The 72,089-nt window shown below is 36.5% G+C and overlaps 2 protein-coding genes and 4 pseudogenes across 2 annotated transcripts; 4 read left to right on the forward strand and 2 right to left on the reverse strand.

The window, feature by feature from the left end:
* The first annotated feature begins 16,772 nt into the window (after positions 1 to 16,772).
* On the forward strand, positions 16,773 to 18,394 carry LOC141500779 (olfactory receptor 7D4-like). Its single transcript, XM_074204243.1, has one exon. The coding sequence runs from the start codon at positions 17,026 to 17,028 to the stop codon at positions 18,019 to 18,021; it is 996 nt and encodes a 331-aa protein (XP_074060344.1). The 5' UTR covers positions 16,773 to 17,025; the 3' UTR covers positions 18,022 to 18,394.
* Positions 18,395 to 19,895: 1,501 nt separating this feature from the next.
* Positions 19,896 to 21,363, forward strand: LOC141500780 (ADP/ATP translocase 3-like; annotated as a pseudogene).
* A 13,871-nt stretch (positions 21,364 to 35,234) lies between these two features.
* Positions 35,235 to 36,308, forward strand: LOC141497396 (olfactory receptor 7C1-like). The gene has a single exon (XM_074200043.1). It carries the CDS (start codon positions 35,370 to 35,372, stop codon positions 36,306 to 36,308), a length of 939 nt encoding a protein of 312 aa, XP_074056144.1. The 5' UTR covers positions 35,235 to 35,369.
* Positions 36,309 to 48,550: 12,242 nt separating this feature from the next.
* LOC141499509 (small ribosomal subunit protein uS10-like) lies at positions 48,551 to 49,974 on the reverse strand (annotated as a pseudogene).
* Positions 49,975 to 56,473: 6,499 nt separating this feature from the next.
* LOC141497397 (olfactory receptor 7D4-like) lies at positions 56,474 to 57,518 on the forward strand (annotated as a pseudogene).
* An 8,375-nt stretch (positions 57,519 to 65,893) lies between these two features.
* LOC141497399 (aspartate aminotransferase, mitochondrial pseudogene) lies at positions 65,894 to 67,173 on the reverse strand (annotated as a pseudogene).
* Positions 67,174 to 72,089: the final 4,916 nt, after the last annotated feature.

A 72,089-nucleotide genomic window follows, 5' to 3' on the forward strand; every position in this document is an offset into this window, starting at 1 on the left:
TAATAATAATGATGATGATGATGATGATGATAATCACTTGTTATTTTAAGTAAATACAATGCAAAGTACCTAACAAAGGTCCCTATTTTTATCCTTATAGCAATTTTGGAACATAGGTGCTATTATTATCCCATTTTACAGATGAGGAAACAGCCTGAAAGAATGTTACTTGCCTAGGCATCATTCAACTGGTACAAAGATGGAAGAGGAAATAAAAGTAGAAGGGAGAGAGAGGGGGAGGGAAAGGGGGGGGGGAGAGGCTCAGGAAGAGGGAGAGAGAGAGAGAGAGGGAGAGGGAGAGGGAGAGGGAGAGGGAGAGGGAGAGGGAGAGGGAGAAGGGATTGTAACTAAGTTCATGCCAAGTCAGAAAAATAAAGAATAAAATAGCCCAAACACACAAAATCCACCTTCCAAAACAAAAAGAAGAAACTAGAGAAACAGAAAAAAAAGAATAACATGTCTTATCCATTTCACTTCTCCACTATTTCAGCTTCTTGGAAATGAAGAGGGGAATAAATCTGCAATCCAATCTGGGAACAAGAATCAAAATTAATGTTTGGGACTCCAAAAATAGTCCCAAACATTAAATAATACTCCAAAAATAGTACATATGGATGGAACTAGAAGTCCATCATAGAGAAAAAGGCATGAAATTCGGTTTATATGCCACATGACATTGATCCACACTCAATATTGATGAAATATCTTCACTTGAAGTTTTATCAAAAGGGAATTTATATCCCATTCTATTTGTACCAAATTGGCTCTAAGGTAAGAAGAAAAATTCTGTAATTAGAGAATTCTACTTTTGACATTTTATCCCTGAACAATCTTGGGCAAAGTCACTTAACCACCCTAGGATTCTTTTTCCTACTCTAGTGAGTTAAGGGTTTATTCTAGATGGTTTCTATGATTCCATGTAGAATTATTGTTCATAAACTGCAATTACTTTTGCCAAATTATCTTCTGACATGAAGCACATTTCATAGTTTCCTGGCAGACATAGACAAAACCTAAAGAATAATTTCATAAAATCTTTGGAAATTTTGATGAATATTTTTTAAGATGTCTTACATGATGATTTCTAGTTATATTGTCTTATGATTCTAAATCAAAAAATTGTTGCTACTTTAGTGACAAATTCAAAGAAATTTTTTAATCCTAACTTTCTGTACATTTTCTTTTACTGAAGTTGTTATCCTAACATGTTTTTTAACCACATAAATTCAGTCAAATGTTTGCAATTTCTTTTCTAAAATTATTTCCATTGTTTCACTAAATCAGGAGGTTCTTATAAGCTGCATTTTTATTAGTAATGTTATATGAATTTTGATTGCATTATCAGGTTTACATAGTCCCAAATCATTCTTTACACTTTGCTAAGGGGATTCTTATTCTAAATTACTCCAAGCCCACAAATTCTATGTGAATCACACATTTCATCTTAGAATAAAGAACACACAATATCTCATCTTCTTTTGATTTGTAAGCATTAAATAAAATTCACACTCAGCTTAACCTTTCTTACTGGCCAACAAAATATTATGTTAATTAAAAGTAGTTGAGAATCTTCTTCCTCACCTTCATGGAGTATTGAAGTATGCTTTTGTACCTTTCTTGGTTTTAGGTCACTATATGAAAATGTGTGTGTGTGTGTGTGTGTGTGTGTGAATGTAACTGTTTCTGATTGTACAAGAATCATCACTCAGAGGTATAATGAAATATTCCTTAATTGACTGTTGAACCAGAGGTTCTGGTAACTCAATTGCTTTGTCCCAATTGTCTCTCTTTCTCTCTGGCTACAGAGTATAGACTGTTGTGAGATGCATCCAAAGAGTCAGTTGTAGGAAGGAGTGATTGCCTTTATCTTCTATCTGGCCTTGTACAACCTTGAGCATATGTCCTCATCCTGGACTGCTTCTCTTAGGTGTTTCCTTTCTCTGAATATAGAACTTTGTGAATCTTAAAGATCTAGTGGTCTACAAACAACAGTGGCAGCATCCCCTGGAGCATTTTCTTGCATTTTTGCTGTTGGCAAGAATAGACTACTAGAAAATGACGCTTTTGCATCAGAGGGCAATTACCGAAAAGAAGACTTACCTAAGATTAGTATTAGGTTTGATAGTCTTAAACAAGGTAAAATATAAAAATAAATGATTTGTGGTATTGAACATCTTCTTTATTTTCTGATGAGACTTAATAATAACTAGCATTTGAACAGAGCCATAATATTTACTAATTTTTTTTTTTTACCTCATTTGGTCTTCAAGACAACTCTGTGAGGTAGGTGAATTTATTATTTCAATATTACAATTAGAAAAACTGAGGTTGTAACTAGCCTATCATCACTCAGTTAAATAAATTCTATGGTAGCATTTGGATTCAGTCCTTTGTGACTCTTTTGTTTATCCTCTGTGTAAACAAGATGTCTCCAAGACTCCATGACTCCATGACTCCAAGACTCCAAGATTGTGGGTTTCATTTAAATATAAGCTCTGGTCTTCCAGAGCTGAGAATACAACCTTGACCTCAACACTGGGTCAACAGGAACTCAGACACGTCTCTTGAAGTAGGAGTGCCAAAAGCTTGGTCTTCTTATTTCTATTGGTAAGCTATCTACCTCTCAACATATATTGATGTGATAATAGTGTCATAGTTCTAGATTTCAGAAGCCAGTTATGTGCCTGAGGTGGGTTATGATTCCAATTCTTCCCAATTACCCTTCCATTATTTTCCCCAACCACTCTACTTAAATGCTTAAATATTAGCCCATTAGACAATTATATCAATGCTTATATATTGTTATTGAGTTCTGTTGTAGTCATTCTATGTGTACTGTAATCCTTTTATGTTCAACATTTTTTTTTCTGGTTGGAGGGAATAAATTTCATATCCCTATAAATTTTCATAATTTGTTTTTTTCCAATTGCATATAAATATAGTTTCAACATTAATTTTTTTGGTAATATTTTGAGTTCCTTAGTTTTCTCCCTTTCTCCTGTCCCTCACCCCTCTTCAAGACAAGCAAGTAATTTGATACAGGTTATAAATGTACAATCATATGAAACATATATCCATATTAGTCATATTACAAAAGAAGAATAAGAACAAATGGAAAAAAAACCAGGAGAAAGAAGAAATAAAAAAATACAAAAAAGTGAATACAGCATGGTATAGTCTTCATTCAGACACCAGTTCTTTTTCTTGATGTGGATATGTCTTCCATCACAAACGTTTTGGAATTGTCTTGATCACCACATTGTTGAGAAGAGTTGTCTTTTATAGTTGATCATCATACAATGCTACTGTTAATTGGTAGGAACAATTTTCTCCTGATTCTACTCACTTCACTCAATATCAGTTCAGTTTTTTTGAAATCTGTCTGCTCAGGGTTTCTTAAAGAACAATAATATTCCATCGCAGTTGGGTAAACAAGATCCAGAAGTAATTGAATATCAAAACAGTGTTCGATAGACCCAAGAATACTAGTTTTTGAGATAAGGATTCACTATTCAATAAAAACTACTGTAGAAAATAGGCTTAGTTAGACCACATCTCATACCATATACCACAATAATACTCAAATGGCTTCCCAACCTAGGTATTAAAGGTTATATCCTAAATAAATTAAAGAAGCAGGAAAAGATATATTTTTTCATAACTGTAAATAGGGACAAGTCTTCTTGACCAAAAAAGTAACAGAGAATCTTCAACTTTAAAATGAACAATTTTTGTTTAAAATGTAATATATTGACATTATACATATTTTCACGTTTCTGAGTATTTTACTTTGCATCAGTTCATGTGAAGCTTTCCATGTTTCTCTATATTAAGCATATTTATCATTTTCATAATGCTTTTCATAATCTTTTACACTGATATACTATCATTCATCTTTCCAGTTTCTTGTTCATAGGAATCTACTTTATTTCCAGTTCTTTACTATCACAACATTTGGTCGCATACTACTTTACAGAATAGTTGTAGCTACCTATAACTCCAAAGAAGACATCTCTATCTTTCTATAACTCTTCCTATATTGACCATTGTAGCATTTACCATCTATGCCATTTTGTTAGATGAAACCTAGGTGGAGGGTTGATTTACATTTCTCTTATCATCAGTGATTTTTAAAATTCTTTTATAGAATTGTAAACTTTTGAACAACTTGTCAGATTATTTGAACACACCGTTCAGGAATGACTTCATTTCATATTAATTTATACAATACATGTATATATGTATATATATGCATATGTATTTATTACCACAAATTCTCAATTATATTAATATAAGAAAGTCATGTTTACTTAACTTGAAAGTTTCTATTGTCCTTAGCAGCCTACTGGAAAAATAACTAAATGTATTTAGCATTCTGCAGTGAGTAAATAGTGCTAAACTTGGAGTCATGGAAACTTAGTTCATATCCCTGATTCTGCTGCTTATTAAAAGCTTAACTATGGGAACCATCTCTTGGTCTCAGTTTCCTTGCCTGTAAAATAGGGAGGTTAAGTAAAATAACTCTGAGGTCCCTTCCAGCAATTATTATATACAAGACAAAATATGTTCCAAGGTCATATAATGATCCTTAAAACAATAGAGACTTTTCTCTTCTCATTATTATTAAATATACTTGGTTCTTCTTGGCTTCACTGTCAATCTTCTCCAACAGTCCATTGTCATGGACCTCTAAGGGTCCTCTCTGAGAAAGTCTTTTGTAGTGAAAGAAAGTAATCCATGAAGGAAAATAGAGTGGTGGAAACTGAAGTTAGAAAAGTCTTATTAAGAAAATGACAGAGCAAATGGATAAGGAAAAAGAAGGGAATGTAATTATTCTTTCCCTTTCACTTTTGTTGCTAAAATGCCAAGATGGGGGTGGGGAGAGGAGAAAATCAAGAGTACTTAGAAAAACAAAATTAAATTGACATAGATTTGAAAAAAAAAGTTATTTCATTTTTCAAGTAAATTAAGACTATGAAAGCTATATGATTTAGTGAGTGTGTATGTATTGTATCATGACACAGCTATATATGAATCTGCTATTTAAATAAGTAAATAAATACATATATACACACATACATCCATACATCTATGTTTATATTTATATATATATTTCTTAGAGGTAGCAAAGTGACATAATAGAAAAAGTGCCAGGCCACTCATCTTTCTCTCCATTTGATATCATTGGGAGGGTGTGATTAGGGCTCTCCTCCATCTTCCGGAATGGAGTGTTTCCTATAAGTCTGCTTCTGGGAACTCTGATTCTCTGGAGATAGATATATTTCTGCGCTTAGCCCTACAGGATTTGTATTTTCAAATGACAGCACTATTTTCAAATTTACTTGATATTTTTTTTGTATGTTCCTATCTATTTTCATGTAGTCTCCCTTACTAGTAAGTGAGTTCCTTGGAGACAGAGATAATTTTGAACTTTTTTCTTTTTTCTTTTGGTATCCCCAGTACTTAGCACACAGTGCCTAATAGAGAATTAGCACTTAAGAATTTCTTATAGATTATAATTATAGCTAACATTTACATATCACTTTAAGGTTTGACAAGGCCTTTAGAGTTATCTCATTTTATACTCACAATAGGTAGATGATATTATTTTATATATGAGGAAACTGAGACCAAGTGATTTTCCCAAGGTTTAACAGTTATTAAGTATTTGAGACAGAATTTGAACTATATTCCTAACTTAAGTCCTAGTTGCCTAGGAGACAAGGGGAACCCTGATAATGAATGATGGCCCATGAAAGGTTTGGATAGTCTTTGGGATATAATGGAGATGAAGGACCCAACTTTATTTTACATTTTGATAATAGGAATCTTTAGTCTCAATATTTTAACTAGCTGGTCTCCTACATATTTAGGCTTCCACATTCTCTCCTTGTTTTTTTCTTTCAAATATAATCTATGTTCATTAGTTTGAATCTTTCTACATGATATATATGATCATTTGTTTGTTGGTCATGCAGCTATATTATATTTGAAATTCTTCACTTTCTTATGATTTTTGTGATTATTCATTAGGATTTAATCATGTACAGCAATGTTACAGTGCTTCTGATCAATCACATCTGATGGTATTTTGCTGCCATTATTGGGGTAGCTATTTCCATGATTCCATAGGTAGAAGGGTGCATTCAAGAAAGAATAGTACCTCCGGTGTGAGGGCTGCCCGGCCCTTTATGGGGCTGTTTTCTGTCTTTGATAGTCACCTTATTCTCTCCTGTAACTTCATGAAACTGTAGCATATACAGTGGTCACACCACAGTAATCCATTAAACCAGATTGAGAATAATGGGATCTCAACCCCATTGGTGGGTTAGGGAAGTGTCTTCCACAAACATGTAAAGACTTTGCCTGATGGAATGGGCAGAAGAGAACAATTTGTTCCAATCTCCATGAAAGTGCCTGAAGCAGTAACTTTGGAATGCCTGGAGTTTGGTTAGACTTCAAAGATGCCAAGTTCATTCATATAGCATCTCAAACCATCAACATATTTCTTAATTCTGTCTTGCCAATGAACTGTGATAACTTGGAAGAGAGAGTGAGGCCATAGACTTTGTGCAATTCTGCCTCACTTAAATCCAATTTATGGATGAATCAAAAGATATCACAGATACCATTTCACCATTTTTATCCAAGTCAGTGGCAACAGGCTAGTGATGAAACAGCAAGTATGCATAATCTGGAAACTTTAGTCACAACCCTGCACATATGTGGCCCAGGCCATTAGATCTTTTCCTCAGTGGGAGGAACAGTGGGCTTTGGCAGCCCCCTGGATGTCTAAGTAAACTTTTAAGGATTGTATTGCTCACCTCCTAGAGTACAGAAGAGGCTAGAAAAGGTGCCCTAAATTTTGTCTGCTCACCCAACACTGGCCCGATTACCATGACAGAAGGTGTTTCTACCTTATTTATACAAAAAAAATATTTAAAAATGTCTTCAAAGATGATTTCACTCTCCACTGGCCCTTGGAATTGGTGCACACTCTTAGACAACATAAGGTCTAAGAGATGAACAAGCAGCCCTGAGTGAAACAAGACTGACAAATGAAGGTCAACTTACTGAAGTCAGAGCTGGATACATGTGTTTCTGGGCTGGTCACAGTGAAGAGAAGGGTCATGAAACTGGTGTAGATTTTGCAATCAAATCTAATCAAGTCAAAAAGGTTTTATGCCTACTAAAAGGAGTGAATGACAGGCTCACAACAATGTGATTGCCATTTGTAGGAAAATGTCATGTCATCATCTTCAGTGCCTATGTTTCCATCATGATGTACTCTGATGAGGTAGAAGAAGAATTTTATTGAGACTTGAAGACCCTTATCATCGATATACCAAAAGAGGACAAGCTTAGGAGTATCAGACATGGCAGGGAGTCCTTGGAAGGAATGGAGTTGGAAAAAACAAAAGCAAAGGTAACTTACTGTTGAAGACTTGAGCATCCCATGTACTTCCCATAATGAACAGTCTTTCATTTGCCTAAAAGCAATAAAACTTGCAGCAAACATTGATATCTAATAGACCATGTGATTATAGAGAGAAGAAACAGGATGTGGGAGTGATGAAGGCAATGTATGGCACAGAGTGTAAGACAAGAGACTTCTTGCCTCCAAGATAAATATTTACATTCATTTGAAGTGGCTGACTAACAGAAGAATTAGAGTATGTCTTTGAGTAGAGAACAGTTTGTTGTCACCTTAAAGGGAAGTTTGAATCAACATACAGTTGACAACAGTAGAGCAGAAAATGAAAGGGAAGCTTTCAAAGATTCGGTGTACAGTATTGCATTTGCAAGCATCAAGACTGGTTTGATGAAAATTATGGGAAATATAGAAGCTGTTAAATGAAAAATCCCAATTTCACAGGGTTTTCCAGCAGAATAATTCATCTATTTCCAAGAAGGCAGCATTTAATTTCATCAAAAGGAAAGTACAAGCGACGTTTAGAGAGATACAGGTTTCTTGGTTCAGTAAGAAAGAAAATGAAATTCAGTTATATATATATATATGTATATATATACACATATAGGTATGTATATATCTATATCTATATATCTATATCTATATCTATATATGTATATGTATCTATATCTATATCTCTATCTCTATCTATCTATCTATCTATCTATCTATCTATCTATCTATCTATCTATATATATACACATCAAACAATCCAAAGTGTTTTTACGATGGCTAGAAGGGTATTTATGGGTCAAAAAAATATGTTGTATCTCAACTACTCAATGATGATGGAGCCACATTGATTAATGAGAGGGACATGATCCTAGAGAGATGGGCTGAACACTTTCATAGTGTTTTTAATAGACTGTCATTAATTAACATAGGAGTCATTGATTATAATACCTCAAATTGAAGACAATTCAGCCCTAGTTGAAGTTCCAATTGAAGAAGAAGTTTTGAGTGCTATTAGGCTCTTTCTTCTAGCAAAGTACCTACTATTCTAACTGAGATTTGTAAGGGCAGGGATACATTGTTTACAAAATCTGACTGAAATTTTCCAAATGATATGGCATGTGGAGATTATACCCCAAGAATTCAGGGATGCATCCATTTTCTTTATAAAGATATGTAAAGGGAATAGATTGTTCTGTGTGAATAACATGGGTTTTCTCTTTTAGTCATTTCTGGCAAAAATTTTTTCCAGAGTCATCAGTAGGTTGATCCTTCACCTGGAAGATAGTCATCTTCCTGAGAGCCAGTGTGGCTTCAGAAAAAGTCAAGGAGCAGTCGATATATTTGCTGTCCGACAATCTCAGGAAAAAGACCAGAAGCAGAACAGAGGTTTGGAGACAATATTTATATATCTGACCAAAGCCTTTGATGCTGTCAGTTGTGAGAGTTTATGGAAAATTATGTTGAAATTTGGTTGCCTGGAAAGTTCATCAGTAGTGTATATCCATTTCAAGACATCATGCTTGCTGTCATGTGGGACAATGGTGGTTATTAAGTGACCTTCCTAACAAATTCAACTCAGCCCCATGGACAGAGTCAAAGACCTTCTGCATACTCAGTGTTGATGTAGGACACACTTTGTAGGTGTAGTAGATGCTGATTACAGAAATCCTAAAATGTAGTGTGCCGCAAACATTTATCCAAAAAGCTTTTCTACAATATTTAATGACCCAGTCAGATACCCAGAGTCATTTTTTATTGTTTTTGAAAATTTTAATGTTAGTGTATTTTATATTTTTCAGTTAATAGTGTTTTATTCTTTTCAATTACATGTAAAGACACTTTTCAACATTCGTTATTTGTAAGATTTTTGAGTCTCAAATTTTTCTCTCTCTTTAAGAGTTCTGGTAGAGTATTGGGAAAGACAGGGCCATTGAATGCAGGAAATTTGGAGCTAAAACCTAGAATGAGTTCTGTTGTTGGTTGTGTTGGCCTTGAGCTCTGGGCTGGGATAATCAAAGACTTTAGGAGTAATTTCTAATGCAACTACCTCATTGTACAGATGTGAAAACTGTGGCCCAAATAAATTAAGTAACAGATTTTGATTAAAATAATGCAATAGTATAGCAGAACTCAGGAATTAAATCAAAACCCTTTGAGTCAAAATCCAGAATACTTTCCACTGTGCCATGGTCTCCAAAAGAAGGAAGCCAAGGTCATTCCCATATTTTACAATTTGTTTAGTTAATGAATTTTTTTCCAATATCATCCCCCCAAAGAGCATAGCAGTTGAAGTTTGGGGGAGAAGAGAGGAGTATGGGGATAAAAGGGAGAGTGTAACTCATAAAGTAATTCTCCTCCCTCTTAGATTCCAGGTCTTAGGCTGGGAGAGGACAATGGTGGATATTACACACAGGAATGTGTAGATGTGTATGCATACTAATCTATTTTCAAGTACTTCTTACTGAGATAGCAAACTGAGGGTGTGATGATGTTCTTTCTACATTTAAAATCCTGTTTGTTTTCTTTATCTATCTATGTCTGTGTTTATGTATGTATGTATGTGTGTGTGTCTGAATGTGATATGATAATGGAAATTTGAATTGGATGAATCCCAAGAGATCACCAAGTCTATTTCCCTCCTCTTCCCCTTGCAGATAACTCCTAGATCTTCATATTTAACCTCAGGATCCCGTCTGAACTATTCAGCTGCCTGCTGGGCACCTCCACCTGGCATCCTAGAAGCATCTTAAACTCAAGATGTTAAACTGAGAATTCCCTTTATTTTACCCTAAACTTGCCAATCTGGTAAATTTCCTTTTTCTTTTGAGGGTTTTCTCCCACTATTAGCCTGTTCACAGACTTTAAAGTTTTAGAGTTTTATTTCTAAATTCTTGACTACTCATCACTCACCTGAAATCAGAGCCAAATCTTGTCAATTCTATGCCTATCGAATTCTAGAATCCATTTCATTCTTTCTACTCAAATAGCCACTGTCATATATTAGACCCTGATTTTTTAATTTCTTATTTGCAGCAATTTAACTGGATGCTTTGCTTTCATTTATCCCCTTTCGCATTACATAACTGCCATAAAAGCTTCCTGAAGCACAAGACATATTACTCTCTTGTTCAAGAGTCTTCAATTTCACTCTATTACTTTAATTCTAAAATACAAATTCCTTATTTTGACATTTTAAAGTCTTTCATGGTCTTGCTCCATTTCTGATATTCTCTGTTCTAGTACTTCTTTAAGCTTGGATATTCCTGTTTTTCTAGCTCTGAAATTCCCCATTTGTTCTATAAAGTACTTTCTGGCTCATTGATTCCTTCCTATTGTATGAAAGGTCTTCTTTCTGTCCCCTCCTTCCCTATATCAGAAAAAATAGAACAGTGGATTAACACTGATTTAGCAAACAAAGTGACTGTGGGCTAGAGAAATTAAGTAGCAAAAGTAGAGTTTTATTCCTTTGACTTAAAATTCAGAGCCCTTTCCACTACAATATTTGTTTATCCAGTCCTAACTTTAAAACTTTAGTGATATGGAACTCAATATATTATGAAGTAGAACATAGATTTTTCATGGATTATTTGAGTTGGAATGTACTTAGTTCATCCAGTCCAATCTTTCAATTTAGGGAGAAATTCCCACTTCAATATAGGAGGAAAAGTTATCCACATTCATCTTGACTATTTCTAGTGATGGGAAACTCAGTGCTTTTAAAAATAACATTCTCATATATTTAGAAGTTATTAGTTAGGAGAGAATTCAAGTGTCATCTAGAAAAACCTATATATAAATTAGGTACATCATCTACAACAAGCTAAAGACATCATCCAGCTTTTGAAAGGTTATTTAGTCCCCCATGAGACAGTCTTTCATTGTTGGACAACTCTCATCATTAGGAAGTTTTCTGCCAAGGTTTCCTACCCCACAGGGAATTGAATTGTTTAGGGAAAGAAAAGACAATTTATTATTTTTTTTCTAATGATGAGCTGAGGGTATTCCAACTCTTTGGCAGTAAATATTTCTTCTTTTCCTTTCACTGCCCAGGTCCACAAATCATCTATCTCAAGTGAGGAGAGAACCCATTTTTGCCTCCCAGAGACACCAGTCAGTATGCTTGTGGTCACTTTCTTATGTTCATTTGGGTTTAGATCTACTGTCTTCTTTGTCCTTCTTGCCAAGAAGTCAAAGCAGATACAGAATCAATCATACCTGGCTCCTCTTTATTGCCCAGTAAGTATTTGGGTAAAGGAGACAGAAAATGAGAGGAGAGAATACAAGGGAAGGGTGACTGTCTATTCTTCCTCAGAAACCCAGGAATGTGGTGTGAAGCTTAGCACAAGCCAGATTATGACACAACCCAGTCCAGTGTTTGACCTAGCCTGAGCCTAGAGGACAGCCCAGTACCTGGGTCCCAATCTAGGCATTAATGAATAGCAGTAGAAAGAGTCCTAGATTCAGATTCATTAGACTGAGATTCAGGTCTTAGCACTATCACTGACTAGCTCTTGGACCATAGACAAATTCTTCCTCCCAATTAGATCTTAGATTGAATAGGTGTATACCTATATGATGATCCTAAGTTTTCTAGGGGCTTCATGGATGATCAGATGAGTTCCATAATAATGACAGCCACAAGACAATTTCAGCTTAATTAATTTTTTACATCTGTATCTGATGACAAAAGATTTGTGGAAATATTCCTTGACTGTAAATCACTAATGAAATATAGGATGTTTTTGTCTTTTGAACAACAGGTTATAGCCCAGCAAATCTTAGATCATTTCAGTAAAGCCTAGCCTGGTGTCCAAGTCAGAGGCATGTCAATCAAGTCTCAGTTACGACATCTTGGAACCCAGTCCGGATGTTGGGGTCATTGACTCTACCCACAGAGACAGAGTTCTGGAAACTTTACACATCAACCATGGGAAACTATGAGAAGCCCTGACTGTGAGAAACCCTACAAGCAAATTGTCCACAGGGGTATACTTTCATGGCTCACAATCTGGGAGATGAATGTGGGAAGTGGAACTCTTTTAATAGCAGCTGCTAGGGGAACAGAGAAGATTTTCGAAGAGCTGAGGCAGGATTCTACACAGGAATCTTGTAACTGAGGTTGATGTCCTAGGTACTGTCTTAAGCTGAAGACCTGAGGAAGCCTCACAATGGCAGAAAAGACAGGAATTGCTTGGTGAGGATGTGCAGGTGCTTTAGAGAAGAGAAAAAAAATTCTCTTGAAAAGGCAGAGAACTGATGCCTCCACCAGAACTCAAGGTTTCATTTTTAAAAAGTGTCCTATTTGGGTATGGACCACCCAATGTAGTTTACTAGCCTGGGAATTTTAATGAGGAAAAAACAGGAATATTAATTGAAGAGGTTCAAGTAAAGTCCTTGATGGACACTATGATTCAAGAGTTTGTGGCTGGTCTTCCAGTGTGCATATCCCAGCCTATTCATTTAGTGGTAAAGCATAGAATGGGGTTATGGGAATAGCAATAGAATCATAGGCTGCTAGATCTGAAAAATGGTACAGTGGATAAAAGTGTGGGACATAGAGTGAAGAAAGTCTGAACTGAAATCTTGCCTCAGACATGAACTGTGTGAACTTGGGCTTATTACTTAACCTCTCTCTGCCTCAGATTTCTTATGTAAAATGGGAACAATGAAAGCACCTTCTTCCTGGATTTGTTGTAAATATTAAATGATATGATAAGTTCAGTGATTTGCAAACCTGCAGAGGTTTGCAAGATGAGGAAATTGATGTTAATGGAGATGATGTGAGTTATCCAAAGTCATTTTTTTTGTGTTTGAGATGGGATTTGGACCCAAATTTCTGAATTCAGAGTTATCATTCTAGAAAGTACTGAGAATAAAATAGCTATTATAAGTGTTACCTTTATGAACTTGGGGAAGTCACCTAACTGTACTTCTTCATGTCAGGGAATTGGAATATATACATAACCACCAAGGATTCTTATAGCCAGGTGGGTGCTGCTCAATGCTTAATAGTCAATTTTATGGAAAAATTATATGCACTATACATTCTTAATTTTACTTGAGTTATTAACATCCTTTCTCTTCCTTTTCTTTAATATGGTGCTTTTGCTTAATTATCTTTCTGATGACCCCTTTAGATATGAAAACAGCTGATCAGCTAGGGCCACCCCCTCCAATGACTGAGGTTTCAGTAATTATGCAGCAATACATACACATGATACATATAATAATGATTTTCCTTTCATCATTTCCTCATATCCATTCTCAAGGAAAAAAACTCATTCAAATAAAAATACTTCTACATAGTACAATCAAGGATGTACTCTAGGGAAAATCCTAAGACAATTATTGCCTTTAAATACCTTCCCTCCAGTACAAATAATGATATTTAGCATCATAAATTATGATCCCCATGAGCATATTCACAAAACCCTTGAAGTTTCTTTACAGTATTCTTTAATTTTTTAGCGAGTTTGGAGCTTTGAGTGAAATCATTCAATAGTTGTATGATTTCTCTTCAGTGTGACCTATTACATGTCTATCACTACTGGAGCTCACTGTGAAATCCTTTGTACATAAATTATATTCATAATGAAATTTCACTATGAATTTTCTTGTACATTACTTTATTAAGTCTAGATAATCAAGAAAACAAAAAAATCAATCTTGATTTGTAGCACATAACTTTTGTTAATTCTGAGCTCTAAATGCTCACACTGAAACCAATTTGACAATTGGTTCTTGAAAATTGGTATGAGTTGGTTCCAGGGTTATGGTTTTGCTTTTATCAGTGACTCACTGTTTGAGATGCTGAGCAGAAGGTAGTCTTCCTTTGACTTATTTTCTAATAGGCATGAAAAGCGAAGCTTTAAGAAAAGACAATCCTTAAGTTTCTTCTAACTCTATCATTTACTCTGGAAGATATCTTCTGGTTCTGACAATCTTATCTCTAAAGTCTCTTCAACTCTTAGATATTTCATTGAAATATCATATGCCATATGTCATAAAATGACAGTCATTTTAGCTAGTCATCTAATGATAGTTAATCAGTACAAATATATGCTGGACAGGGCAGCTGAGTGGTTCATTGGATAGATAGGGTGCTGGACCTGGAGTCAGTAAGACTAATCTTCCTGAGTTCAAATCAGGTCTCAGATACTAACTAATTGTGTGACCCTGAGCAAATCAATCAATCTAGTTTTCCTCAGTTTTTTTCCTTTGTAAAATGAATTGGAGAAGGAAATGACAAACTCCTCTAGTATCTTTGTTTAGAAAGCACCAGTTAGTCATGTCTGAAATTCACTGAAAAAACAACCAACAAATCTGCTCACTGTACTTAATGCTCAGAGAAAGAGAAAGAAAAAGGAAAAATGAGTCCCTCCTCTCAAGGATCTGAAGTGGGAGTGTGGGGTGGGTGAGAGAGAAGCATAACTGGCTATACCAATAATGTATACACAATATAATATAGGAGCAGTCTCAGAAGTAAGATTAAGGGGTAATGGGAAAGACTTCTTCCTACCCTAGATCCCTAAGGATCTAGCAGATCTGACAAAGAAATGAAATAAGCAAATGCAATAGAGTGGCACTTATCTGACAATGAATGCAAATACTGTGACCTAACCATTCTTCATCTCTCTATAGTGAGGGAGGAGAAATCTTTCATCATCTCTTCTACTCAATTTTTTCACTGTTCTTTCCTTTATTCAACTTTTAATTTCCCTTGAAGGGTCTGTTCATTTACAGTTTTAATAATTGTATAAATGTTGCTTCTTGCTTCTTATTTTGCTTTGTATCAGGTCACATAGATGTTCCCACAATGGCTAGATAGTGCAATAGATAAAATATTAGACCTAAAGTGAGAAAAGTCTGAGTTCAAATGTGACTTGCTGTGTGACCTAGGACTTGCCATTTAACTTCTCTGTCTGTCTCAGTTTACTCATCTGAAAATTGGAGATAATAATATCGTATCTGCCTCCCACAGTTGTTATGAGCATCAAATGAGATATTTAAAGATACTTTATAAATATTAAATCATGTTTTAGTTATTATTATTATTATTTAAAAGAGGAAGAAGGAGTCAAATATAATAGCAATGTTTCCAACCTGACAGATAGTGCTCCCAACAAATGCTCATTTAATCTCTGTTTGTATACCTTTTGTGATGGGGAACTCATGATTTCTTTATGAAGTTTATTCATTTAATGGACAAATATACTGGTTAGAAAATTCTTTTTCATATGAGGCCAAAATTTTCCTCTATACTTTCCATTCACTGATTCTCATTCTATGCACAGTTTTGCACTGTGTCTGGTATGAAGTAAGTTCTTAATATATCCTTATAGACAATTCGACCCTCTGAAAAATGCCTACATAATGAATGCACTGTCTGAGCCAAACTGAAATGTACCTGTGTTATTGGACTTTGGTATGAATCTTGGATGCTACTAGCATTGCTTCACTTTCTAAATGTAAGACTGAAGCAGAATTGACTTTGATTTCATGATTTTGTTCATTTTTCTCATTTCTGTTCTCTATATACTTTGCTGATTTTGATAGTCATTTTCATGCTTCTAGTATAATAAAGGGTCATATTTTAAATGACTCTCTATTTCATGAATTAGTAATCTGGGATCCATTACCTCCTTGATGTGATTGGAGTGTTTCTTTGTATAAATTTCATGAGTTATGTGACCTTCGGTGAGGAAAACTCCATCTTCACTTTCCAAATTTCTAACTGAAATACATCATTTTCTTCAACTATTTTTGAAAATTATTCTGAAGGAACAGCAATGGATAGAACATCAACCCTGGAGTCAGGTGGATCTGAGTTCAAATTCAGCCTCAGACACTTAATAATTACTTAGCTGTGTGACCTCTGGTAAGTCACTTAACCCCATTGCCTTACAAAAACAGCAAAAAAAATTATTCTGAGAAGAGGTCCATAGACTTCACCAGATTGCCAAATAGGTTCATTACTCAGCAAGGTTAAGAATCCCTGCTCTACTTGTCTTTTGCCTCTTAGATCTGAAGTTTTTTCCTTACTGTAAAATGAACCCATCCTACTTTTCAGCGATGTTAGTGGTTTTCCCATGGAGGTTTTTTTTTTTTTTTAGTTTTTTTTGCAAGGCAAATGGGGTTAAGTGCCTTGCCCAAGGCCACACAGCTAGGTAATTATTAAGTGTCTGAGGCTGGATTTGAACTCAGGTCCTCCTGACTCCAGGGCCAGTACTCTATCCACTGTGCCTCCTAGCCAGCCCCCCCCCCACCATGGAAATTTCTTGAAGGTGTCTATATGAAGCTCTGACCCAAGATTACATTTCTTAGCTCAAAGGGTGATGATCCTAAAAGCAATTTTTGTGATTTCATTTGCATATTGCTGACAGTATCTAATACTACAATATAAATATAGTTAATTAAATTCATAGGATGTTAAAAGGGTCTGAAGTATCATCTAATCAAGGACTTTCATTTTAGGTGAAGAAATTGAGACTGAGAGAAGTAACTTGCTCAAAATCACATGGTAGCTAATGATAGATCAGTAATTGAAATCTAATTCTTGAAATCACTGTCATAGATTCTCTTAGGTATATGAACAAAAGATGTCTGAATTTACATTTCCTGTTCTTTTATTTCCTTCCCACAGACCTATCATTCACATGGTACCAGTAAATCAGTCATATGACTCAGAATTCCTCCTTCTTGGATTTTCTGAGAAGCCAGAGCACAAAATTCTCCTCTTTGGATTGTTCTTGGGCATATATATGGTCACTCTGGTTGGGAATCTTCTTATCATGTTAACCATTGCCTCTGACTCCCACCTTCACACACCCATGTACTTTTTCCTCTCCAACCTGTCCTTTGTGGATTTGTGTTTGGTATCGATTACTGTCCCAAAGATGCTGGAAAGCATCCTGCTGCACAGCAAGACCATTTCCTATGCTGGTTGCTTTGCTCAGATGTTCTTCTATATGATTTTCACTTGTATGGACAATTTGCTCCTTACAGTGATGGCCTATGACCGCTTTGTGGCCATCTGTCATCCTCTGCACTATGTGACCATCATGAGCCCACAACTCTGTGGTTTGCTGATTCTTTTGTCGTGGACTGTAAGTTTTCTAATCTCCATCCTCCACACCATGATGGCAACACGACTCTCATTCTGCAAAGATCATGGCATTCCACATTTCTTTTGTGATATTTCTCAGATTTTGAAATTGTCTTGTTCTGAAATCTTCATCAATAACATCTTAGTGTATTTTGGATCTGTCTTGCTGGGTATTTTCCCTTTTGCAGGGATTCTTTTTTCTTATACTAAGATTTGTGCTTCCGTTTTGAGAGTTCCATCACGTGGAGGAAAGTATAAAGCCTTTTCCACCTGTGGGTCTCACCTATGTGTTGTTTTATTATTCTATGGTACACTTCTTGGGGTGTACTTGAGCTCTTCAACTGCCCAGTCTTCCTGGAAAAACTCAGCCACCTCAGCGATGTACACTGTATTCACTCCCATGCTGAACCCCTTCATCTATAGCCTGAGAAACAAGGATATAAAGAATGCATTAAGGGGAATCTTTGGTAGACCCATCTCCACCCAGTGATGGAGAGTAGCCACAGATCAGGGAAATTCTTTTACTATTAGTTGTGTTCAAATATCTAGCTTAGAAATCTTAGATTCCAAGGTTATTCTCTTTTGTTGCTCTGTCTCTGTCTCTGACCCTCTCAAACCTGGTTCCAAAGGGAAGACTTCTGATGGAGTAATGAACTATTCAAGGTTCACAAAAAAGAAACACATTCAATTATATCTCTAGATATTTGCTCAGTTAAGGTCTACAGAGAACAAACAAAAAAGAAATGGAGATGATGTGTAGGGAGAAAGGGCAGTTTCTGCCTCTCTTCCACCTGGTTGCCCATAGGAATTCTTGCATTATTTTCCACCAAGAAAGAAATAACCTGTAAGGGATCAAAAGGAGTATTTATTGATCATTTGCAGAGGAATTTAGTTCCAACTTATCACTTCTTGAGCTATCTACTCTCCGGGATCTGTAGTCCATTAGAATACTTCTAGATACCACATAGTATTAACCCAGTCATGGCTAAGTCTCCACACATGGTTGAATTAGAAATGGCATATAATCAATATAACTTTCTAGTATGTAATAATCTGAGTCTTAATTCTTGATCAATGTTGGAGGGAATATGGGACAACTGAAGCATTAATGCACTATTGCTGAAACTGTGAACCGCTCCAACCTTTCTGGAGAGCAATTTGTAAATATACTCAAATGGCAACAAAGCTTTGCATATCTCTGATCCAACAACACTGCAACTAGGTCTATATTCCAAAGATATCATTAAAAAGGGAAAAGATTTATATACATCAAAATATTTGGAGCAGTTCTTTTTGTGGTGTCAACGAATTGGAAATTGAGGGGATGCCCATCAATTGAGGAATGGCTGAACAAGTTGTGGCATATGAATAAATTGGAATACCACTGGTCTATTATAAATGATGAGCAGTCAGATTTCAGAAAACCTGGAAAGACTTATATGACCTGATTCTGAATGAAATGAGGAGAACCAGGAGAATATCATATGCAATAACAGCAACAATGTGTGGTGATCATCAAGATAGATTTACTTCTCATCAAGATAGGGATCAAAGACAGTTCTAAAAGATTTGTGATTGAAATTACCATCCACATTCAGAGAAAGAACTATGGAGTCTAAATGTAGATCAAAGCATGGTATTTGCACTTTTTGAACAACTGTTTTTTGTGTTTTTTTCCTTGTGTTTTTTTTCTCATTCACGTGTGTGACATGAATATGCAATTACTTGTTATCTTAGGATAAGTTGAATAAGGCATGGGATGGCAGTAATTTTACCAAAGTGAATGTTGAATGCAATCTTTGCATGTAATTGGAAAAAATAAACTAAAAAATTGAAAAAAAAACATTGTTGCAATAACATAGATTAGAAGTGATGAGGGCTTGTACTCAGTTAATAGCTGCATGAGTTGAGGGAAAGGGTAAAGTGCAGGACTTGGGAAGGTAGACAAGAAATTTAGAATGAACATAAACTCAACCAAACAATTTCTTGAGAAATAGTTATATCAACTTGCAATTGCACATAATAAGAAGACGGTTTCCGCAATATATTTTAGATTTCCATGTTAAGGCTGAAAGAAAGGCATTATGGATTTTTAGCAAGAAATAGATTACCCCACATGAGAGAGATGGAAAAAAAGACATTTGTTTGAATTCTTGCAAATTTAATCAAAATAATATTAAACTGAATACAAGAGGAAAGAGAAATTTGCCTAACTCTATTCAGTTTTTTGAATTCCATAGACACAGTTCCAATGCAGGAGGAATAACTGTAGTGACAAGTAATCAATCCACAGAAGAAAAAAATGAGAGAATTGAGATAACATTTTATAAACCTCCTGTTCTCCCTTTCGCTCCGAGCTGTAGCGAGTGGCTGTGCCGGCGGCAACGACTTCTCAGGCTTTCGGCCCTCTCTCGCCGGCTTTCTCCTCCTAACTCCAGCTCCTTCTCCCGCCGCAACCATGACGGAACAGGCCATCTCCTTCGCCAAGGACTTCTTGGCCGGCGGCATCGCCGCCGCCATCTCCAAGACCGCGGTGGCCCCCATCGAGAGAGTCAAGCTGCTGTTGCAGGTGCAGCATGCAAGTAAACAAATTGCTGCAGATAAGCAGTACAAAGGCATTATGGACTGTATAGTCTGAATTCCAAAGGAACAAGGGATGCTTTCTTTCTGGCGGGGCAACTTAGCAAATGTCATCAGATATTTCCCCACCCAGGCCCTTAACTTTGCCTTTAAGGATAAGTATAAGCAGGTGTTTTTGGGAGGAGTGGACAAGCACACACAATTTTGGAGGTATTTTGCTGGCAATCTTGCCTCTGGTGGTGCAGCTGGAGCCACTTCTCTCTGCTTTGTCTATTCCTTGGATTTTGCAAGAACCCGCTTGGCAGCTGATGTTGGGAAGTCTGGCACTGAAAGAGAATTCAAAGGCCTGGGAGACTGCCTTGTAAAAATCACCAAGTCTGATGGAATTCGTGGCTTGTATCAAGGTTTTAATGTCTCAGTTCAGGGTATCATTATTTATAGAGCAGCCTACTTTGGAATCTATGATACAGCAAAAGGTATGCTCCCAGATCCGAAGAACACTCACATTGTGGTAAACTGGATGATTGCACAGACAGTGACTGCTGTAGCAGGTGTGGTCTCCTATCCTTTTGATACCATAAGGCTGGGAATGATGATGCAGTCTGGATGCAAAGGAGCTGATATCACGTACACTGGTACAATTGACTGCTGGAGGAAAATCGCTAAAGATGAAGGTGGCAAAGCTTTCTTCAAGGGTGCTTGGTCCAATGTTCTGAGAGGCACGGGTGGAGCTTTCGTGCTTGTCCTGTATGATGAATTGAAGAAAGTAATCTAAGAACATCCTAACTAAAAATGGAACCAGTAAATATAGATCATGTAGAATACTTAACCATATTTAGCATTTTTGGACCATTGACCTTCAAGAAATTTCTGTTGTCTTTTTATTCAGGCCAGATCATATTTGTAGAAGAGCCAAGAACAGCTCTTAGAAAAAGGGACTCATTTATTGTGATCCATTATTCACACAGTGGAACGGATGATGATTCTGCATATTGATTCTATTGGTTTTTGGGAAAATAACAGTTACTGTGGGTCCAAGAAAGCAGATAAACTTAGACCATCTAGTTTAAATGCTCTTTTGTAGGACCATAAATTTGTGTTTAAGTATTTATTTAAAAAAATCATGTCTCCCATTTGTACTTAAGCACTATATATATACTATTTTGCACAGCTGACTATTTGGCAGTTATGATGATCTGTGTTGGGCATTCTGCTGTAAAACAATAAATACACAGAAGACTCTTAAAAAAAACTCCTGTTCTCTGAAACGCATATTTTTGGAAAACTGCAATATCGATCATTCAGAGTCTTGAAAACTTGTTTCTAGTTTTGACAATAGTTTGTCTAGTTATATGCTATCCAGAATTTCACTGCCTTATTATTTTTATTTGAAAATAGGAATGTTGATTTTTGTTTATATATATATATATATATTTATATTAATTGATAATATGGGGAAATTTTGGTTTAAAGATATACAAAAATAATTATTTATCAAATAATTTATCAATTAATTATTTATTAAACACTTACTCTCTGATTTATACTGTGCTAGATGCTAGGAAATACAAAGAATGAATGAAATCTGCTTACATTCAAAGGTGTGATGCAATAAATATTCATAAAATATATCTGGCAGAAATATAAAATTGTCATTAAATTTGTATAAAATATTTATATATAAAGTAATTTAGGTGTGAGTATCTTAATGGGGGAATTAAGTTTTGTGCAGAATATAGTAGTTGTGTGTTAAAGGGAAAAAAGGACTTTTGAGGCAGAGATGAGGAAAGCAAATTCAAGACATATGGGATGACTAATGGAAAGACTGGAGATGGGAGATCGAATCTACTCTGTGAGGAACAGATCGATGACCAGTTTGACTGGATCACAAAATTCTAGAGGGAAAGTGTTGTCCTATGAGTCATATGATTTAAATTTTTATAAGTTCAATGGGGAACTTCTGTTTTTATTCTAGAAGCTGTGGAAAATCAGGCTTGACTGAGTAGAAGAAATACAAGGTTAGATTGTATTTCAGAAAAAATTACTTTGAGGAGCAGTGATGGAATGGAGGAGGAAGAGGCTAACAGTAATCTAAGGGGCAATATGGTGTGTGTTTGAACTGGGGTGGTAGCTGAGTGTGCAGAAAGAAGGGTGAGATGTGAGAGGTGTTATGAAAATGTACATTATCCTAAACAGGTAGTTCTACTACAGGAAAAACTACTTCAGTAACTCCTAATAGTAAATCACTTTCCCCTATCCACCAAAATAAATAAGAAAAATACATGACGACATGAAGAGGAATCTAGTTTATGAAAAGAGAAAAGTAGTGTCTACATCGATGGATTATTGGATACAGAAACCAAGGACACAATTTGCCATGACAACACCTCTGTAAAGATGGTTCAGAATATTAAAATACTTTCTCTAAGTTCCTACTGGTCTGATTTTATATGAATGTATTGAATCTCTGTGTTGAGTAGAAAAAGTTAGAAATTCATCATAGTTTTCATCATCATCATCCTCATCTTCCTCCTCCTCCTCCTCATCTCTTGCTTTACATTTTAATGTTTGCAAACTATCTTACAAAGGACCCTGTTTTTATCCTTACAGCAATTTTGAAAATGGCTATTATTATTAACCCTATTTTTCAAATGAGAAAACAGAACCTGAAAGAAACTGTTACTTGCTCAGGTATCACTCAACTAGTAAAGAAGAGACAATGGGAGAGGAGAAGAAGAGAGGAGGAGATAAGGTAGGGGAGGAGACTGAAGGGGAGTAAAGGGGAAAGAAGAGAGGATAGAAGGGGAGAGAGAGAGAGAGAGAGAGACAGACAGACAAACAGACAGACAGACAGACAGACAGCAGACAGAGACAGACAGAGGCAGATAGACAGACAGAGACAGACAGAGAGAAGCAAGGGATTGTATCCAAGTTCACTCCACTGTTTTTTTTCTGCTCCACTGTTAACATCTATGTGCTGAATCAACTTTTCCTCCAAATTAGTTAGAGAAGCACTCTCATCTCTTGACAGTTCTTCTGGTAGTCACTTTGTCTTCAGACTATCACTTCAGTTGCTTTTGAATATTTATCTTGAAGAGGATGAGTCTGTGATCAACCCAGGACTCTGTGCCATGCATTGTGTTTGTCACTCTCACATCTTGTCTGTATCTTCTCCTTGCAATCACATAGTCTATTAGATGTCAATGTTTGTTTCAAGCTTGCATCCAGGAAATTTTTTATTGCATTTAGGTAAATGGAAGAAGTGTTTGTGATGAGGTCATGAGATACACAAGTCTTCAGGAGTAGGTGATCATTGTTGTTGCTGTTTCCAACTTCATTCCTCCCAAGGACTCCCTGCCATGTCTGGTACTTTGATCCTACTCTAGATTTAACGTCACCCACAATTATAAACTTGCCCTCTTATGGTATATTGATGATAAGAGTCTCCAGTCTTTCATAAAAGTTTTCTTTGATTTCATCATGGTTGGTTATGGTGGATTCATAAAAACTGATGGTGGAGGAATGCTATTTTCCATCAAGTGGTAATCTCATTTGTCATTCACAGCTTTTGATAGGCATTCAAGCTTGCTGTTTAGATTAGTTCTAAAAGCAAAACCTACCCCAGCTCCATGATGCTTCCCTTCACTGTGGCCATTCTAGGAAACTTATATCCAACTCTAACTTTAGTAAGTTGGCTTTCATTTGTCAGTTTTGTTTCACTTGGGATGCTATTTGGCTATAACTGATGAATTCTTTTGCAATAAGAGCTATTCATCTTTCAGGTTTGTTGGATCTTATGTTGTTTATGAGTGTGCACACATTCTATGCACCAATGGTAAATGGACTCTTTAAAGAAATTTTTGTACCTTTTCTTTTGTGTTTTGATCTAATGGTGGGATCTCTGCCAAAGCAGTAATTAGACTAGGGTGGGGTAGGTAGACAATTTAGCTCCTTCTTCACACCTGGAGGTGAGCAGTGCCATCTTTAAAAAGGGTTGCTCAGACACTGAGGAGGCAACTGAGTTCCACTACTGCTTCCAGTGAGGAAACAAACCCTATGACATGGGTCATCTCTTTATAGGGCTGTGACTACAGCTCTCTATGTATACACCCCTGCTGCTTCATCACTCACCTGTTGCCATAAGACTTTGAGATAGAAATCATAAAGTGGTGTGGGTGATGTTTTTTGTTTCATGCATAAATTGTATTTAAGTGAAATGAATTTTCAAGAAGTCGTCAGCCTCACCCTCTCTTCTAGAGTCATCACTGTCCAGTGACAAGATAGAATCAAGAAAACTGGTGATAGTTCTAGTGCAATGGATGACTTTAGTGTCTTCAAAGACTAACCAAGCTTTAAGCGCTCCCCAGTGCTTATTTAAGTTGCCTTCATTACTTTTGGGACAAAGTGTTCTCAACTGCCCATTCTATCAGTGGAAGACTTCACATGCTGAGGGTAGATAACCCCTCCTCCCAACTCACCAATGAGTTTAAGATCCCTGAGTTACCCACAACCTGTTTTAGTCCATCTTTTGAAATGGTTTATCTGGGTGTGGCAGCTGTGTATGCTACAGTTCTTGGGTGCACAAGTGAGACTTAGGTGGCTCAGGTGGACATCAAACATGGAAAGCAGCCCTGGAAAGGGCTCACCAGCTCTCATATCAGAGGTATTCGACTTCCCTAAACACATTCTTCACCCCATATATACCACGATAAGGTCCAAATGAATATCCACCGAGATATTAAAGATCATATTCTAAATAAATTAAAGAAGTAGGAAAGGATATACTTTTTCTAACTGTAAATAGATGTATGTGTTCTTGACCCAAAAGGTCATAAGAAAATCATAAGCTTTAAAATGAATAATTTTGTTTATAATGTAATATATATATATTGGCATTGTATGTAATTTCCTATTTCTGATTATTCCACTTTATATGAGTTCATGTGAAACCTTCCATGTTCTTCTATATTAATCATATTTGCCATTTTTATGATACATTTCATAATCTTTTACACTGATATACTACCATTTATTTTTCCATTCTCTAGTCCATAGGTATCTACTTTACTTCTTGTTCTTTTCTATCACAAAAAAATGTTCCTCTAAATATTTGGTCACATATTGCTTTTTAGAATGATTGTAGTAATCCATAGCTTCATCAAAGGCATCCTTCTCTTTCTATAACATCTCCAATACTGTTAAAGTATTTGCCATCTTTACCATTTTCATCATTACCATTTTGTGAGGTGAAATCAAGGGGGAGGCTTGATTTGCATTTGTCTTGTCATTAGTGATTTTTAGAATTCTTTCATAGTACAGTAAAATGTTTGTAATTTTACTTTTGAACAATTCTTCATATTCTGTATACACTCTATTGAGGAATGACTTTTGGTTGTATATGAGTTTATACGTATGCATATACATATATTCACTTATACATGTATATATATAAATATGCAAATATATACATATGTATTTATTATGATAAATTCTCAATTATATTCTTAATATAAGAAAGTCATGTTTGCTTAACTTGAAAGTGACTTTTGTCTTCAGTAGCCAATTGGGAAACTATCTAAATGCAGTCAGAATATATGTCTTTCACCTAGTCTTATACTCGGCATTCTATAGTGAGTAAATAGTGTCAAATTTGGATTCATGGGGCCTTAGTTCATATTCCTGAATCTGTTACTTAATAGTAGCATGACCTTGGGATCATTTCTTGGCCTCAGTTTCTTTACCTGTAAAATGAGAAGGTTAAACAAAATGATTCTAAGATGTTTTTCAGAACTGATAAACCAATCATCAAGCATTTACTATTATGTACAAGACAAAGTACATTCCAAGGCCATATTATGACTTCTATAATAGGAGAAATTTTTCTCTTCCCTCCTTTATTAAATCTACTTGAATCTCCTTGGCTTCAATGTTAATATTCTCCATCAGTCCATAATCATGGGGACCAGTAATAGATTTCCTTAGAGGAAATAACTCTTCTCTGAGAAAGTCTTTTGTAGTGGAGGAAAGTGATCCAAGGGAAATAGAATGGTGAAAATTGAAGTTAGAAAAGTCTTTTAAAGAAAAGGACAGGGTGGGGCAGCTAGGTGGCACAGTGGATAAAGCACCAGCCCTGGATTCAGGAGTACCTGGATTCAAATCTGGCCACAGGTACTTATTAATTACTTAATTATGTAACCTTGGGCAAGTCACTTTAACCCCATTACCTTGCAAAAATGAAAAAGAAAAAAAGAAAAGGACAGAGCAGATATAGATAAGAAAAAAGAAGGGAAAGTAATTATTCTTTTCCTTTTTGTTGCTAATGAGCCAAGATGGGGGATAGGAATGAGCAAAATAGAGAATACTGAGGAACTGAATATTAAATTGGCATAGGTTTGAAAAAATAGGTAATTTCACCCTTCAAATAAATTAAAACTTTGAAAGCTATACTTATGTTTAGGATTAAAAATCATGCTTATGTAATGTGTCATGATGCGTTACATATATATATTTTATACATATACATATGTATTTAAAAAGCAGCCCTACACATATGTACACACATGTATGTATACATATACACTTATACATATTTATATTCCCAAATCTCATACACATATATTTATTTATATGTTAGAGGTCACCATGTAACATGGTGGAAAAAATGCCAGACCCATCTTTCTCTCCATTTAATATCTGTAGGAGGGTATGATCAGGATTCTTCTCCATCTTTCAGAATGGAGTGTTTCCCATGGGTCTACTCCTGGGCAATGTGATTCTCCCGGGGGGTGGTAGATATATCTTTGTTCTTAGTCATACACTTTTTTTTTAGATTTTTCAAGGCAATGGGGTTAAGTGGCTTGCCCAAGGCCAACATGGCTAGGTAATTATTAAATGTCTGAGGCCGGATTTGAACTCAGGTACTCCTGACTCCAAGGCCAGTGCTCTATCCACTGCGCCACCTAGCCTCCCCAGGTCATACGCTTTTAAATGAAACAACAATCTTTAAATTTACTCTGTATTTTTCTTGTATGCTTCTACCTACTTTCATGTAGTTACCCTCACTAGAAAATGAGCTCCTTGGAGGCAGAGATAATTTTTGACATTTTTCTTTTTTCTTTTTTTTTTTGTATCCCCAGAGCATAGCATGAAGTGACTAGTACAGAATTAGCACCTTAAAATTTTCCATTGATTATAATGATAACTAGCATTTATATAACACTATAAGGTTTGTTAAGTGCTTTAGAATTATCCTCAGAATATTATCCTCAAAACTAGGTAAGTAAGTAAGTGCTATTATTTTATAGATGAAGAAACTAAGGCAGTGAGTAGTTAAATGTTCTGCCTAAGGTATAACAGGTATTAAATATTTGAGGTATAATTTGAAGTATGTTTCTGACTTAAATCCTGAATACTAACCACTTTATCACCTAACTGAGAGGAAACAGACAGAACATGAGAGTGAGGAAGGTAATATATGGCCCAGAGTGTTACATTACAGACTTTTCTACTCCAGTGTTTTCTACTCTAAATATTTCTATTCAACTGAAGTGATGGCCCCAAGGCAAAATGACTATCAAAATTAATGTCAAGAGATTAGAGTGTGTCTTTGAGGAAACAGTTTGTTACTTGGAGGGAGGGTTGAACCAACACAGGACTAACTATAACACCCTCTTGTCATGGAGTCTTCAAAGTTTTCCTATTGCCTTGAGATTAAAATACAAATTTTATCAGTTTGAAATTTTAAAGTCTTTCATGCTCTTACATTCTGACATTCCTTGTTCTAGGATTTCTTTACACTTGGTCATTTTTTGTTCTAGCTATGAAATTCTGTATTTGTTCATTAGTTCAGGGTGGCTAGGTGGCGCGGTGGATAAAGCACCAGCCCTGGAGTCAGGAGTACCTGGGTTCAAATCGGGGCTCAGACACTTAATAATTACCTAGCTGTGTGGCCTTGGGCAAGCCACTTAACCTCATTTGCCTTGCAAAAAACCTAAAAAAATATAAAGTTATTCATTAGTTCATTCTGCAATGGTTCATTGCTTCTTTTCTATTGTATGATAGAATTTTCTTTCTAGCCCTTGATACCTATACCAGCAAAAAGTTTGCCTTCATTTCAACTGCCTCATCTTAGCTCCTAGGACAAGAGCAACTTTCATTATGAGCCAAACTGCATAAGACAATAGATAAAAACATTTTCTCTGAGTTCCTCATTCAGTAAGGTGCTTCCAGTTCCCTATGAGCAAATGAAATTCCAGTTTTTAATGCCCTTTTCTGGTTCTTTGATAATTGTTGAATTTAAGAGTTAGAAGAAGGCTCTGTTAAAAGCTCTGTACTTTCAGGCTTAGCTTTTCCTTTCATTACCAAATCTTCTTAGCTATTGTTTCCCTCAATATTCTTTTTTGCTTCTCTATCTCCTCATTTTTTCCTTAAGGGAATCCTTAGCTGTAAATGGTTCCTTTTGTTCTATCAAAACACAATCAAGTCAATTCCTCACTTGTTTCAATATATCCAAGAGTTATGGATTCATTTGCAAGGATATCTCTCCCAGAGACATATGTCCAAATCTTCCTATGATCTGGCAGATGAGCACTCTGAAAATTTTTGTGGCCAGCCTGATTAAGAGCAAATCTGAACATCTCACTTGATCTTTGACTAATTGATACATCTCTTTGCCAGGAGCTGGTGACTTCTTCTTTGTCCTAATCCAATTCAAACCAGTCCAATCCAGTTCCATTCAATACAGTCCAATTAAAGCCTGTTCAGATCTGTCTTGTCCTATTCTATCCAAATCAAGCTAAATCATTAGGAATTTATTAAATATATGTGATATTCAAGACATCCATCACTCTAGATGTAGTTATTGTGCTTTTTTTACATTCAGTGGGAGCAGTTCTCTACATGTGTTCTTTTATCTATCCCCTTTTCATTCCTTCAACATCATTCTTTATTCTTTTTTTAAGCATGTTGTGCTTTATCAGTACTTTTTCTTTGCCCTGTCTCTAAACTTCATTAAGAGGCTAGATGATCACAGGGGTCCCTTCCAGTTTGAATCATTTACAAATTCATTTTAGAACAATTTATGTAGAGAGAGATCTCCCTATCCCTAGAGGTATTCAAGCAGAGTCTGGATAAATACTTGCTAAGGATGTTGTAGGGATCCCTTCATATAGTCTTCCTCTTTCTCTTCATCCTCCTCGTTCCTTTCCTCCTCCTCCTCCACATTATCTTCATCATCATCTTCTTGTTTTTGTGCTTATTATTGTTCTTCTTTCACTTCCATTTCCTTAACCGAACTTTTCTTTTTCAAAACTAAATAGGTAAGAGATTCAGGAGTGTAAGGTTTTGAAATGGAATTTACCTTAAGACATACAATGTTCAAGTTGGTTTATTTTAGAATTTAATAAATAAATGCAATATTAGAGTTGGGTGTTCCTTAAAATATAAAACATGGGATTTAAGAGTCAGAATGTATCCCTAGATTAAAAGTGCTTTAAAATTTGAGATGTTAGACTAATTACTCTGATTTAGCACATGAAGAGACTGAGGATCAGAGAAGTTAAATATTTAGTAGGTTTTAATTCCTTTGACTTAAAATGCAAAATCCTTGCAATTACAATTCTTGTTTTTCCAGTCCTAGCTTAAAAACTTCAGTGATATGGGACTTTGTTATGTGGCAGACTATAGGTTTATTCATGGATCATTTGAATTGAATTGGACTTAGATCATCCTGTCTAATCTTTTAGGGAGAAATCCTCTCTTCACTATAAACAGAAAAATAGTAATTCACATTATCCTGGACATTTTCCAGTGATGGAAAACTTTTTAAGCTTTTTATGATAGCATACTCATAGATTTGGAGGTTGATAGTGAGGGGAGACCTAAGAGTTTATCTAAAATAACCCTTCTATAAATTATGTATACCATCTACAAGGCATCAAAGGAGTCATCTAGACTTACTTTGCTTGATAGGTTATTTAGTCTCCCATGAGACAGACTTCATTGTTGGACAGCTTTCATAGTTAGGAAGTTTTCTGCCATGGTTTCCTGCCCAACAGGGAATTGAGCTACTCAGGGAATGGAAAGATAATTTTTTTTTTCTAATGAGGAGCTGAGGGCATTCAGCCTCTTTGGCCCAGGAACTGTAAATATTTCTCCTGTTCACTCCTCTGCCCAGGCCCAGAAATCATCTATCACATATGAAGAAAGAGCCTACTTTAGGTCTCATAGATATCAGTCACTATGCCTGAGAACACTATCTCAAGCTGTATTGGGGTTAAAACAACTACCTTCCTTGTTCTTACCAACAAGCCAGGGCAGAAGCAGAGTCAATCAAACTTGGCCCTTCTTTGATGCCCAGTAAGTGTTTGGGTGGAGGAGACAGAAAAAAAGGAAAAAATTCAAGGGAAGGGGAAGTCTGTTTTTCCTCAGTAATCCAGGAGTGTGGTGTGAAGTTTAGCACAAGTCAAATCACAATACAGTCCAGCCTAGTATGTGACCTAGCCTGAGCTTAGATGACAAGATAGACAAAGAAAGAGCCATAGATTCAGATTCATGAGACTGAGATTTTTAGTAGTGTTACTGACTAGCTCTGGGATCTCAGACAAATTGCTTCCTCTTGCTAGAGCTTAGATTTATCCTTTGTATTTACCTGCTTGATGATAGGGGACAATAATTTGACCTTCTAGGGGTTTCACAGATCAATCAGATGAATCACATAATGCTGTCAGTCTTAATCCCTTTTTTTAGCATAATGGCTTTTTGTGTTATTATCTGATGGGATAATGTTTGTAAAAATATCCTTGACTGTAAATCCCTAAAGTATTATAAGTTATTTTGTCTTTATTACAATAGAGATCACAATCCAGTTGATCTTAGCACATTTCAGCCAGTCTACACTAGCGACCAAGTCAGAGCTCATTCTTTATTCTTTTTTAAAAAAGTTTCTGCTTTACCAGTACTTTTTCTTTGCCCTGTCCCTATACTTCATTAAGGGACTAGATGATCAATAAAGCCTCAATTTCCTCAGCATGTAGTCCAATTGGAACAGAGGCAGAGTTCTGGACCCTTTTCATACCAACCATGATTGCCCCTTGAGGACCTCTGACTATACAAGACAGAGTTGTGAGGAAACCCTATAGGAAATTTGACTCCAGGGGAAGAGGAAAGAAGGAATCTTTCCCCATGAGCAGCTGATAGGAAAACAAGAGACCCTTTCCCATCAGCAGAAGCAGAGTTCTAGATAGGAATCTAAAAACTTGGAGGGAGATTTCCTAGGTATATACAGAGGCCTCAGAATGAGAGGAAGGAATGGGTTTAGCCAGTGGTGCCTCTTAAAGAGGCAGAGGACTGCTGCCTCCACTGGGACTCAGGGTCTCATTTTTCAAGTTTCATTTTGGGTACAGAGGTTACAGTGTGATTTACTGGACTGGGAATTCTAATAGAAGAAAACAGGAATATTATTTGGACAAAGTCAAGAGAAGACTTTGTCACTGAGAGCCAATAGATTGTGGCTGGTCTTCCAGTGTGATTACCCCAGCTTATCCATTTTATTTATAGACACAGAATGGAATTATTGGAAATGAACAGTATTAAAATCATAGCCTCATCAATCTAGAGTTGGAAAGAAGTGCAGTGAATGAATGCAGGACATATAGTTAGGAAGACCTGTGTTTAAATTTTGCCTCAGACATTAGTTTGGACATGTTGCTTAACTGATCTGCCTCAGTTTTCTCATCTGTAAAATGAGAATAATAGACATCTTCTTGTGGTTAATGTGAGGATTAAATGACAAAATATAATTAGTGCTTTTCAAATCTTAAAGTGCTTTATGATTGCTAATTATTATCATTATCATTATTATTGTTATTATTAAAGATGAGGAAACATGCTGAAGGGGATTAATTGGTTTATTCATGGTCACCTAATTGATATTTGAGGTGGTATTTAAACCCACAATTTTTGACTTCATAGTCAGTGTTTTAGAGAATACTGAGAATTAAATAGCAGTTATAGATATTACCTTTCTAAACTTGGAAGTCACTTAAATTATATTTCTTCATGTCCAAAATATATAAAGGCAGAGATTTGGAACATATACATTAAGGTCTCTTGTACCCATGGGCATGCCGGTTAATGTTTATCAACCAGCTCTATGAAAAAAATGCATGCATTAAATTATTTAAGTTTTCTTGCCTTATTTATTCGTTTCTTTTTTCAAGGAAATAGGGTTAAAGTGACTTGCCCAAGGTCACACAGCTAGGTAATTAATAAGTGGCTGAGGTCATATTTGAACTTAGGTCCTCCTGACTTTAGGGCTGATGCTCTATTCACTGTGTCGCCTAACTGCTCCCCTCTTGCACCATTAACCTCTCTTTCCATCACTTTCTTAAATCTAGATAATCAAGATAACAGTTAAGTCAGGCTGTGATTTGTACCACTTAACTTTGATGATTTCTCAGATCTAAATGCTCACATTGAAAAATTTAAAAACTGCCTCTTGAAAGTTGGTTTGACCTGGATCCAGCATACCCAGCTTACTGCTCTAAATGAATGATCCTAAACCTGGGTTCTTGTCTTGGTTTTGTTACTGACTCATTATTTGAAGATGATGATCAAACTACAGCCCTCCTGAAGTGCTTACTTTCTAATAGGTTCAGTAATAGAGGGTTGGAGAGAAGATGATCCTTAAGGTTCCTCCTAGGTACGGTGTTTTATTTTATTTTATTTTTTTGCTGGAAGGCCTCTTCTTTTTTTTGAGAATCTAACCTCTAAAAATCTCTTCAACCCTTAGTATTTAAAGATACATTTTGTTAATGCCATTTAAAATCTTTACATGATAGTCAATTTATCTAGTTAACTATTGTTCATTTATTGCCTGCTATATAATTGGTAGCTATTTAATTCATTGGATAGGTAGGGTGCTGGGTCTGGAGTCAGGGAAATTTATCTTTCTGAGCTCAAATTTGTCCTCAGAGACCTACTAGGCATATGAATCTGGGCAGATCACTTAACCTTGTTTGTCTCAATTTCCTCCTCTATAAAGTGAACTGGACAAGCAAATGACAAATCCTTCAAGTATCTTTGCCAGGAAAACCTGAAATGGGGATGTGTCTGAAATCAACTGAACAGCAACAAACAAATGTTCTGGGTACTTGTACTAAGTCCCCCAAAAATACAGAGAGAGGAAAAAAAGTAGTCCCTTCCCTCAAGAAGCTCACAGTGTTACTAAGGGGGTGGTATGAGTAGAGGACAGCGTGACAACAGTTGTATATGTACGGTGTAATTTGGGGAAGGAGTCTCAGAAGGAAAGGCAGCAAGATTAAGGGGGGGACTGGAAAAACTTTCTTCCCATCCTAGATACAGAAGGAACTTTTCTATCTGAGAAAGAAACAAAAATTAAACTAATTTTGGAATACAGAGTCAGTTTTCTCATATTGGATACAATACTGTGTCCTAACCACTCTCTGTTTCTCTGTGATGAGAGAGAAGGAATCCTCATCACTTTTGCTAAAACTTCTTCAATTGATTTTGCCATTATTCAGCTTTTAAGTTCCCTTAAGGGATCTGTTCAAGTACATTGTTTATAGTCATTATATAAATAGTTCTCTCCTGCTTCTTTATATTGTACTATGTATCAGTTCATATAGATGTCCCCACAATTGCTTAGGTAGTTGAGTGGAGTGAAAGTTGGGTGGGCAGTCAGAAAAAGTCTTGAGTTCAAATGTGCCCTCAGATACATGTTAACTTTGTGATCTCAAACTAGTTATTTAATTTCTCTGTCTTCCTCAGTTTCTCATTGTATCTCAGATTTGTTATGTACTTCAAATGAGAAAATATTTAAAAAGTGCCATGAAAATTTAAAATATCATATAATTTATAACTATTATTATTATTATTATTAATAATAATAAGAGGAAAGAGGAGTCAACAATTGTTTACTTGCTTGAATATCTCCAGTGTTGAGGAACCTCCTTAGGAAGCTTATTCATTTAAAGGATAGATATACTTATTACAAATTTCTTTCAGAGCGGCAGCTAGGTGGCACAGTGGATAAAGCACCAGCCCTGGAGTCAGGAGTACCTGGATTCAAATCTGGTCTCAGACACTTCATAATTACCTAGCTGTGTGGCCTTTGGCAAGCCACTTAACACCATTGCCTTGAAAAATCTAAAAAAAACTCACCCAAATTTCTTTCAGATATGGAGTCAAAATTTGCCACTATAATTTCCATGCATGGATTCTCATTCTACTCAGAGCTTCACACATAGGTACTTAATAAATCCTTATTGACTTAACTTACTCTCCAAAGTGCCTGCATAAGGAATGCATTATTTGAACCAAACTGGCTTATGCCTGCATTATTGAACTTTGGGATGAACTTTGGACTATTAGCATTGCTTCACTCTCTAGTTTAAGACTGGAGCAGAATTGACTTTGATTTCATGATTTTGTTCATTTTCTAACTTCTTCCTGCTTTGCCCATTTTGATAATGAATCATTATCTTGTTTCCATTGTAATAATGGTTTACACTTTAAATTACTCTATTTCAAGTGTTAAGATCTATTGCCTCCAGCAGGGGTTAGAGGGTTTCTTTGGATAGATTTCAGGGCTTATGTGACCTTGGTTGAGAAAAACTAATTCTTTTCTCCCATTTCTAACTGAAAAATTATCATTTTCTTAAATTATTTTTGAAAATTATTCTGAGAAGTAGCCCATAGACTTCATCAGATTACCAAATAAGTCTATTACTCAGTAAGGTTAAGAACCCCTGTTCTACTTGATTCTTTCTTGTCAGTCTTGATTTTTTTTCCACTGTAAAATAAGCCCACTCCACTGTTCTGCCATATTACTGCCTTTCCCATGGAAGTCTCTTGAAACTGGATGCACCATGCTCTGACCCAAGAGTATATTTCTTAGTTCAATGTATATTGATCCTAAAAGCAGTTTTTGTGATTTAACTTACATATAGCAGATAGTACATTATACCATGATATGAATGTGGTTTGTGAAATTCATAGAATATGAGAACTGGAAGAGTCCTTGGCATCACTTATAGCAATCAAGTACCTCATTTTAGGCATAGAAATTGAGTATGAGAGAAGTAACTTGCTCAAGATTACAAAGTTGTTAGTGTTAGATCTGTAATAGAAATCAAAGTCTTGAAGTCCCTGTCCTAGATTCTTTTTTATTATATGAACTAAAATTGCCTGTGATTCAATTTTCGGTTCTCCTATTTTTTCCCTCAGACTATCACCCACATGGAAATAGTAAATCAGACACTTGACTCAGATTTCCTCCTTCTTGGATTTTCTGAGAAGACAGAGCAAGAAATGCCCCTCTTTGTGTTATTCTTGGTTATTTATATGGTCACTGTGGTTGGGAATCTTCTTATAATGCTGACCATTATCTCTGAATCCTTCCTCCACACTCCCATGTACTTCTTCCTTTCCAATCTATCCTTTGTGGATTTTTGTTTGGTGTCCACTACTGTCCCTAAGATGCTGGAAAACATTCTGATGCACAGCAAAGTCATTTCCTATGCTGGCTGCCTTGCCCAGATGTACTTCTTCCTGGTTTTTGCTTGTATGGACAATTTGCTGCTCTCTGTGATGTCCTATGACCGCTTTGTGGCCATTTGTCACCCCCTGAATTATGTGTCTATCATGAACCCACAATTCTGTGCTCTCCTGGTTCTATTACCTTGGACTGTAACTCTTCTAATGTCCCTTCTTCACACCATGATGGCAACACAACTCTCCTTCTGTGAAGACCATGGCATTCCACTTTTCTTCTGTGATATTTCTCAAGTTCTCAAACTGTCTTGTTCTGATACCTTCATCAATAATGTCTTGATGTATTTTGCAGCCAGCTTGCTGGGTGTTGTCCCTCTGGCAGGGATCCTTTTCTCCTATACTAAGATCTGTGCTTCCATTTTGAGAATCCCATCACATGGGGGAAAGTATAAAGCCTTTTCCACCTGTGGATCTCACCTATGTGTTGTTTCATTATTCTATGGCACACTTCTTGGGGTGTACTTGAGTTCCTCAACTGCCTACTCTTCCTGGAAGAACTCAATCATCTCAGCAATGTATACTGTGTTCACTCCCATGCTGAACCCCTTCATCTATAGCCTGAGAAACAAGGATATAAAGGATGCCTTGAGAAGACTCATTAGCATATCAACCTCATCTCAGTGATGGGGAATGGCCCTGAAAATGACCATTTATTAATATTAGTAACCAAATAGCTGGCTGTTAGAAATTTTGGATTTTAAACATGACATCCAGGGCTCTCCACAATGTTTAGGGCTCTCATTGAGATTTATACTCCCTCACATTGTCTTTCTCTTGCATATTGAATATTACAAGAAACATTATCTGTAATTTATACACAGCTGGCTTTGCAATTAAAAGAATGGGTTCAAGCCCCACTTTTTTTCCATTTGCTCTTGGCTGTCTCTGGAAAAACTTTCATTGGTACTAGCTAAATTATATTTCCAGAATGGTGAATCCTAATGCTCTTCTAAGGATTCTAGGATTAGTTGTGACTTAGATCTAAGACTGAATAATGAGCCTCTCTCCCACAATAGTATTTTCTAACTTAATTATTTATTCTAATTCTACTAGCTTTCATGAAAGGGCATTTACTGGAACATGAAGCAAGGAAAAAAGTTACAAATATATATCTCCCCTAACTTGGGTGGTGGCAATGGTGTGCACTCTCCCCCTCCATCCACAAACAACATATGGATTTAGGATCTCTCTAAACTTTTGGTGCAGGAGATCCTTTTCTGCCTTTGTGGAAATTGAAATACCCTAAGGTGTAGGTTTCACTTGGATTCCAAAGAATTGTGCTTTTCTAATTTCCATAGCTAGCATTGTTCTCTATCAGGTGGGGCAACTCCAGAAACTACCATGCACCATAGGTGGATGTCTGCCTGTCAAAAACAACTCTTTTGTCTGTGGAATTCTCTATCAACCTTGGTTGCCAGAGGGAGACTTCTGAAGGATCTTTTAACTTGTTAAAGTTCACAAAAATGAACCATAGTCATTTGAATATCTAGATATTTCTTCACTTAAGATCAGTGGAGAACAAATACAGAGGAAATGAAGAATCTGTGTAGTAGCTGGGTGGAAGATGGAGTTTCTCTCTCTCTCTCTCTCTCTCTCTCTCTCTCTCTCTCTCTCACACACACACACACACACACACACACACACACACACACACACACACACACACACACACACACACACACACACACACACACACACACACACAAACACATTTTTTGCCCCCTCTCTCACCTGGTAGCATATAGCAGTCTTTGTCGTACTTGCCACTAAGAAGGAAATAAACCAAAAGGGGTCAATAGATGTGTGTATTGGTCATTTTTAATGGGAATTTAATTTTCCCCCTTATCACTTTTTGAGCCATTCACCTTCCTGACTCTTTAGCCAACCAGAGCACTCCTAGTTATCATGTAGCACTAGCCAGTCTCTCATAGTCAGAAGTAGACTAACCAATTCTCCAAACATGATTGGATTAGAAACTGGCACACAATTAGTATTACCTACCAGGAAGGGAAAATTTGAACATCCATTAAGGACTGAACCCTCCTTGGCCAGTTCCCCAACTAAACATATAGTAGTGATATCATCCCAATCAGTCCCCATAATGTAAATTTCATCTTCCACAGAAAGTTTTTCTTAGTGTGTCTACCTGATAATGCCTTCCCTCTGAGAATACTTATTTTTCTGTATGCATTTTGTGTGCATTTAGTTATTTATCAATTGATTCCCCCCCATTTGACTATGAGCTCCTTGAGGGCACCTTCTTTTGTATCCTCACTGCTTAAGACAGAGACTGGCACAAAGAAAATATTTAATATTTTTCTACTGATTAATTTCATTCTATTGAGGAAGGAAATGAGATAATAATGTTTTCAGCTTTTGTTACTTAGTGAGGTTTCCTCCACCACCTTTCTGTCTATCCTGTTCATATTTTAGTAGATGATTTTCATGAGTGGTAGAAGATTAAAAATATTCTCATCTTTTAGTTGTTTTGTTGTAGATGAATCTCTTTGTAATTAATTAAACTGGTCCTTAAAACTATAGATTGTCCCTGAACCCATCTTTAAACCTTTCAAGTTTAGTGAGATCTGAAAAGACTTGTTTTTAGTTGATGATATAGCTTTAAGGAATTTCCTGCCATTCATTATGGGAAGACAATAGTAAAGTTTTCAAATATCGGGTATTTATTAAATTTATCATCATATTTTTTCTTTTGTTTCTTTCTCCTAAAAACACACAGGCTTAGGATCTTATATTTTATATTATGTTCCCTCCTGTAACTTCTTCCATGATGCTGTAATACTCTATATAGCATCCATGAAACTGTGCCTTAGTGACAAGTGTGTTGGATTGGGTACCAAAAGACTTAGATTTGAAGCTGTATGATCTTGAGTCAGTCATAATTTCTCTGAGTCCTGGTTACCATATGGATAAAATTTTCCCATGTGATAAGGAATTTTCCCATCCAGTGATAAGGAATTTACACATTATTCTGGTTCATTGAAAAACATTCTATTTCACATATTCTTAAGGTGTAGTAGTCATAAGAGCTATAGACAAGAATATTAAAGAATGAATATTTTGTTTCCAGAATGCTAATAGTTTACATTTTGTGTTGTGAATGATATTTGTGTGTGTGTGTGTGTGTGTGTGTGTGTGTGTGATTAACCCAGACAACTACCTCAGTCATCTTTTTTTTCTTTTAAGTTTTTGCTAGGCAAACGGGGTTAAGTGGCTTGCTCAAGGCCACACAGCTAGGTAATTATTGTTTGAGAACGGATTTGAACCCAGGTACTTCTGACTCCAGGGCCGGTGCTTTATCCACTGCGCCACCTAGCCGCCCCAACCTCAGTCATTTTAAAGTAATACTATGGTAATATCATATTTGAATGCATCTGGGTTATTGATTAGTATGGAAAAGTAAAGTGCCAGGATATGTTGTGCATGGAGTGGGGAGTGTCTTGAGGCATGGAGACTAATTATGCTGCTGCAGTAATATTCTAGATTGGAGATGATAAAGGCTTTTATATAGGTAGTAAGCATGTGATTCAAGAGAAAGGGTCAGCTACAGGCCACGTGAAGGTAGAAAGAATGTTTAAAATGAACTTTACTTAATCAGATAATTACATGAGAAATAATTTCATCAATTTGTATTTGTACGTAATAAGAAGATGGTGCCTGCTCTATATTTTATGTTTCTATATCATGTATAAAATAGAGGCATTTAACCTGGGAATGAATACATTTCATGAAAGAGCTGGAAAAAACAGATTTGTCTAAATTCTTGCAAATTTAATCAAACAAAAATTAATATGAATAGGAAGAAGAGGGAGAAAACTGCCTAATTATATTCAGTATCTTGGATGCCATAGAGATACTTCCAATAGAGGCAAACTGGTCCATCACTGGAGACAAAATGAAAGGTTTGAGATAATATGTTACAAAACTTCTGTCCTCTGAGAGACAACTGATGGAGCTACTAGGTTAAATCTTAGAATCCTAAGGACTTGAAATTTTTTAGTTTTGATAATAGTATGTCTAGGTATAGGCTTTCTAGCCTCACTGTCTTGTTATTTTATCTTTGAAAATAGGTATGTAGATTTCTGAAACATATGTAGACTTTTCATATTCTTTGATTATATGGAGAAATTACAGTTGAAATACATATGAAGTTCATTATTTATCAAATATACCTCTCAACAAGTATTTATTAAGCACTTAATTCTCTGCCATACTCTTTGTAAGAGTTTAGTCATAGAAAAACAATGAATGAAATAATCTCAACTACCAAAAAAGTTATATTCAAATGTGAGAGAAAATAATTACACAAACTCACAAATTTGAATTGTTCATTGTGTTCCTTTGTTGCATCATCTCTTTTCCTTCCATCTTTGTTTTTATTTTTTTCCAAATGCATCCAAAGATAGTTTCAACAGTGATTCTTCTGCAAGTTTTTGAGTTCTACATTTTTCTTTTTTTTTTCTTTTTTTCTTTTCTTTTTTTTCCAGTCTTTGTTCCAACACCAACAACTCTGTCATGGGTGGATCACATTCTTTATGGTAGGTCCATCACAAAAGTTACTTCCATATTTTTCCACCATTGCCATTGCTGATCGCAACTCCCTCCTTTCTTATTTCTCCACTACCATGTACTATATTTTCTCTCTCCTTTCATTCTGACTCTGCTGTAGGGTCACTGAGTGGTGCATCAGACAGATCCCTGGTCCTGGAGCCAAGAAGCCCTGAGCCCTCATACCACCCCTTAGGCCCAGAATCCACCTGGCCCCATGGTCCTGGACAGGCCTTCCAATCCCAGCCCCTAGCAAGAAGTAAAAAAGAAAATGTGTTATATCTGACCACTCTCCCCCCATGGTACATCCTCTCCTCCTTTATTCACATCCCCACCCCTTCCTCCTGCTCCCCCCTCCTTCTTACTCCAGGTGCCTATACCCCATTGGGTATATATGCTGTTTCCTCTCCTAGCCACCTCTGTTGAAAGCGAAGATTCCCTCATTCCCCCTTGCCTCCCCCCTTCCATATCATTGCAATAGCTCATTGTAATAAAAAATCTTATTATATGAAATATCTTGGCCTATTCCCCCTCTCCTTTTTCTTTCTCCCATTACATTTCCCTTTTTTTCTATTGACTCCATTTTTACACCATATTTTATCTTTGAATTCAGCTTTCTCCTGTGCTTCAACTATAAAAGCTCCCTCTACCTGCTCTATTAACTGAGAAGGTTCATATGAGTATTATCAGTGTCATTTTTCTATACAGGAATACATGCAGTTCATCCTCATTAAGTCCCTCATATTTCCCCCCTCTCCTCCAATCTCCATGCTTCACCTGACTCCTGTATCTGAAGATCAAACCTTCTGTTCAGCTCTGGCCATTCCAAAAGGAACCTTTGAAATTCCCCTGGTTCATTGAAAGTCCATCTTTTTCCCTGGAAGAGGACATTCAGCCTTGCTAGGTAGTTCATTCTTGGCTGTATTCTAAGCTCTTTCGCCTTCAAGTATATTATATTCCAAGCTCTACGAGCTTCCAATGTAGTTGCTGCTAAGTCCTGTGTGATCCTGACTGCAGCTCCACGATATTTGGACTGTGTCCTTCTGGCTGCTTGTAATATTTTCTCTTTGACTTGGGAGTTCTGGAACTTGGCTATAATATTCCTAAGGGTTGGTTTTTTGGGATCTCTTTCTCGGGGGGATTGGTGGATTCTCTCCGTTTCTATTTTGCCCTCTGCTTCTAGAATATCAGGGCAATTTTCCTGTAGTAATTCTTTGAAAATGATGTCAAGGCTCTTTTCCTGATCATGACTTTCAGGTATTCCAATAATTTTTAAATTATCTTTCCTAAGTCTGTTGTCCATATCAGTTGTTTTTTCAATGAGATATTTCACATTTTCTTCTAATTTTTCATTTTGTTGGTTTTGAAGTATTGCTTCCTGATTTCTGTTAAATTCATCAATCTCCCTGAATTCTGTTCTTTGTCTGAAGGATTTGTTCTCCTCAGAGAGTTTTCTTATCTCTTTTTCCATTTGGCCAATTTTGCTTTTTAAGGCATTCTTCTCCTCAATAACTTTTTGAACTGTTTTATCCATTTGACCTAAGCTGATTTTTAGCATGCTATTTTCTTCAGCATTTTTTTTTTTTGGATTTCCTTGACTAAGCTGCTGACTTCATTTTCATGTTTTTCCTGCATCTCTCTCCTTTCTTTTCCCAGTTTTTCTTCCAATTCCCTCATTTGATTTTCAAAGTCTTTTTTGAGCTCTGTCATAGCCTGAACCCAATTTCTGTTTTTCTTGGAGTCTTTAGATACAGGAGCTTGTGCTTCCTCATCTTCAGACTGAGTATTTTTATCCTTCTTGGGCTCATATGCAAAATATTTCTCAATGGTCTTCCTCTTGTTTCTCTACTTGCTCATTTTCCCAGCCTGGGCCTGGTTTTGGGGTGCTTCCTGAGCTTTTGGGACACTTCCACAAGGGTCTCAGTGTGTGAGTCTCTATCCTCCCTCCTGGTCTGTGAATGACCTTAAGTGCCCCCCTCTGCCATGGGGCTGAGGTGGGGGGGCCCTGCTGTTCTATGGGGGGCCTAGACTGCTATCAGCATCTGAATGTGGCCAGAGCCCCAGAGTCCTGTTCCAGGGGCAGAGGACAGAGCTCTGCAGTCTCTCTTCACTCCTTTCCCTCAGCTCAATGGGCTCATGCCCTGGAGGCTTCTGCTTACAGGCTCCACCTGCTTCTGTTTCCGGATCTGGGCTGCCCAAAGACCAAGCTGCTAGCTGTGTGCCCTGAGGGCTGGGTTTCATGGGCTCACTCTGGCTGAGGTCCCCCGCTGTTCCCCCACTTTGTGCCCGGTCCTCCCTGGGTTGCAGCTCAGGAGACTCCCCTGCTGCTTTGAGCTGCGGCTCCCAGCTCCCTGGGGCTGCCTCCGGGAGGCTGAAGTTCTTTCTCTCTGGCAGGCCACCCCTCTGGCGGGCCGCCCCTCCGACTCCAGGGAGCAGAGCCTTTCTGCTCTTTTCCAGGTTAACTTGAGTAGGAGAACTGCCTCACTGGGTCCCTTTGTGGGTTCTGTTACTTGAAAGTTTAGTTAGAGTCCTTAGTTTCAAGTTTTATCAGAGAGCACCTAAGACTAGATCCCTTCTTGTTGCCATCTTGGCTCCTCCCCCCCCCCCCAGTTCTACATTTTTCTACCACTCCCTCATCCCTTCCCCTTCCTATTGATTGTACATGTGCATCTGTATTTAACATATTTCCAAATTATACATGTTATGAAGGAAGAATCAAACCTAAGTGTAAAAAAAGATCATGGGAGAAAAAGAAAAACATAAAAGAAATTTTTAAAAGTTTATATAATATATGCTTTTCTCTGAATTCAGACTCCATAGTTTTTCCTTGCATGTGGATTGCATTTTTCTTTGCAAGTCTCTCAGCATTGTCTCTGAGCACTAAATTGCTGAGAGAAGTAATGTCCATCTCACAATGTTACTGTCATTGTGTACAAAGTTCCCTTGGTTTTACTCATTTCATTCAGCATCCGTTCTTGCAAGTCTTTCTAGGTTTTCCAAGTTCAGCTGCCTATTTTTTTCTAACAAAGCAATAGTATTCCATAGCATTCATGTACCATATTGATGGACATTACTTAAATTTCCAATTTTTGCCACCACAAAATTATGCTTTAAATATTTTTGTACATGTGGTTCTTTCTCCCTTTTTTGATCTCTTAGAGTTATAGACCTTGTAGTGGTATATGTTATTGTCCTAGTTTTCCCACGTCTTTTCCAATATTGATCAATTTTTCTCTTTTGTCATTTTAGCCAATCTGATAGTTGTGAGGTAATAACAGGGTTGATTTAATTTTCATTTCTCTGATCACTACTGATTTAAATCATTTTTCCTATGACTAAAAATAGTTTTAGTTTCTCTGTCTGAAAATTCCCTTTTAATGTTTATCAATTTGAGAATATCTTATAGTCTTAGAAGTTCAACTTAGTTGTCTATTTTTTAGGTTTTTGCAAGTCAAATGGGGTTAAGTGGCTTGCCCAAGGCCACACTGCTAGGTAATTATCAAGTGTCTGAGACTGGATTTGAACCCAGGTACTCCTGATGCCAGGGCCAGTGCTTTATTCACTGCACCACCTAGCCGCCTCGGTCTATTTATTTTAGACATGAGTTTTGTTTGTTTTTTTTGCAAGGCAGTGTGCTTAAGTGACTTGCCCAAGGTAATGCAGCTAGGTAACTATTAAGTGTCTGAGGCTGGATTTTGACCTCAGGTCTTCCTGACTCCAGGACTAGTCCTGTGTCCACTGTGCCATGTAGCTGCCCATATGCATCTTTATCAGAAAAACTATCTGTGAAAATAGTTTCTCAGCTTTCTATAGGCCTTCTAATCTTGGTTGCATTGCTTTTATTTGTGCAAAACATCTTTCTTTCCCCTCTATCTTATCTTTTCCCTACTTGTACTTTTCTTTCTCAATTTCCTCTTTTCCCTTCTCACCAATGTTTTGTTTTACAAATCTGAAGTTACCATATTTGTCTTCCTGTTTAGTCTTAATAAATTTCACCCTTAGTCTTTTGAGTAACATTTTTTCTTTCATTGACCTCATTTTTAATTAATTTTTTATTTTATATAATTATAATAATCTTGTTGTGAGAGTAAACATAAATCCTTTCTCCCCCCTCAGAAAGATGAGAAACCTCAAGAATAATGAGAGAAGGGAAAAAGTGTACTTCAGTCTGTGTTCAGATTCCAACAGCTCTGTCTCTGGGATGAGTTGTCTTCTTTATCATAACTCTGCCAGGGAAGTTGCTTCAATATTTTTCCCACAGTTGCTATTACTAGCTGTATTTCCCTCTATTCTATTCCTCCCCACTCTCATTTATTCTATTCTCTCTCCTTTCATCCTGTCCATTCTCTTTTCTATCACCTACTCCCCACTTCCCTCTCCCCATTTCCCCTTCTCCCATCCCTTCCTTTCATTTTTCTCTATGGTAAGTTAGATTTCTATATCCTATTAAGTGTGTATATTATTTCCTCTCTGAGCCATTTCTTTTTTTTTTTTTTTTAGGTTTTTGCAAGGCAAATGGGGTTAAGTGGCTTGCCCAGGGCCACAAGCTAGGTAATTATTAAGTGTCTGAGACCAGATTTGAACCCAGGTACTCCTGACTCCAAGGCCGGTGCTTTATCCACTATGCCACCTAACTGCCCCATCTCTGAGCCATTTCTGATGAGAATGAAGACTCACTCATTTCCCCCTTGCCATCCCCCCATTCCACTACATTGTAAAATCTTTTTCTTGACTCTTATGTGAAATATCATAGCCCCTTTTCCTCTCCTTTCTCTTTCTCTCAGTACTTTTCTTTATCACCCATTGACTCCATTTTTTTACTATATTATACAATTATATTCAGCTCCTTCCTCTGTCTTGTCTATATATCCTCCTTTTAACTGTTCTTATAAATGAAAATGTCCTATGAGTCATCATTATTTTCTTCCCATGCAGGAATATAAACAGTTCAGCATCATTAAATTCCTCATAATTAGTCCTTCTTGTTCACCCCCTCTATGGTTCACCTGAGTCCTGTACTTGGAGATCAAACTTTCCATTCAGCTCTGGTTGTTTCAGTAGGAGAGTTTGAAAGCCCCCTGTTTCATTGAAAGTTCATCTTTTCCTCTGAAAGAGGATTTTCAGTTTTGCTGTGTAGTTGATTCTCAGTTGTCAACCAAGATCTTTTGCCTTCAGGAATATCATATTCTAAGCCCTACAAGCCCTTAATGTAGATGCTGCCAGATCCTGTGTGATCCTGACTAAAGAGCCACAGTAGTGAATTGTTTGTTTCTAGCAGATTTTAGTATTTTCTCTTTGATTTGGGAGTTTTGGAATTTGGATATAATATTCCTGGAAGGTTTTCTTTTGGGATTTCTTTCAGGAGGTGATTGTTGAATTTCCCAATTTCTATTTTACCCTCTGCTTCTAGGATCTCAGGGCATTTTTGCTGTATTATTTTTTGAAAAAATGACGTTTAGGCTCTTTTTCCTGGCTGTAACTTTCAGGCAGCCCAATGATTTTTAAATTATCTCTTCTGGACCTATTTTTGATGTCAGTTTTTTCCAATGAGATATTTCACATGTTCTTCAAATTCTAGTTTTTTGGAATGGTTTTTATTTCTTCCTGATTTCTTGCAAAGCCATCAGATTCCTTTAGTTCCATTCTGCATTTGAAAGAATTATTTTCTTCAGAGAGCTTTATTATCTCCTTTTCCAGCTGCTTAATTCTGCTTTTTAACGCATTTTTCTCCTCATTTGCCTTTTGTGATGCTTTTTCTATTTGACCTCTATTGATCATCTTTTGAGTCTTGTATTTGAAGATCAAATTTTCTGTTCAATTCTGGTCTTTTATAATGTAAGTTTGAAATGAATCTATTCTGTTGAAAGTTCATCCTTTACCCTGAACAAATATGCTGAATTTTGCAGGATAGTTGATTCTTGGTGGAAATCCACACTCCTTTACCCTCCAGAAAATTATATTCCAGGCCGTTCATTTGTTTAATATTGAAGTTGATAAGTTCTATGTAATCCTGACTGTGGCTTTCTGGTATTTAAATTTCATGTTTTTGGTAACTTGCAGTATTTGTCCATTAACTGAGAATTCTGAAATTTAATTGCAATATTCTTTGGAGTTTTGGGGGTGATTTATGAATTCTTTCAAATAGTATTTTATCTTCTTCTAGGATATTTGTATAATTTTCCATTGTAATTTCTTGTACAATATTGTATAGTCTATTTTTCTGATCCTGACTTTCAGGTAATATAATTCATAAATTAACTCTTACTGATATCTTTTCCAGGTTGGCAATTTCCCCTAAGAAATACTTTATATTCCTTCTATTATTTTCTGCTTTTTGGTTTTGTTTATGAACTCTTGGTGTCTCATATAAAATCAAATTCTAATTTTTAGGTTTTCATTTTTTTCCATTAACTTTTGTACATCCTTTTCTACTTGATTGATTTTCCTTTTTGATGAGTTATATTTCTTTTTCAGTTGGTCAACTTTATTTTTTTTTTGATGATTTATATTCATTTACCAATTGGTCATTTATTCTTTTTGATGTCATATTCCTATTCCAGCTGGTCACTTTTACTTTCAGTGGATTTGATTCATTTTTTTCCATTTGGCTAAAGTTACTTTTAAATGTTGTTTAAACATTGTTATTGCTATCTTCAGGCATTTTTTCATGATTCTACATGAGTCTCATTTTTTTTCTCCATTTTTCTTTTTTTCTTTGGCTTATGGAATCTTTTTTGAACTCTTCTAAGAGGTTTTTTTGAATTTGAGACCAATTCAAAAATTCCTTTGAGGCTTCACTTGTAGATATTTTGTCAATGTTCCCCTTTTCTAACATGTATTTGTAAAAATTGCCTTTTATACTATCATAAAAATAACTATTCAAGGTTAGTGCATTTTTTTGTTCAGTTTGAAAGTTGTGCTCCACTTCTGGGTCAAAGGCATTACAGTCCCAAGAGTTTTGTGCAGCAGCTTTTGATATGATTACTGCTTACCTCTTTTTGGTATTGCTTATGGTGTTTCAGGTGTTGGAGTTTTGTTCCCTGCATTAGAGTATCCCCATTCAGTGCCATCTGTTGTCTTAGCATTTCTGGGTCTTGAAATTTGTCTTCCATAGTGAGATTGGTACCCACATTACTGACCTACTGCTTTTTATGAAATCATGAGGAGCTAGACTTTTAAGCAAAGCCTGGAAAGACTTTTTTGAACTGATGTTGAATGAGTGAGCAGAAGCAAAGCAACACTGTACACATTAACAGCAACATTATGTGATCAACAACTATGATGAACTTGTTTTCGTCAGTACAATGATCAAAGGCATGTCTGAAGGATTTGTGATGGAAAATACTATCCACATCCAGATTTATGTGAGTTTAATTTATCTTTCTGCTAAAGTTGTTAATTGTTTCAAGTAGTTTTTAGATGATTTTCTAAGATTCTCTCAGTATACCATCATATCATCTGTAAAAAGTGAAAGTTTTGCTTCCTCATTGAAAATTCTGGTTCCTTCAATTTCTTTTTCTTCTCTTATTGCTCAAGTTAACATTTCTAATACCAAGTGGTGATAATGGACATTCTTGTTTCACTCTTGATCTTACTGGAAATGCTCCTAGTTTATTTCCATTGCATATACTATTTGTTGATGGCTTTAGATAGCTGCTGCTTATTACTTTAAGGAAAATTCATTTATTCCTATATTCTTTAGTGAAATAGGAATGGATATTGTATTTTGTCAAGGCTTATTTAGCATCTATTGAGATAATCATGGTTTCTGTTGGATGCTATACTACTTGGTACATATATGGTTAAAAATTATTTAACTTCCTTATCCCTTTTGTTTTGCATGAGATCAGGATTACTATCCCAGATTTTTGTTTTACTTCTACTGAAGCATAATATATTTACTCCAGACTTTTACCTTTATCTTGTGTGCATCTCTCTCCTTCAAATGTTTTTCTTGTAAACAACATATTGTAGAATTCAGGTTTCTAATCCATTCTTCTATCTCCTTCCATTTTATAGTAGAGTTCATCCTATTCACATATACAGTTAAGATGAGTAATTCTTCATTTCCCTCCATGCTATCTTTTGCCTTTTATACTTTTCTCTTTCTTTTCCTTTTATTCCTCCTCACCAGTATTTTGCTCCCTCTCCCCTTTAACTTTTCTTTTACTTTCATCTATTACCTTTCCTTTCATTTTATTAGTCCCTTCTTCTACATTCTTCCCCCCCCCCATTTCCCCATAGGGTAGGATAGATTTTTTTCTTTAAGTTGCAATCAGTTTATTAAAAGAGATGATTGATTAGGCATCTGCAATGGTGACTTCAACTTCTACATCTGGTTCAAAGTTGATAGAAATGATCTACTTAATTTAAGAAGGGCTATGCAAATCAATAAGGCATTCATTTGTGGATTCTCATCTAGAACCAATCCCAAGTCTTTGAACCTTCACCACAAAGAGTTTTTCTGGTTGTGATGCAAAGTGTCTTAGTGGGCATTCAAACAGGTCTCTTCACTTTCAGGTTCTTTCTTTTCTTTGGCTCCTCTAATTAGATCAGCACACACTTTCTCGAGTGACTTCACATTGCAGCTGGTGAGGGTGATTTGGATCTGGTGAATGGCCACTTCAGGCTCCATGAGTATCTTCCTGGTGTCTTTGGATGCTATGGCATTGGAGTGGCTTCCTGACTGACTTATTTCTCAGTGTGAGTGAATAGTGGTAAGCCAGGATGAGGAAAGCCAGGAAGTACTGCCTGCATGGGACCACAGCAATGGTATCTTACCAAAGAGGGTAGGATAGATTTTTAAACTCTATTGGGAATGTATGCTATTCCCTCTCTGGACCAAATCTAATGAGAGTAGGATAAACTCAGCCTTTCTCCTTTCCCTCAACTCTAATAGGTCTTTGTGTCTCTTCACCTTATGTTATTTAACCACTAATACCAGTCTTCTCCTAGTATAGTCCTTTTTATGTCTTTATTGTTTTTGCCCTATCTTATCCCTATAATCCCTTTGTGAAAATATATTTCTTTTATGTATCCTAATAGAAATACTATTCTCAAAGGCTATTGATTGATTGCTTGTTTGATAAATCAACAGCTTTTCCTCATCTTCACTAAGTACACTTCCAACTTCTGTCCCATTAGATATATACTCCTCAAGAGTCCAAAATCACATCAAATTATAATTGATTTATACCAACCACTGTTTTCAAGTACCCTCCATGGATGCACAGTCTTCATGAAACAAAGCATCATGCAAAGCCTTTTCAAGAACTGTTTATTCTTTCCCCCCCAAAAAACCACACTCAATCCAACTATAGCCAAAGCATCATGCAAATCAAAATTGCTTTATGATCTGTTCATGCCCAGTGCTTCTAAGTGCACTCTCCCTCTATCTCTATAGAATTCGAACCATAGTCCTATAACCCATCTCAACCAAAGTATTGGGTACACTTTCTCCCGCTGTCCCTTTAGTTCTCCAATCATAACATTGCAACCTTTGTTTCCTAAAGTAAGTATTAAGATCACTTCCTAATTTATATATGCCCAACCCTTTTGAGTATGCTCCCACTCTCTATCCCAATTATAATAAACCCTAAAATATCTAGTAAAGAATCATTTTGTAATATAATTATGTAAAGAACATCTAAGTTCTCTCCCTTCCTCTGTCTCTATAGGAAAGATCACCCTCATAATCAGCATTGCATTCATGTCTTATATCCATACCCTCTAAATACATTTCCTTCAAGTATATTTCACCCTTTAACTAGCCTAAGAAAAACACAATTCATAAGAGTCACGTTTGCTCTTTCAAAACACAATCAATTTAGTTCTTCACTTGATCCAAAATATCAAAGAGCTATAGATCCTTTTGCATCCTTTTCAGAAGGACATATGTCAAAATTTTTATATGATCTGGTAGACATTTTGAGAATGATTGTGGCCAACTGGTTTAGAACAAATCTGAATTCTTCTAACCTGTGACCCATACATCCCACTGTCTGACCCAGCAGCTTAGCTTCTCTTTCTTGATCCACTATTCTAATCATATCCAACCATGTCCAATTCATTCCAATCCAATTCACTCTGGTTCACTCCAGTCCAATTCAGTCCAATCCAATTTATCCAGTTTAATCCTTTCCTATCCTATCAATTCAATCTAATTCAATAGGTATTTATTAAGTACTTGTTACATGGAAGACATCATTTTAGGTTCTGGGGATACAAAGGAAAACAAAAAATGGTTTGTGGCTCCAATGACTATACAGTCAACTGGATGAATAGACTGTGTTCATTCATCAACAAATGAGATAGGAATCTACAACAGAGCTTACATGTAACTAGCACAGTTCATGATATTCAGTGGGGATAGTTTTCTTCATGTACTCCTTCATTTGCATCCTTTTCAGTCCTTCAATATCATCCTTTTTCTTTGCCTTGTCTCTAACATTTGTCATTGGACTAGGCAAACACTGAGTTCTCTTTTCCCTGAACTGGAGGTGTTCAAGTAAGTCTGGATGAATACTTGCTAAGCATGTCATAGGGGATGCCTTCTTCTCTTTCTTCTTTTCCTCCTTATACTTTCTTGTTCTTGGCCTTTTCTTCTATGTCTTCCTACTCCATCTATTTTTCTTCATCTAGTTCCTCCACTGTAGTATCTTTTCAAGAATACAAGTAAGAGGATCACAGAAATATAAGGGTTTGAACTGGAAGGAACCTGAAGACATGCAATGTTCAAGTAGGCATATTTTATAATATAATATATGAACATAATGTTAGAACTGGGGATTAACTTAGAACATGGAACATTAGACTTTAGAGTCAGAATGTACATTATAATATTGAATAGTGATATTAAAAGCTCTTTTAATGATCAAATCTAAGACTATAAAGCAGTGGACCAATTCTCTGATATATCACATAAAGAAACTGAAGGCAGGAGAAGGTAAGTAGCAAATGTAGATTTTTATCCCATTGACTTAAATCCTTAACCCTTTCCAAGATAATATTTATTTATCTAGTCCTACCTTAAAAACTTCTGTGATATGGAACTCAATAAATAGCAGAACATAGATTGTTCATAGATCATTTGAGTTGGAATAATTATTTCCTCCCATCTGATCTTTCTCCTTAGGGAAAATCCCCTCTTCAATATAATAAAAATAATCATCCACATTCTCCTTGTCAATTACCAGTGATGGGGAAACTCAGTGCTTTTAAACACAACATTCTCATAGACTTAAAAGTTGTTAGCTAAGAGATACTTCAGAGTATTCAGAAAAAAACCCTCTGCAAATTATGAATACTATCAACAACAAAAAAAAGAAAGTCATCCAGTGTTTACTTGATAACTTATTTAGTCCCCAATGAGACAGCTTTTCATTGTTGGACAGCTCTCATCATTAGGAAGTTTTCTGCCAGGGTTTCCTACCCCACAGGGAGCTGAGTTACTTAGGGAAAGGAAAAACAATTTATTATTATTATTTTTTAATGAGGAACTGAGGGTATTCACCCTCTTTGGCTTCAGGAACTGTAAATATTTCTTCTATTTACTCTGCTGCCCAGGCCCACAAATCATTTATCAAGAGTGAAGAGAGAACCCACTTTTGTCACCCAGAGACACCAGTCACTATGCCTGAGGCCATTTTGTTATGCTCACTTGGGGTTAGATGTACTGCTTTCTTTGTCCTTCTTGGCAACAACTCAAAGCAGGAGCAGAGTTATTCAAACCTGGACTCTCTTTGATGATGCACAGTAAGTATTCAAGTAGAGGAGACTGAAAGTGAATGGAGGGAATACAAAGGAAGGGGAGTAGTCTATTCTTCCTTAGAAATCCAGGAATTTGGTATGTAACTTAGCATTAGACAGATTATGATACTGTCCAGTTCAACATGTGACCTAGTCTGAGCTTAGATGATAACCCAGCCCCCTGGATTCCAGTCAAGGGGGCTAATGAATAGCAGTAGAAAGAGTCCTAGATTCTGATTCATGAGATTGAAATTCAGATCTCAGCCCTATCATTGACTAGTTATTGGACCACAGATAAACTTCTTCCTCCATCTGGATATCAGACTGAATTTCGGAGTATACCTGCATAATGATGTTAAACTTTCTGTGAACTTCACAAATGAATCAGATGAATCCTATAATATTGCTATAAGCTATAAGCCAGTTAATAATTTTTTATGTCAGTACCTGATGACATAATATTCCTGGAAATATTCCATGATTGTAAATCACTAGGGAAATGCAGGTTGTTCTTGTCTTTTGAACAACAGAGATTATAGTCAGGTTGTTCTTAGAGTGTTTCAACAAAACTTAGCTTGATGCCCAGGTTAGAATTCAGGCCAGTTGGCCTTGGAGGCCATCAGGACAGAGAGGTCATTGACTCTACTTACAGAAGCAAAATTCTGGAGACTTTACACACCAATCTTAGGAACCCACTGCAAATCCTTAACAGGGACAAATTTTCATGGGGCAAAATCTGGGAAAGGGTCTCATTTTCTAAAATTGTCCCTTTTGGGTACAGTTGTGTGGTTTACTAGGATGGGAATTTTAATGGAAGACAAAAAGAGGAATATTAATTGAAGAGATACAAGAAAAGACCTTGATGGACTTTGTAGTATAAAAGTTTGTGTGACTAGTCTTCCAGTGTGTTTACCCCAGTCTATCATCTTAGTGATAGGCACAAGATAGGGTTATGGGAAATAAACAGCATTAAACTATTAGCTTCATAGATTTAGAGCTGGAAAGTGGATATAGTGGATAAAAGTATTGGACATAGAAAGAAGAATTCTTGTATTTAAATCTTGCCTCAGACATTAACTGTGTGACCTTAGACATGTTACCTAACCTCTTTCTGTCTTAGTTTTCTCATCTGTAAAACGGGCACAATAAAAACACCTTCTTCTTCAACTTGTTGTGAGGATTAAAAGACATAATAAAGTTAATGATTTGCACACCTTATAGTGCTATATAATTGCTAGTTACTATTATTACTATTACTATTATTATTATTATTAAGCATGAGGAAACTGATGCTGATGGAGATTAAGTGATTTATTCAAGATCAAATAATTATGTTTGAGGTGGGATGTGGACCCAAATTTTCTGACTTAAGAGTCACTGTTCTAGAAAGCACTGAGAATAAATATTACCTTTATGAAGTTGGGGAAGTCATCTAACCTATATTTCTTCATGTCAGGGAATTGAAATAACTACTAAACCATTAAGGTTTCTTTTAGCTAGGGAAATGTTGGTCAATGTTTAACAGTCAGTGCTATGTAAAAATTGCATGTATTACAGATTCTTCATTTCATTTGCGTTATTTACAGTTTCTTCATTACTTTCTTAAGTCTAGATAATTAAGAGAATGGTAAGTTCTACTCTAATTTGTAAGACTTAACCATTTCTGAGATCTAGATGCTCATACTGAAAATTTGACAATTGGTTCTAGAAAGTTGGTTTGAACTGTCTCAAACAAATTCCGACTTACAATTCTAAGTATTTAACACTACAATTAGCATCCTAAACATGATTGGAATCTGGTTGCTGGTCCTGGCTTTGTCACTGACTCAGTTTGAGATGATGGCAGATGACAACCCTCCTTTGTTGCTTATTTTCTAATGGGTATAAAAAGAGGAAGTTGAAGAGATGACTTTTCCTTTAAATTTTCTTCCAGCTTGGATATTTTCTGCTGGAAGAACTCTTCTGGTTCTAAGAATCTAAACTCTAAAGTCTTTCCATCTGTTAGACATAAAAAATATATATCTGTTGAAGCATTTTATCTTCACATGATAGCCATTTTATCAAGTCATTTCAGATTCAATCAGTACTGCTATATGCTGGTTAGGGCAACTGGGTAGTTCATTGGATAAGTAGGGTGCTAATATCCCTAAATTCAAATCTGACCTCAGACACTTTCTAGATGTGTGAACCTGGGCAAGTCACTTAACTTTGTTTTCCACAGTTTTCTCCTCTGTAAAATAAACTGGAGAAGGAAATGACAAACTCCTCTAGTATTTCAAATGGAATCACAAAAAACTTTGGATTTGTCTGAAAACAACTGAACAAATCTTCTGGGCATTGTATTAGGTACCCAAAGAAGAAGAAAGAGGGAAAAAGTAGTCCTGTCCTCCAGGGGACTCACTGAGTTTGTGTGTGTGTGTGTGTGTGTGTGTGTGTGTGTGTGTGTGTGTGGTGAAAGGAGGGACAATTGTACATTCCCACAACTGTATTAGTAAAATGTAATAGTAGTAGTCTCAGAAGGAAAGGCACTAAGATTAAGGGGGAATGAGAAAGGCTCCTTCCTATCCTAGTTCCAGAAGGAACCTTCCTATATAACAAAAAATATGCAAACTTGAATACAGAGGCAGTTATCTGACAGTGGGTACAAAATTGTGACCTAACTATCCTCCACCTCTCTGCTTTGAGGGAGGAGGAATACTTCATCATTTTTTTCTGCTGGATCTTCTTCACTGGGTTTTCCCTTAGTCAGCTTTTAAGTTCCCTTTAATAATCTGTTTATGTATGTGGTTTTGGTCATTGTATAAATATTGCTCTTTTGATTCTTCATATTTTATTATGTATAAGTTCACAAAGATGTTTCCCAAACAGCTAGATAGTGCAATAGATAGAATATTGGACCTGGAGGCAGAAAAGTCTGTGTTTTAATGTGAAATACATACTAGCTGTGTGACCTTTGACTAGTCACTTCAGTTCTCTTTCTGCCTTGGTTTCCTTATTCATTATTTGAAGATAGTAATAGCATCTTCCTCCCAGAATTATCATGAACATCAAATGAGATAATGTTTAAAAATACTTCATAAATTTTAAATAATCATATATATCTATAAATATTATATTATCTTTTATATCTAGTTCTTCTTCTTTTTTGCAAGGCAATGGGATTTAGTGACTTGCCTAAGGCCACACAGCTAGGTAATTATTAAGTGTCTGAGGTCAGATTTGAACTCTGGTACTCCTGACTCCAGAGCTGGTACTCTATCCACTGTGCCACCTTGTTGCCCCCTATTATTATTCTTAAGAGGAAGGAGTTAAAGATATAAGTTTTTCAAACTTGCAAAAAGATATTGTTCCTGAAATATACTCATTTAGTCTCTACTTGATCACCTCCACTGATGAGGAACTCCTGACTTTTTCAGGAAGTTTATTCACTTAATGGACAGATATGCTTGTAATTTCTTCTTGATATGGAGCCATTGATTCTCATCCTATCCAGAGCTTCACACTGTTCCTGACTCTTCTCATAGTGGGGACTTCTTGACTTGACTTGATTCTATGGAAATACCTACATAATGAATGCATTGTCTGAGTCAAACTGGCATGTGCCTGTATTGTTGAAATTTGGAATGAACTTTGAGTGCTACTAGAATTGCTTCATTCTCTAGATTTAAGATTGAGGTAGAATTGACTTTTATTTCAACATTGTGTTCATTTTTCTCAGTTCTGGTCTCTGCCTGCTTTGCCCATTTTGACAGTCATTATAATGCTTCTATTAACCACAGGTCATGTTTTAAATGAACTTCTATTTCATGCGTTAATAAGCTGAGATCCCTTGACTGCTTGCAGTGATTGAAGGATGTCTTTGGATAGATATCATGGGGTATGTGATCTTGGGTGAAAAAAACAACATCTTCATTATCTCAATGTCTAACTGAATTTTTATTCTCCAATTAGTTTTGAAAATTATTCTGAGACTTGACCAGATTGCCACGTAGGTCCATTACTCAGCAAGGTTAAGAACTCCTGCTCTTCTTGTTTTTTGCCTCTTGGTCCTTGGAAGTTTTTATCCACTGTAAAATGAACTCATCCCAACTATTCTTCCATGTTAATGCACTCCCCATGGATGTCTCTTGAAACTGGATACACAGAGTTCCCTAGGTGCTCATTTTAAAATCCATTTTCGTGATTTTACTTACATATAGCGGATAATATATATTACCTTGCTATAAATATGATTAAGAGAATTCAGATGTGACAACTGGAAGGGTCCTTGGCATTGTCTATTCAAGTCCTTCATTTTTAGGTGTAGAAATTGAGTCTGAGAGAAGTAACTCGCTCAATATCACAAGGTTGTTAGTGATAGATCTGTAATTTAAATCAGAGTCTTGGAGACCCTGCCCTAGATTCTTTTCATTGTGTGAACAAAGTGCATTTCCATTTTCTGTTTTTCCTGTTTATTTCCTACAGACCTATCATCCATGGAACAAGTAAATCAGACCTATGACTCAGAATTCTTCCTTCTTGGATTTTCTGAGAAGCCAGAACAAGAAGTGCTCCTTTTTGGACTTTTCTTGAGCATATACATGATTACTCTGTTTGGGAACTTTTTTATTATACTGGCCATTGCCTCTGACTCTCACCTTCACACCCCCATGTATTTCTTCCTCTCCAACCTGTCTTTTGTGGATTTGTGTTTAGTATCAACTACTGTTCCTAAGATGCTGGAAAACCTTCTGATCCACAGTAAGGCCATCTCTTATGCTGGCTGATTTATCCAGATGCATTTCTTCCTGGCTTTTACTTGTATGAACAATTTGCTACTCTCTGTGATGTCCTATGATCGCTTTGTAGCCATCTGTCACCCTCTACACTATGTGTCCATCATGAGTCCACAATTCTGTGCTCTTCTGGTTCTCTTATCTTGGACTACAAGTTTTCTAAACTCCATAGTCCATATCATGATGGCAACCCGTCTCTCCTTCTGTCAAAACCATGACATTCTTCATTTCTTTTGTGATTTTTCTCAGATTTTGGAACTGTCTTGTTCTGACACCTTCATTAATAACATCTTGGTGTATTTTTTAAGCAGTTTATTCGGTATTGTCCCTCTTGCAGGAATACTTTTCTCTTATACTAAGATCTGTGCTTCTATATTGAGAATTCCATCACGTGGGAGCAAATATAAAGTCTTTGTCACCTGTGGGTCTCACCTATGTGTTGTTTCATTATTCTATGGCACAATTCTTGTGGTGTACTTGAGCTCCTCAACTACCTACTCTTCCTGGAAGAACTCAGTCATCTCAGTGATGTATAATGTGTTCACTCCCATGTTGAACCCCTTTATCTATAGTTTGAGAAACAAGGACATAAAGGATGCCATGAGAAGACTCATTAGCAGGCCCACTTCATCTAAGGAATGGGGGATAGCTCTTTATCTGAAAATTTGTCATTATTAGCTGTGAACAATACCTGGCCATTAGAAATCTTGGATTCCAATCATGATACTCAGGGCTTTTCATGCATATGTTTTTTTTTGACTCTTTCACTCTCTGTGTCTCAATGTCTCTGTCTTTCTTTCCTTTCCTCCCTTCCTTACCCTTCCTCTAAGAAAGAGGCTATGATTTCTTTTGAAGCATTGATTTATGATTCTGCAATTCTATTTCATCAAAATGATGACATTTCAGAGAAGAGCTTTGAGTGTGAGTTCATTGGATGAGGCTTCTGGTGCTTAGTGTTCAAACTTGTAAATAGTGTACCCTTAAAAATTTAAGGTTTCTGAACTTCATTTTGTTTGTGAAATGAGATTTGTGATCCCTCACATTTTCTTTCTCTGGCACATCAATTGTTACAATTAAGAGAATGGTTTCAAGTCCTTTTTCCATATGCCTCTTGACTGTTGCTGCCAATTCTGACTGGTACTAGCTAATTAAATTCCCAGAGTGGGTGAATCCTAATGCTCTTATTGTTCTAGGGCTAACCCTAGGGCTTCTGACTTCCAAGACTGATAATAATGAGTCTCCCTCTCCCTCACATTTAGGGGCCTCTAATATTAATTATTGTTATAACTCTATTAGCTTTCATAAAAGGATATTTCCTGGGAGTATATAACAAGGACAAAAGTTACAAAAATATCTCCCCCTAACTTGGGTGATGGGGATGATGTGCAGGGTGTGCATTTTCTCCCTCATACATATGGTCCCTGAAGAGAAGGGATTCAATATTAATGTGCAAACATAGGTACACATCTGGAAAGTACATGGGACTTAGAATTCCTTCTAAACTATGGGCAAAGGAGATTCTTTTCTCTTTTTGAGGAAATTAAAACACCCTTTAAGGTGTTGGTGTATATTGGATTCCAAAAAGTACTACTTTTCTAGTTTCCATAATTAGCATCACTCTCCATCAGGTGAGGCAACCCTAGAAGCTACCATGCCCTTAGATGGAATTTTTTTCTACCTGTATCTATAGGTGTTTCCTCTGCCTATCAATGGTAGCTCTTTTGTCTGTTGGACTCTCCATCAACCCTAGTTTCTGGAGGAGACTTCTGATGGATCTTTTAATCTTAAAAAATTCACAAAAATGGAAACCAGTCTGTTATATCTCGAGATATTTGTTCACTTAAGATCAATGGAGAACAAATATAAAAGAAATGAAGATGATGTGTTTTCGTGAACATATGGTAGCTGGGTGGGAGATAGGGCCTCTCTCTGTCTCTATTTCTTTCTTTCCCTCCCTCCCTCTCCACCTCTTTCTCTATCACTCTGCCCCTCTCTCACCTGGCAACTCATAACAATTCTTGTCTTACCTGTGTATTGGTCATTTTTATGGGAATTGAATTCTGTCTTATTTCTTCAGTTTCCTGCCCTGCTGGATCTTTAGCTAATCATAAAGTCTCTTATAAATGATTGATAATTATAAAAACTTAGTCTAGAGTGATTAAAAGGCTTTTATTAACTTTCTTGAAGAAAAGGTCTTTCTCCCCATCAGGAAAAGACACCCAAATTGTGGCAATATCCATTCTTGTATACAATCCAAGTCAACCATTGGTATGAATTGTCAAGGCTGCAATCTAATTGGTTCACCCACTCCATACCATTTTTTAATGCATTTTCCCCACTCTGGTCATACATTGCAAATTATGATGAGCTTCAATCATCATAGGAGGAGTGTATTGTAATATGTCTGAACCTCATTAACAAAGAACACTTGCAGAGATCAGAGACCCTAGTCAATCCAGGACTAGCTGGATCTGACTTTGGCTTAATTTCAGGTCTTGCATTTTTAGGTCAGGTTGGAAGACCTCTCCCAGTTCAGTGATAGGTCATGGTCAATTCCTTTATCTTCCCTTTAGTCTTACTCTCAAATTCCTGAATGAAGACTGATGTCTTTTCAGCCTAATCCAATATCCATAGATAGACCCCAGACTATGTAATGTATATTTCTAACTAGCAGCCTCCTCCTTTTGGAAATTAAACACTCAGGGATTTCTTACAAGTACTAGTTATTACACAGCACTAGCCAGTCACCCATAATCTTCACTCAAGATTGGATCAGCACCTAATCTGTATAATCCTCTAGGAAGAGAAAATTTGAACATCCTTTAAAGACTGAGTCCTCCTTGATTAGTACAAACTTAGTGACATCATCCTAGTCAGTTCTTGTAATGTAATACTCCACTTCTTTACTTCTCCCTCTTAGTTTCCCCTAGATTGCTTATAGACTTAGCTAAAATCTCATCTTTTACAGAAAGCCTTTCTTGATCCTTATTGCTGATAATGCCTTCCCTCAGAGATTACTTTCTATTTCTCTTTACATGTTTTGTTTGCATTTAGTTATTTATTTCTTGACTCCTGCATTTCACTGTGAGATCCTTGAGAGCACCACCTTTTGTTTCCTCACTGTTTAACACAGTGTTTGGCACAAAAGGAGTGCTTAATGTTTTTGTGCTGATTGATTGATTTCATTCTGCTGAGGAAGGAAAAGAGAGAACAATGATCTTAATTTTTTTTTTTTTACTGTAGAAGTTCCATTAATCAACTTTCCTTCTATCCTGCACAAATTTTAGTAAATGATCTTCATGAAGGTTAGGAGTTTTAAGATATTTTTCATTTTTTTCATTATTTTGTTGCAGAAGAATCTCTATGTAGTTCATTAAACTAGTCCTTAAAACTACAGATTTTCCCTGAACCTATCTTCAAATCATTCAAGTTTAGTTAGGTTCCAAAAGCCTTGTTTTCAGGTGACAAAGCCTTCAGGAATTCCTTTCCACTTTCACTGTAGGAAGATAATTGTAGAGGTTACAAATATATGGCTTTTATTAATTTTGCCATCTTTTTTTTTTTTGCATTTTTCTCCTAAAATTCACCCATGATCCCCAAAGACAGGCCTTGAGGTAGGTGTTCTTCTCTTAGCTTCTCTTTCTGGGTTTTGTTGATTGGGTTTCTATTAAGAAATTTGTTTCATATTGTATATGAGGGAAGATCAGAAGACCATAGCACAGGGCCTGTTTTCTCTCTGCCATCTTGACTGGAAGTTTCCTAATTTAATTCTTAATTAAGACTCTATGCATGGAGTTTGACAGTGATTTGCCAGGGTCTCACTTCTAATAAGTACAAATTTGAACTAAGGATTTCCTGACTCCAGACAAACACTCCATCCATTCCTTCACATAGTGGCCCACTATCTGATACATATTCCATCAAATAGTAGATAATAAGGCCAAGTAAACATGAGTTCCATTATATTTCCCTTAGGTTAAGTGTGCACTAATAATAGAGTATGGCCAATTAAATCTCTAGATAAGAGGAGGAGAACAGAAAGTTCAGAGATTATAAAAAAATGATCATACTATAAACCACCGCCAAGGAAGAATGTAAGTGAGACTTGGGAATGAAGACTTTTTCCCTTTGCAGAAGGGAGAAAAGAGAGACTTAAATACAAGACAGTCAGCTCCACCCTCCTAACAATGCTGACCAATATTAAACCTCTGATTTGAAATAAGGAATTTCTTTCACCCTTACACCCTTAAATTTTTGGTATTACTTCATATTTATTTCATACAAAAGCAAGATGATCTAGGAATTCTAAGTAAATGGAGGTAAAATTTAATTTGTAGGTATAATTGAAACTCACTCTGATGGGCTTATAAATGCAATCTGAAAAGAAAGTCTATAATAGCTGGGAGTAGAAAGGAGAAAGCTATAAAAAGGATTTTGGAGAAGGCAAGAGTAGAAATGAGTCTTGACATAAGTCAGGGAAGAAAACCAAAAAGCAAAGGGAGGAATAAGAGGATTCCATGAACCAAGGCAGATTGAGTGTCAAGTGTAAGATTTTGTTAAATTGTATTTGAAAAATGTGTATTCTGTCCCTTTCATTCTTCTTTGTACTTATTAGCTATTCATGATCCATCCTAACAAGTTGTGATTTTATATTTTTATTTTGTATTTTATCTGCAATTTGGAAATTGTTTATAATAAGAAATCTTTAAATATCAAAAATAAAAATTTTTCAGTCCAGCAACTCTCTGAAATGGCTCATACCATTAATAAACCTTTGAACAATAGATATTAGATAGAATAACATGTTTGTTTCTTCCAAATTTGTCTAGTTAAAACATTTTGAACCTCTTGAGTACAGTGTGGAATGAAGAAGAAAGTTCCCCTATAAGAAACTCTTTTATGATTAAGGTATGTGATCCAAGGGCAAAGAAAGAGGAGACAGGATAGTAGAAGTCAGGCCAGCCCCAAGAAGTAGTACAAAAAATTGATGAATGAAGAAAAGTAAAAAAATATCTTTTTCTTTTTCACCTTTGATCTTAAAGAGAAAAGGCTGGAGGAAGAAAGAACTGAAAAAATGTTATATAGCAATGTATATTATGTAACATAATTTAATATGGCAATGAAGGAGGAAGTAAATGATTCAACATGTATCAATGGTTCATGGATGGGTCATATTATAAAATACTACTTATTAATTTGCTAATCAATATAACCTATATTAATTTGTGAAAGCAAATTGTGAATGCAAAAAAGCCTAACTACAAATTCATACTTTGTAAAACTAGGTAACATAATGGCAAAATTCTTCTGAAAGAACAAAAGATCAAGAATCCTAAATCAAAGAATGACAAATAGTGGAAAAGAGGGAGGCCTAAATCTTAATCCATAATTTACCAAATAGTAATTATTAAAGCATTTGGTGGAGATTAAAAATTGCAAAAGTTGATCAAGAAAACAAGTTGAGTACACAAGATTCTGAAGCAATCGGACATTAGAAGATGATGTTCAACAAACCCAAGATAAATAACTTCTGAGAGAAGGATTCCTCATTCAAGAAAAAACTGTTATAGAAATTAGGCTTATATACATGCTATATACCATAAGAATACCCAAATAGATTCAGAACTCAGATATAAAGTCTCATCCTAAGTAAATTAGATAAATAGGAAAGGATATAATTTCCTTAATTATAAGCAGGGAGAATGTTCTTGACTAAAATAGTATTTGAAAGCATCAAAGGATTAAAATGAACAACTTTGTTTATAATGTATTACAATGATGTGCATATTTTCTTATTTTCTTGGCTGATGAAAATCATGAGGATAAATAGAAGTTATTAAATTAAAAATGAGAATTTCATATGGTTTACCTTCAGGATAGCTCTTCATTTCTAGGAAGACAGCATTTAATTCTATCAACAGTAAAGTACAAGTGAAGCTTAAAGAGAAATACAGGATTCTTGACTCAGAAGGAAGATGAACTTCAGTCTTATGCAAATAGTAACAATTAAAAGTGCTTTTATGAAGCTTTGAAGACTATTTATGAACCAAAGACATATGATGCACCTCAACTACTCAGTGTTGATAGAGCCACATTGATTAGTAATAGGAACATGATCCTAGAGAGATGGGCTGAACATTTCCAGTATTCTGAACAGATCATCCTCAAATAATTGAAGTCAATCTGTCCCTAGCCGAAGTTACAACTGAAGAAGAAGTTTTGAATGCCATTAGGCTCTTTTCCTGTGGCAAAGCACATGGTATTGATTCTATTCTGAGATTTTCAAGGTGGAGAATCCATTGCTCATATTGTCCATCTCTATAAAGGTAATGGGAATAGATTATTCTTTGAGAATCACCTGGATATTTCTCTCTCAGTCATTATTGGCAAGTTTATTTCCAGAGTCTTTCTTAATATCCTGATTCTTCATTTGGAAGGTGGTCCTTTATCTGAGACCCAGTGTGGCTTCAGAAAGAATTGAGGAACACTGGATTTAGACTTTGCTGCTCAATAATGCCAGTAGGGAAAGTGTGACAGATAAAAGGTATTTGGCTATCAAACTGAAAACCTACAGAACTACTGTGATAATTCCCTTGTAGTTCTGTGAAACCTAAACTGTAACTGAATTGTCCATTTAAATTGTCTTAGGAAGATTCTGAAGATCACCTTGAAGGAGAAAATACCAATCACTGAGATCCTTTCTTGAGTCAAACTGCCAAGCATTAAAATGTTATTACAGAGAGTGTAACTCTCTTGGGTTCACCACATTGTTCAAATGCCAAAAAGACTATTTTATGGGGAACTTACACAAGCACTTACACTAGGTCAGAAGAATTGAACACCGTGTCACCTTTATGCCCCTGATCTAGGGTCTTTCTTCAGAATTTAGGAATTAATTGTGTAGCATGGGATACATTGACATAGGACTGACCAATATAGTGGGCCCTCATTAGAAAGGTGCTGTGCTCTATAAGCAAAATTGAATTGAAATAGATCAAAGGAAATGTGAGATTCTTAATTTTTAAGGAACCCAACAAACATGGTCACATGGACTATTTGTACCCAACCTTTAGTGGAGCATTCTGAGCTCTTATTCATCTGATTAGCCACAGTCAGACATCCTGAAACTGGACTCTTAACAAAGTGATATCAAGTTGGACTTCTTTAAGAATAAAGAAAAAGAACCAGCTCTTTCCATGACCACATTGTCTTTGTGTAATCTAAGGCTAAACTGTTCATTAATACTAGAGTTGGGGTCCCTTGTGGCATAATGATGCCCCCAGCAATATCGGTAATCTCTTATAGGAGACTGACCTCGAATTAAGTGGGTCAGTTCTCTCCTCCCCCAACTCTGGCTCATTATGCCCTAGTGCCAGGGATAATCTTTAAAATAGTCAATATATTAATATATATATATATATATATATATATACACATATATTACTGCATGCTTGATACTATGCTATTCAGTGGGAATGCAAAGAAAAAGAAAAGACAGTTAGTTTCTACTAAAGGAGTCCATAGCCAAACTGGGATAAGGAGATGCCAAATGCAAACAATTGTGTGCAAATCAAAATATATGTAATTCCTAAAAAAGAAGGCAATAGAATTAAGGTAGATCAAAAAACTTTTTATAGAAACTGGGGTTTTAGCTGGTAATTAAAGGTAGCCAGAGAGAGCAGAAAATAGCAATAGGGAGGAAGAACATTCCAGAAATAATAAATAGTCTGGAATGAAAATATCTGAACTCTGTAGCTAGATTATAATGTGTGAGAATCATCAAGGAAGTTTTTGTGACACTGTTTTTTTACCTAATTGCTCCCTTTTTGTCTTCTTTTCTGGTTCATCATCATTGTTGTTTGCTCTGAAGGTGAGTATCCCTAAAGGATTGATCTTGAGTTCTCTTTCCTTTAGACTTTAAACCATCTTAATTAGTGATTTTATCAACTCACATATATTAAGTGGTAGATTATTCTTAGATCTATACAGTCTTTTGAACTCTAGTCCCACATTGTTATGTCCCCCATTTTTAGTTATGTCTGACTCTTTCTGACCCCATTTAGTTCTTTTTTTCCCAATCTACAACAATTTTATTGTAACAGAGAAACCAGGCTGCATAAAAGCCTATGTGATTACATTGGAAGATGATCTCTTAAAGGTTGGAGTTTGAACTTGGCTAGCAACACAGAGAAGCTTACAACCACAGCTCAAAATACTCATCTCCCAGGACTGACTGCCCCGGACAGATTTTTCAGGAGAAAGGCTATGTATTGCACAACCACACTGATGAGGTCTGGTGGGGTGGGGGTAATAAGGGGGACAATTAAAATTTTTGCCATGATGAGATCAAAGTACAGTTAGTTTACCAAATTCTCCTCCTCCACCTTTTGCTAAGAAAGGAGAGGAGAGAGAACATGCTCATTTCTCAAATTCTATTTTACTTAATTCTCTATGTATATGCATCCTGATAGGAAGGGTCTGAAGCAGAGAGAGAAACTAGGGAAGATTTGGGGACGGAAAGCAATAAACATGGGGGGAGGAGGGTAAAGTTTAGTCTTCATTGTTCAATGGCCAACAGCCTCCTCTCTTCTTTTATTTCTTGAAGCCAGGATGCTGGACAACTGCATCTATGGTTTTCAAAAACCCTGCGATACAAGAAGTCTCCATCAGTCCCAGTAGGCCAGTGAAAGGAGGGAGTTAGAATTGAGCAAGACTTCTTTGCCAGCTTTTAGCACCTCAGAGATTTCTGTTATGTGCCATTTATTACCTAAATTAAAGCTCTTGAATATTGTAATTCCAAGACTTGGGGAAGGCGAGAGAAATTCTGATCTTAGGGCATGATTTTTGGTAGCATTTACTGTAAACATAAAATGTTTTGAAAAAGTTGTGGAGGATGGGTTGGGGAGTTGAGGGTAGATTGCTCCAAACAGTAGTTTCAGATGCCTTTAGCCTACTCACAGATCTTTTTCTGAGATACCTTCAGGGGTTGAGCATTAAGCACTGTGGTTGAAAGAAACTCACACCACTCCTGTCTTTGCCAGCTCAATCACCTTTCTGAATCTCAAAACAGTGGAGTCTGAAGGTGTGAAGGTTGTCTCTGCTCCATCTCACCAGGGAGAGTTATTTGGTTACTTGGTGAATGGCATGGGCAAGGTATCCTACATTGCTTGATGTGACCCCTGCTACAGAAATGCAGCCATCTTTTGTCATATAGATGGAGAATTCCTTGGTCAGCTGTTCTACCTGCTCAAGTTACAGGCCTGTGAAACAAAACATGACAATCTGGTCAGTGATATGCTGCCAATTGTGGGAGAGCCTTCTTTCTTGAGGTTGGAAACCAGCTGGGTCCACATGCTGATAATGCGATCTGCCGTGCCTTTCACCACTTGCAGCCATTGAGACCTCAGATCAGGACTATTCAGGATTGTGGTGGCAATTTGGGCCCCATTGAGGGGGAGTTGGAATACATGGGATGAATCAGGATTTTCAACTGGGATTCTACCCTTTTGGCTTCATCAGCATCTTTACAAATCATGGTAAAGGCTCCCATATGTTCACCATAGAGGCCACGTTCCTGGCATGTGACTGACAGAGAGACATTAATGCCCTGCTCAGTGAAGTGGTGAACCGCTCAGGCATCCTTGTTGCCATCTCCACTGACAAAGCCCTGGTATGCCATGTTGAAAAAGGCAAAGAGTTTCCTTACTACAGATGCCATTTCTTTCCACTGCTCAAGACGAGGATGGACTCCAGTGGGGTTGTGAGCACAGGCATACAGAAGGATGACACTATGTTCTGGGATTTTTGAAATGTCTTCCATAGCTCCAGTATAGTCAAAGTCACAAGTCTTGGGGTCATAGTAGCGATAGCCATTCAGCTGCATGCCAGCATCCCTGAAAATGGGGGTATGATTTCCCCAGGATGGTTTAGGAAGATAGACATCTTGGCTGAAATTGAAGAACTGTTGCAGAAAACTGGCTCCTACCCTCAAGGCTCCAGTTCCAGAAATAGTTTATACAGTGACATATTGTTTGTTTTTCAGAACCTCACTATTTTCTCCCAGGGCCAACTCTGCTGATGTCTTGCAAAACTCAGCCAGTCCTCCAATGGGCAGATACTCTTTGTCCATGCTCTTCCCTGCAATTTGGGCCTCTGCCTTACACACGCTTGGAAGAACATAGAGCTTCCCATTATCATCTCGGTAGGCCCCCAACTCCCAAGTTCATCTTCTTGCTATTAGTGTCCCTCTTAAATGCTTCAGTCACTCCCAAGATGGGGTTGGGAGACCACATTTCTACGTGGGTCCACTAGGAGCTGGATTGGGTGGTGGCGGTGGCACCGAGGCCCAGGTGGAAGGAGGTGGCTCTGGAGAGCAGGAGGCAGGAGTGCAGCAGTGCCATGGTGGGCGGAGAGTCAGAGAGAGCGAGCGGGCAGGCGGGCGGGCGCACAGGAGCTGTGCATCCACTGCTGCAGGTACAGATAAAGCCCGCCCCGGAGCTCCGCAGGAGGCACCACCCTCATTTGGTTCTTGACAGAGATACTGGAGTGGTTTGCCATTTCCTTCTCTATCTTATTTTATAGATGAAGAAACTAAGGCAAATTGGGTTACTTATTTGCTAAGGGTCACATCCCTAGGAAATGTCTGAGACCAGATTTGAACTCAGGAAGATGGGTCTTCCTAAATCCAGACCTGACATTCAATTCACTGTGATACTTACTTTTCCCTCCATCCTACATTGCCAGTTTTCTTTTGTATCTCAGATGGAATATCCAAATTGATATGCAAGCATATTAAACTCAACCTATCTAACCAAAATTCATCCTTTTTCTCTCCAAAATTACTTTTTTTCTGAATTTCCTTTTTTTTTCTTTTAGTCACCAAGCCTTCTATCCTTGGTGTCCTTTTTTGACTTCTCAATCTCCCTTAATTCACATATCCAACCAATCACCAAATCTTGTCATTTCAATATCCAAAAGTTCCCCTGCATTTATCTTATTCTCTCTACTCAAATAGATAACACCATAGTTAAAATCCTTAATTCATTTTACTTTTTCTACTGCACTGAGATCTTAATTGGTTTCCCTTCCTCAAGTATCTTCCATTCATCTTTTTTTTCCCCTTCATCTTTCACAGAACTATTAAAATGATTTTTCTAAAGCACAAGTCTAGCTGTGGTGCTACTTTACTTGACAGACTTCATTACCTTTCTCTTACTTTTTGAAGAATTCTACTGTTTTACTTTTCAAGCCCTTCACACAATTTGATCCTATACTGTATTTCCAACTACTGTCCTCACACTGGGCAGTTCCATCAACCTGAACTTGTTGTTCTTCAAACATAGCATTTCTATGTCAAACAGAACAAAGCAAAACAAAGCCTCAGGTCAAATACTATCTTTTACATGAAGTCTTTCTCTATCTCCCTACTTGCTAATGCTATCTCCTCTCCAATTACTTCATATTTATTTTAAAAACATTTTGTCTACCTTTGTACGTATATGCATGTATCTAGTATAAAATATATTTATATATATATTTGGTAACCATATATGTCTATATATTACATGATAGATTGTAAACTCCTTGAAGGCAGGGATTGTTTTATATTTGTCTTTGAACCTCTTATGTCTGGCACATAGGAGGTACTTAATAAATACTTACTGATTGGTAACATTCCTTAAATCTTCTATTTTATTTGCAGTGTGATTTCATTAGTCTTTTGCTTTCATTAGTTTTCTTGATTTCTTCATCACTCAAGTTGAACATTGATTTCCTGAGGTTTCAGTCCTTTACTTGTGGCCATTTTTCTTCCATCTTGTACTTTTGAAGTTAATTATTTTGAACCTAAGAAAGAGACTTAGGTTACTTTGATCCTTTTATTGAATGAACAACTGCCAGATCCTAGAACCCCTTCATTTCCACTTAGTACTACCAAGTTTCCTTTCTCAAACTTTTGTCCAATTTGTCCTCCATGACTTTTGAAATTACTCACTTTGTTCCTCAGAATCAGGGATGGATCTATCACAGAGATCAATTCCTAAGGATTCTCTGCTTGTTATGGCCTTCTCCAGTGGCTTATGGGGTGTTTAGGGAGGACTAATATCTGTGATGTGAGGACTAGTTGAGTCCTGTTTAGTATTATTTATCCACCTTTGTTGGGACCTTTCACCCATCTTTCACCTTTGGTCCCAAGAAACTGTAGAATGCATAATGAAACTGTCTTGGCAGATTAACTAATCCAGGCCTGGAACTTGTGCAGACTTTGAAGATACCAAGTTAAATAATTATCTAGTTGTCCTGATTAATCTTGCCTTTAGACTTCAATGATTCTGGAAGAGAGAATGAAGTTGTTGATTCCATGTAATTCTGAGTTAATTAAATCCAGTTCATGCACATGTTAAGATCTGTGATGTCACTGATCCTCTTTGAAAATGAAGGATGAAGGGTGGCTAGGTGGAGTAGTGGATAAAGCACCGGCCTTGGAGTCAGGAATACTTGGGTTCAAATCCGGTCTCAGACACCTAATAATTACCTTAGCTGTGTGGCCTTGGGCAAGCCACTTAGCCCCATTGCCTTGCCAAAAAAAAACCCTAAAAAAAAAGGAAAATGAAGGATGAGGGGCAGCTAGGGTGGAGCAGTGAATAGAACACCAGCCCTGGAGTTAGGAGTGCCTGAGTTCAAATCTGGCCTCAGAAACTTAAAACTTACTTAGCTGTGTGATCTTGGGCAAGTCACTTAATCCCATTGCCTTACAAAATCCCTCCACCTCCCCCCAAAAAGGAAAGATGAGCAATAATAACCACAATGACTTCTGCAACATCCTGATCACCAAAGTCCATTTTTTAGGAAATGTAAGATTCATTCTTTCCTTAGAATAACTAACCTCTAAAAGTTTAGTCAGTCCTCAGGTCCTGAGTTTATTGTACTAAAGTGGATTACTTGTCTCCAGAGGATTCTTCTTCTTCCTTCACTCATAAGAGTTCCTTTTGTTTTGGATTTTACACATACAATATCAATGGCAACTCTCCTAGGATGGGTATTTCTCTTTGTGTTTCAGACTTTGTCTTCTTGCTAAGACGTCCACACTGTGGAGCTTTTGACCCATTTCAAGGCTCCCACAGAGAGACAATAACTACAAAATAGCCTTTATCACAAATCCAATCCTGAACTCCAGGGACATAGCCTAAAACACTTTACACACTTAGTGGTGATGTAGGAAACACCGGTGATCACATAAATCCTAAAACATGGACATAAACATAAGGCTCTTTTGCCATAATCAGTGGCCTGCTTAGAGGTAGCTAGCCCCTATTTTTTGATTTTGGAACTTTGAAAATTTTGAAGTTGGTAAATTTTGTATTTCTTTTCCCCCACTTAATAGTGTTTTATTATTTTCATTAACATGTAAAGATAGTTTTCAACATTTATTTTTTTTTAAGACTTTGAGTTCCAAATTTTTCTCCTTCTCTGTAGCTCTGGGAAGCTGGAACTGGGAAAGACAGGGTCTTTCCTTCCACTGCAGGCCATTCTCCATAGGAACCTTGGAGAAAAAGCCTGAGTGAGAATTCTTCTGTTATTGGGGCTGTTGGCCTTGAGGTCTGGACTGAGGTGATCAAAGAGTTTAGGAGTAATTTCTAGTCCAACTACCTCATCTTACAGATGTGAAAACTGAGACACAAATAGACTAAGGAACATATTTTGCTTAAAATAATGCATTGTCATAACAGAGCTCAGAATCAAACTTAGGTCTTTTGAGTCAAAATCCAGAACTTTTCCCACAGGGTTATTCAATCTCCAAAAGAAGGAGGTTGAGGTCCTTGCCATATTTTAAAATTTCTTTAGTTAATGAATTTTTTTTTGAAGATCTCCAAAAAAGACATAGTACTTAAGGTTGTGGAGAATAGAAGAATATGGGGATAAAAGAGAGATTATAACTCATAAAGTTCTTCTCCTCCCTTTTAGATTCCAGCTCTTGATCTGGGAGAGGAAAATGTGAATGTTACACACATGAATGTGTAGACATGTAAGCATACTAACCAATTTTCAAGGCCTTCCTGCTGAGGTAGCAACTCAATGTTCTATGATGTTCCTTCTAGATCTATTATCCCATTTTTTTTGTGTTTCTTTATCTGACCATGCCTGTGTCCATGTATGCATGTGTGTCTGAATATGGTAGGATAAAGGGATTTTGTGTGTTGGATGAATCCCCAGAAATTACAATTCTAATCTCCCTCTTTTTTCTCATGCAGATAGCTCCCAGATCTTCATACTAAGTCTCAGGATCTCTTCTGCACTTGCCAGCTGCTGGCTGGACCCTTCCACTTAGTATTCTAGAACATATAAATTTCAGCATTTTAAAACCAGAATTTGTTTTATTTTCCTCTAAATCTGCCCATCTTATAAATTTTCTTGTTTTTAGGATTCTATCCTACTTTTAACCTGGCCACAAATGTTTACAATCTCAGAGTTCTATTTGCTAAACCTTGACTACTCTTATCACTCACCTGAAATTAGAACCAAGTCTTATCAGTCTACTCCCATAGCCTTCCTAGAATCCATTTCCTTGTTTTTACTTAAATAGCCACCATGTTACTTGAGACCTTAATGAATTTTAATTTTTGAATGGGACAATCTACCCGGATATCTTTTTTTTTATCCATCTCCTCTTCAATTCATCTCTACAACTGCCACAGCAATCTTCCTAAAGCACAGGACTAACTGTATCTTTCCCTTGAACAAGAGTCTTCACTGTCTCTCTATTGCTTTCAGTTTAAAATGCAAATCCTTTATTTTGACATTTTGAAACATTTCATGATCTTTCTCTTATTCTGGTAATCCTTGTTATGAGATTTCTTTAAGTTTGGACATTCTGTGTTCTAGTCTGAAATTCCATAGTTGTTCTATAAAGAACTTTCTGATTCATTGATTGCTTTCTATTTTATGAAAGACATTTTCTTTCTGTCTCCCGATTCCCCATACCAGCAAAAAGTTCTCATAGACTTCAACTGGAAAATCAGAGTCTAACTATATCAAGTGGGGTATTTAGGAACCTTCATCTTAACTCATAGGACAAGAGAAATATTCATTTTGGGTCACATTATATAGAAATTTAGCTAGAATCATTTTGTCCAAGTTCTTCACTCATTTTAGAAAGGTACTTTCAGGTCTCAATGTCCAAAGATATTTCTGATTTTTAATGCCTTTTCCCCAACTCCATGATAATTGCTGAATTTAGGAGTTTGAAGAAGGCTTTGTACTTTCAGGCTTACTTTTTCCTTTATATTTCAGATAAACCTTCTGTTATTTCAAATCTTCT

Source organism: Macrotis lagotis, chromosome X (genome assembly GCF_037893015.1).
Source record: "Macrotis lagotis isolate mMagLag1 chromosome X, bilby.v1.9.chrom.fasta, whole genome shotgun sequence".
Lineage (NCBI taxonomy): Eukaryota > Metazoa > Chordata > Mammalia > Peramelemorphia > Peramelidae > Macrotis > Macrotis lagotis.

Excerpts from the sequence above, each read along its gene's own strand:
- LOC141500779 (XM_074204243.1), top strand. The coding sequence starts at position 17,026 with ATGTCTGAATTTACATTTCCTGTTCTTTTATTTCCTTCCCACAGACCT.
- LOC141497396 (XM_074200043.1), top strand. The coding sequence starts at position 35,370 with ATGGAAATAGTAAATCAGACACTTGACTCAGATTTCCTCCTTCTTGGA.